A 68,738-nucleotide genomic window follows, 5' to 3' on the forward strand; every position below is an offset into this window, starting at 1 on the left:
ACCATGGTATATATTTAACCAAAAAAATGAAATCAAACCATCAAATATAACAAGTGAATGCGTGTGTGTGTGTGTCCGTCCATGCGTCCGTGCGTCTGTCCGTGTGTGCTCAAATGTTAGAAAATGCTACTTCTCCGTCATTTCATGGCCGATTTTGATTTTGATTGTTTTATCTAATAGGGCTTGGTGAGGGCTTCCAAACTTCTACACGAAATAGTGAAATTCATTAATTATGCAAATTCATGCAAATTCAGCATGATTCATTCAGCAAATTCATTCAGCTTGGAGAGATAACTTATGTCACGATGATGACATGTAACTTTTAAGATGTCGACTTGGCAAGATACGTTATGTAGGCATGACGACATGTAACTTTTTCAGATGTCGACTTGGCAAGATACATTATGTCACCATGACGACATGTAATTTTTTTCGATGTTGACTTGGGAAGATACCTTATCTCACCATGACGACATGTAACTTTTTAGATGTCGACTTGGCAAGATACATTATGTCACCATGATGACATGTAACTTTTTAGATGTCGACTTGGCAAGATACATTATCACACCATGACGACATGCAACTTTTTAGATGTCGACTTGGCAAGATACCTTATCTCACCATGACGACATGTAACTTTTTAGATGTGACTTGGCAAGATATGTTATGTTGCCATGACGACATTTAAATTTTTAGAAATCGACTTGACATGATAATTTTTGTCTCCATGTCAACTTATAAAGTTGATAAGTCGACATGATAGAGCTATTATGTTGACTTGACAAGATAAATTATCTCGCCAAGTCTCCAAGTCGAATGGCACTTTAAAGCTTCCGTACATATCAGTTTCATTTGTCAGAAGTAACTGGAAAAGTGATAAAATCGGCCTCGAAGAGGGCAGAGTTTCACACACTTTCTAAACATACAGCTCAGATTGACACTTCTGCACATACTTTATCTGTACGGGGTTGAATTGTATATAAAATGTTTTATCATCAGGTAAAATTTCATTTCGTTTGATAAAACAGCAAAATATGTAAATGAATATAACTTTAAGTTCAAAATGAATCTTCACATCGCTCAGAAAGATGGCGGCATCAAATTCCGATCAAAAGTACAAATAATTAATGCATCTGCTAAAATCTTTCGTCCATCTCTACAAAACTGACAGCTGTTTGAATAATTTATTAGTCAGAGTTGTAACTCCAGCTCTTGAACGTCCTTGCTTTTATCTACTGCCGCCATCCCTGCGTTGTGTGGCAGGAGGTTCCATATCTATTGCATGCAATCATCCAAAACGCTCACCAAAATGTTATCTATGTCCTTTGTCTTGTGAACATTAGTTTCCTTTTCCTTTCAACGCAAGTTACCCCCAGGCAAGCATAGGTTAGCAGCATGCAAGCAGCTTTATCTTGAAAGTCAATTGGCATTGGCCTATAGGAAATCCAAAAAGACGACACGCCCCTTCCCATCTCTGGCGTGTAAGATAGTATACAAATATCGACTGCTGCAGAGGGAGATGGTAAAACTATTTGCACCGAGGTGATGTCTCAACAGTGCTATGTCCCGAGACGAAGTCGAGGGACATGGAACTGTTGAGACATCACCGAGGTCAAATAGTTTTACCATGGCCCGAAAGAAAGCAGTCGATATTTGTTTTATATCCCTCTCGAGCATTTTACTAGAGTAATGACGGTTCCCTTTTGGAAAAGTGTGCAGGTTTCGTGAACGATAAATCTAACGTTCGGCCGTAGCAGTGCAGCAGCAGTGCGTGCAGCGCGTATGAGTACCGAACGACACCGCTGCGCTGTTGTTGATTCCTACACACGAGCTACACTACAGCGTGCATAACTCCGAAAGATCGAGGAGGTCCAGGACTACGTTAGATTTCAGAAGTAGGCCTAAAGCGGCTTCGTTACCCAGATCATCTTCAAAATCGGTATAATTCGTACCTGATATGGTGTCCTCCTGCGATCATTCTTTCGTTACTTGAAGCAGTCACTTTGTCAATTGGGCTGAATGCATTGATCACACGTCCACAAACGTTACACACACCCACGCCTGCCATCGCACCACAGAAGATTTCTGTAATGCTGTCGCACACCGCGCGCTCCGCGCTCTCTAGCTAGCTCTTAGCGCTAGCTAGCTAGCTACAGGACTGTCGCTCAAAAGTATCGCTACTACGCGCACTGCGTACATTCTTAAGTGAGAAATGTAGATATCGATCACACGATCACGATTGGGTGCAAATCGTGGATTCCCAAAAGTACTATATCACGCTGGCTAGTAACCAATTGCACCGCATCCAGCTGCTCGTAGCTAGCTAGTAAAACTACACCATGTTCGTGCTCTGTACAATCCTATGGCAAGAAGCTTTACATGAGGGATATAATAAGCTGTACCCTTCAATGTGTGACTTAACTCATCTGCGTGTCAGAGTTCATGGTATAATTATACTTTTGTATAGGGCCTTCAAACATCATGTGCACGTGTACTTCCCATTGAGTGAGTTCAAATGTTCTGCATGCCGTCGCTCGCGTGATCTGAGGTCAATAGAAAAAAACAACACACACAAAAACAACACCAAAAACAAAAACACGCATGGATCGATCACATACGAATGACGACATTCATGATAGATAAGTGCACTATACCATGAATGTCGTCACGGTTTATAACACATTTCTATCCATTGCCGTTTTGTTTTCAACATCCCCAATATCCAATTAACAATGTTACGTTATTTGGACACATTAAAAATCATTAATAGGCATGAAAGGATATCATTATAATGAGGGATACATTAAATAGACCTACATACATGTATATACATAATATACATAAATTCATACATACATACATGTATATAAGATACTACAACATGACATTGTATATATCCCTTTCCAAAGGAATGCCATCCACAATCGCCAGGCGGAGGTGGGAGACCCCCCCCCCCCCCGCCTCCCTGGCGTAAATCATAGTGAACACCTCCCCAACCCTCCAATTTCAGGGTCATGGACCGGTCTCCGCCACAGTTAACGCTCAATAAAATCAATGATCCAGCCCCGGGATCCAGCACAAGTGAGAGAGTAAAGTCCACCACCTCCGGACCACAAGTAGAAAAGACTTCATTGTTGATCAAGCCACGAATACGTTGTAGACCTGCGTCGATTGAGGTAGTATCGTCGCACGATCGGTCTCAGATTAATTCCAGGGTATATCTACTTTGATCTGCCGAGGAGCCGAAGAAATGGCGGAGAAATTTGACTTTGTCTACCGTGATAATTTCAAGCAGTATATGAATTTAGAGCTGGAGAAACGACAAGCTTTCTACGATGACTGGGTCCAGAAAGGCGACTACGACAAGGTACCATCATTCAAATTCATATTCTCGGGGCAAGTCACCTATCGTAAGTCCGAATTTCGGACTAGGTGACTTGCCAAAAACACACCTTATTAAATTCACTCTCGCTGAACACAGCAAACATACTCCTGAATCATGAACACGATACGGGTGGCATGCGGTCAGACTAAACGGGCGGCGTGTTTGCAAGCTCACAACTCTTTGATTTTATTTCACGCATTGTCATTTAGCCATTTTGAATTCTTATTGTTTTAAGATAAGGAGAAATGGCTATGAAGTCTGTTGGTATGCTATTATATATTCTACGTGGACTCTCTCTGCAACATTGACGCCCCTAGATACGTTTAGACGCCTGGGCACAGATACTCCATGTTTGTCCTTTATTCAGGGGAAGAAGAGATTCGCAAATTTTCTCGTTAACGCTCTAAGGGTACGCAACGATGACAATTTCCACGTGTGAATAAATAATGATAATAATAATAATAATAATAATAATAATAACGATAATAATAACAATAACAATAATAATGATAGTAATAGTAATAATAATAATAATGATAATAATAAAATGGTTAATAAATAGGAGAGCATTACATATTTAGAATGGTGAGAGTCGTAGGCCTATTGTTCTATTTATTCGTTTCTACACAATATACTAGTACTTTCGCCAGCAGGATTTACTGCGTATTGGCAGTGCAAAAAAAGAAAAAAAAAGTATATAGTCAGTGAAAGGGAAACAGTGAGGCAGGCAAAAGATGGAATGATTGCGGTGATGCTATGATGGTTGGTATCTGTGCTTCTTGTTTGGGATAGGACGTCTTGGAGCAGGAATATTTCGGACCGAGACTCGTGGCGAAGAAGATGAACGAGGTACTGAACAACAAAGATGCCAAAATACTAGACGTTGGTGCGGGTACTGGACTTGTCGGAGAAGAGGTAATGATCTCCATGTACATCGTCTCAAATAATGACAAGAATGCGTTTAAGATTTGTCATTGTCATTGTATGCACGACGGTTTGTTTCTCTTACATCATCGCTCACATATTTGAGCTATCATCTAAGAGTCATTCCTAATTTCCAGCTTCTAACAGGATTTATCTATTGGTTTGGTTCATATAACTTAATAGAAATTTTCTTTTATTATGGGTGAATAACAACGGAATGTAGCTTGAGATAATGTACGAAGAGTAAAGAGGTTCAGATGCGAGAAAGAGAACGAAGAGAAATAGTCTAGCGGATATAGACCACATATAGGGTGAATCATGCACATTATGGTAAAAGCACCATACTTGGTACACATGTACATGATGCCAATACAAGTCATTTCTGATATGGAAGCCACTCTGATTCTGCCTGTGGCGGCCGTGGCGGCCATTTTTCAAAATGGCCGCCATGTGATATAGCAATGCTGTGTATTTTGGAAACTATAAGTCCGATTGTCGTGATTCTTGTACCAAAGTATAGGTTTTGAGGGTCAAGGATTCCAATAGAATAATTTTTGAAAGGATAAAACCATGGCAACCTACTTATTGGCGGCCATTTTGAAAAAATATGGCCACCATGCTAGATATAACATATCCTTAAAACGTATGGACAAAGGGTCATGACTCTGGTACCAACTTATATGTTTTGGGGGTCAAGGATTCTGATAAATTCAACTGTAAGTGAATATGAATCGTTTCATCCTACGTTTTGGCGGCCATTTTAATAAATATGGCTGCCATACAACAGATAATGAATATTGTATATCTTCGAACTCAAAAGATATATAATCCCGATTCAAGTGTAAAAGTATAGTTTTTGGGTGAAGGTTTTCAATATAATGATGTTTTAGCAAAGTGAATAGGTTCATCACATCCTTTGTTTTGGCGGCCATTTAATAAATATGGCCTCCCTCCAGTTAAACGTGGCTGCCGCTCTACATTCTATTCATATATCTTTAAAACCAATGGATGCATCTTCATGATTCTGGAACAAAAATATGTTTTTGAGATTCATTTATTTAAATGGATACATCTTTTCGTGTATACAACCATCGCATCCTATGTTTTGGCTGCCATTTTAAAACATGGCCACCGCAATATATACTTTACTGTACGTCTTTGAAACTAATTGGGGTCAATGATTTTAAACAAGCATTTGTTGATGAATAGAACTAACACATTTCGTTTTCATGTCCATTTTGATAAATATGACTGCTGCACTACATAGAGTATGCACACACATACACACACACACACACACATTATATACAGTGTGGCCTAGAATTAACGGAAACGCGAGTTTTCGCAAATATCTGCACATTTGCATTACTTTGATGCCAAAATGAATGACATAGAGTTGTAGAGAATTTATCTAGAAGAAGAATGACACCAAAATCCCTCGATTTGGTTGAGTAGTTTTCATTCTACAGATGTTTTTGTAAAGACGGGTCGAGCGTAAATTTCTTAGCTCAATTCAACAAATTTCAGCATCGAACAAAAGCCACTGCCTTGGGAGACTAACAAAGAATCGAGGCCGCACATCACAATGTGGAATGTTTGAATAGGATTATTGTCGAAAATAGACCTTCAATTGTTGAGTAGTCTCCGTTGCTGAGCTTTGATAAAATAAAGTAAGAAATTAATGATTAACAAAAACATGTCTAGAAAGAAAAGTACTCAACCAAATTGGACAATTTCGTTTTGGTTTTGAAAAAATATTCGTTTCCATTTTCTGAGGGGCCAACCTGTAGTGTATATATTATATATACACCCTCACTTGCCATATGTATTGTCCCATTGACAAGGATCGTTCACCTATTATTGGTAAATGAACCTCCTATGTTGTTGCGGCGTTTAGTTCTTTATTGTTCATTGATTGTTGTTGATTGACCATACCTCTATCACATTCACTATTCAAGTAGGTATTGAACATCACATAAGTACAATTGTTGCATACCTAGAATACTAAAGATAATTATGTTGAATATCAAAGGTAGAATAAAATGGTGAGAATGGAAAAGAAGACTTTCCCCCCAATTTTGGATGCATAGACAGGAGAGTACAATTAGTGTACTGTCATAGTTTCCAGCCACAAAGACATGATAATTGCAGTCTTATAAGACCTACTGATTTCTAAAGGTTTTTTTTCAGTTCTTGATCATTATTTCATAGGATGACCCTTGTCAAAACAGTTACACAACATTATAAGAAATCATATGAAGGAATCGAATTAGCTCTGACAATCCAAAACAATTATTGTTCCTGATCATCCATTGATGAGCGGTGATGAACGTGAATGCATATATAGATGCAGGTGCGCTTTAGAGAACTTCTTCAGTATTTCTACTGGTGCCGGTAAGTAAGATCGATTTACTGAATATTTTATTCTGCAGTTTTATCTTCCAATAATTATGAACCTAAAAATTTGTATTTCTTTGAGGTTTTCCTTAAATTCATAAATTAGCATAATTTTTCTTGTAAAGTGTAGTTTATATTTTGCTAGTAGACTCATGTGGAGCTGCAAATGACAATTAGATGTAAACCTATAAAGATGTATTGTATAATACCTATTATATTTGCCGGAGAGATGATGAACTACAACACCTAACCGCCTTAGGAGTTCCGCTCCGGATTTGGATAAGGTTTACTCCCTAGCCTTTGATTAACCAAAAAACTGCCCGCAAGGCAGCGGGAGACTCGTGGAGGGCGGGGACGTCTCTCTACCCGTACAGGACCAGAAGGACCTGCCCACTGCCACTATTTACTTTATCGTTTGATGTATGAGATTCACTGTAGTTATAAGTATCAGAACAGCCTGGTCAATCATGGATTTTATAGACATACATGTAGTGTGTTTACATTTGATGTAAGTGACCCAAGAAGTTTTAGAAGTTTTCTCACACTTAGTGTCATGTTTCCAAAGAAAACAGATATACCATATTGGTTGGAAACTATGATTTTCATTCCATAGTCCAGGGACCAGAGAAAGCGAGAGTCTATATTTCTAGAAAATGTATAATCTTGATTAAAATGTACTTCAGACATGAAATTGTGAAGATCATGTTTTTCACATACACTGTACACACAGAAATCCTATAAAGGAAGTTGAGCATATTTTCCAAAATGCTTACAAAGTTAAATATGCCCAGATGTTCCACATTAGAATACTTAAAATGAGTGAACAAGTAATTGTTGACCCCTAAAACAAACGTTTACACCAGAATCAATCCACAATGGGCATCCCGCTTTCATAACACTCGTACGCTATTTATTAAATGGCCGTCAAAACAAAGGATGTGATGAACCTATTCACTTTGCTAAAACATCATTATATTGAAAACCTTCACCCCAAAACTATACTTTTACACTTGAATCATGATTATATATCTTTTGAGTTCGAAGATATGCAATATTCATTATCTGTTGTATGACAGCCATATTTATTAAAATGGCCGCCAAAACGTAGGATGAAACGATTCATATTCACTTACAGTTGAATTTATCAGAATCCTTGACCCCCAAAACATATAAGTTGGTACCAGAGTCATGACCCTTTGTCCATACGTTTTAAGGATATGTTATATCCAGCATGGTGGCCATATTTTTTCAAAATGGCCGCCAATAAGTAGGTTGCCATGGTTTTATCCTCTCAAAAATTATTTTATTGGAATCCTTGACCCTCAAAACTTATAGTTTGGTACAAGAATCACGACAATCGGACTTATAGTTTCCAAAATACACAGCATTGCTATATCACATGGCGGCCATATTGAAAAATGGCCGCCACGGCCGCCAAAGGGAGAATCAGAGTGGCTTCCATATCAGAAATGACTTGTATTGGCATCATGTACATGTGTACCAAGTATGGTGCTTTTACCATAAAGTGCATGATTTTTTCTATATCCGCTGGACTAAAAGAGAGAAAACAGAACGTTTTATGTCCATGTAGCCGATCTGCTTACTGCCACATAGAACGTTAACGACTTTTCACGACATGAATGTAATTCTGTGACCTTACTGGATCCGTTTTGGTTTTTATCTATTCATTTATTTATTCATCTTTTTTGTTGTTTTATTTTTTACTTGTGTATGATTTGGTGTGTTTTTTATAAGACGTAACGTTTACACCTGAGATGGAATTATGGTAAAAAAAAACCACAAAAGTTTTTTTTTAACGCAATAACATGGAGTGATATACGCAGGGTCGTTTCCGCAGTGTCGGCACGGTTTCAATTGCGTCTTTTGATATTGGTCACTCTGTTAAAGGATATAGCGATACGATGTACCCATTTTTGTTCTTTTTTCTTTTTATTTCATTACTAGCTAAGCCAATTGGGGACCAGTCGTGAGTTATTACACATCTCGTCCACTTAATAATGTTAGAGCTGGGCAAGATTCAAGATTATCGCTGACGACCTGTTTGCACACACTGCTATATAGTAGAGGCTACTATGTAATCCCGTGAGATTTTCGTGCCAAAATTTATTTATTTTTTCGCTAACTTTGTCAAATTGGGGGTGCTGAATCCAAAAAACTTGGATTCCATTTTTTCTGACCACGTCTTCAGCCGCCATTTTGAATTTCAAAATGGCCGCCCTAGCAGACTGTATTTTGACCCATATTTCACAAAGTGAGCATTGTAGAAGCTTAAAATTTGGTGCAAAATGCATCGGTGTGATGTCAGACACTCTGATAATTCTTTGTCTGATATTGTGGATTGTTTTAATACAATTTGTAGGCTGCCATTTTGAAATTCAAAGTGGCTGCCATAGCAAGCTGTATTTTTACCCACATTTCATAAAGTAAGCATTGTAGAAACCTCAGACTTGGTGCAAAATACATCGTTATAATGTCAGACACTTTGATATATCATTTTCTGATATTGTGGCTTGCCTTGTAGAGTTTGTAGGGCGCCATCTTGAAATTCAAAATGGCCGCCATATCGTTTTTCCCCTATCTCAGTTTGCAATTATTGTAGAAGCATCAAAGTTTCACGAATGCACATGCTTGTGGTGTCCAACGGTCCAGTACAGCTGTTTCCTAATTGTGGATCACTTCATTTCATTTATTTCCACATTAAAAACAACAATCATTACATTTCAAGTCATAGTATAAACATATTCATTGTGGGGGACCAATTAAAGCCTTTCAGGCTTGTTGGGAATAGGCCCCAAAGTAAATACAAGACTTTCTCAACTTACAATAGGTACAAAATATATAGAACACAAATGGCGCACAATCAAAGCAGGATGAAGAAGGAAAAAAGAAAAGACTAAAGTACTGGCAGAATATACAAAACCATGTTGTTATTACATACGGAAAGTGCGTCTAAAATTGTTTCTGAACTGCTGTAATGATTTGCAGTTTTTCAGTTCCTTTGGTAAAGTATTCCACAAAATGGGACCTTGATAAAAAATTGTTGACTTGGCTAATTCGGTTCGGTAGAGGGGAGGATGAAAATTTTGTTGGTTTCTTGTATCATAAGAATGAATACTGCTGTTGAGATGAAAACATAGTTGTAAGGGGGCTGGTAATGCACCGAATAAATACTGTTGCATAAAAATTCCTGTTTGGAAGCAGATTATATCTTGAATTGGTAATATATTCATTTTTTGGAATAATGCAGAAGTTTGTGACAAATAATGTGAGTGAGTTATAATACGAATAGCTTTCTTTTGCAACAAATGAATACGTTTCACATTCTTTTTAGTTGAATGGCCCCAGACGAGAGTACAATAACTCAAATGAGAGGAAATGAAAGAATGATGTAACAATTTCAACACATGCTTAGGTAAAAATTTCAGTTTTCGCAATATACCAATATTTCTCGACAATGTGTTGCAGAGCATATTAACATGACTATTCAAAGACAATTTATCATCCAACATAACACCCAAAAACTTTATATTTGTTACACGTTTAATCATATCACTATTATAATATAAAACGAAATTATCAGTACACACACGAGTCCCAAATATCATAAAATTAGTTTTTCCAACTTTCAAAATTAACTTATTTGCCTGCATCCATGCATCTAATTTCTTCGATTCTATATTCATGTTGTCAAATAATAATGATAGATCATTGTTACGCATAAAAATATTTGTATCATCAGCAAACAATATATAATTTAACAATTGGGAACAGTTTGGTAAATCATTAATGTAAATCAAAAAGAGACGAGGGCCAAGAATGGAACCTTGCGGGACTCAACATTTTACAGCCTTATAATCCGATTAAAACCATCTACTACAGTATATTGCTGTCGATTATATAAATAACTTTCAAACCACTTTAAAGCCACACCCCGTATACCATAATGACTAAGCTTATGCAATAGAATATCATGATCAATAGAGTCAAAGGCTTTTGACAGGTCAATGAAGACAGATAAAGTAAATTCTTTGTTTTCAATCCCTTGGATGATATTTTGCATAAATTCTAATACTGCGGAAGAAGTGGAGTGCCCGTTTCTGAAACCATGCTGATTCGAAATGAGTGTATTGGAATCTTGAAGAAATGCGGTAACTCTATTGTAAATACATCTTTCAAATATCTTAGCAAATGTATTAAGAATAGATATGGGATGATAATTACTCATAATACTTCTATCACCTTTTTTTATATATTGGGATTACACGTGCAATTTTCATATTACTGTATTTGGGACTATACCAGTTGATAAACTTATATTGAAAATGTCACACAATGTTCTCACAATAAATGGTATAACTTGTTTCACAACCCGGATACTTATGAAATCAGATCCTGCACTAGTGTTATTTTTCATCTCAGAAACAATAGACAAAATTTCACCACATGTGATAGGCTTAAAGAATATTGATGAATACACAGGGGTGCTTAAGAAGGGTATAAACTCACCATCATCTTTAAAACCTTGATTCATTGACAAATTATGACCAATGGTTGAAAAATAATCATTGAACACATTTGAGATTTCAGCTTTATCTGTGACCAACTCATTGTCTATTTTTATTCCGTGTGAATTTAAATTTCTATTCTCATTATTTTTCTATGAGCCCATTTACACATTGCCATATTTTCCGAATATCATTCTTCTCAATATCAAATTTATCAGAATAATATCTACATTTTGCTTTTTTCAACTCTTTCGTAACATAATTTCTGAATTGCTTATAAACATTTCTACGGTATTGAGTTGGGTTTCTCAAATACTTCTTTATACAAAGCAGATCTTTTCCGACATAACTTCTGCAAGTGAAAAGTCATCCAAACTTTCTTATTCTTCCTTTTACATTTACGTTCCTTTAATGGAAAACACTTATTATATATATCTGTTATCTCTTGCACATAATTATCATAAGATTCATTCACATCATTTGTGATCTCTACTGATATACACTGACTTTCAACACAAAATTTATGAAGAGTTTCATTGTTTATGCATCTTGTGCTAAAACAAATTTCAGAGTCATCCTTTGGAGGTAACAATTCAGCCATAATGACAAAGACCGGCAGGTGGTCACTGACGTCACAAACAAGTATTCCAGGTGTATAATAAGTATCTGTATTGAGGAATATATTGTCTAAAGTAGTTCTACTTTCGTTTGTAATACGAGTTGGGGAGCTTATGACTGGATAAAATGAAAAACATGACATACAATCAAAAAAGGCATCAACACTTGGGTTTTGAGTAATTTGAGATAAGTCAATATTGAAATCTCCCATAATACAGCAATCAAACTTATGAATATCAATTTCATCAAACACTTGCATTATTTCTTCAACAAAGCCATGAATGGAAGCATGTGGTGGACGATAAATTATTCCAATTAACCTGTTCTTGCCTTTACGTGGTATTTCTATGAATAAACATTCAAAATTATTGTACTCTCTAGTCAAATCTAGTCTCACAACATTGTCACAAATGTACACACTAGTAGTTATGTACATGTATGATGTACTGTATGCATGGTTGTTTTAATGTGTATGCACACAGGTTGACCAGATTAATGGAGAACATTCTATGTGGTATAGATATAGTACATACAGGCTGACCAGATCAGTGGAGAATTTTCTATAGGTGGTATACAATGTAGCTATACAGTACATGCATGTAACAGGAAAAACATTATAGCTCACTCAATCTAGAATGATTTCACCCATTCCAGAATGTTCTGGGAAGTGCTTACATGTTTGGTTGAGTGAGGCACTGTCCCTGTAGCCAAATGTGATTGGTAGTTAATTTTGGCAATGATGTTATGCAGTGAGTCATCCAGGATTCCTGGAACTTAGATTTGCCAGTATGTTCAGGTGTGTGGCCCCAGGTTGGAGAGAGTTACAGAATGTGCTAGAAAGGGGTGAATGGATAGTATATAAGCCAGATAAATTCTGCAGTAGGTAGAGTACCCAACACCTCTGCTCTGAGAGTTACGTCACTTCTGGCTCTGAAGCGACTTGTTATAGTCAGTCCTGTGTTACCTGCTGACCTGTTATGTTTATGGAGATAAGGCCTGGGAGACATTTTGCTTGCAGATAATTAATTTGCCTGCATTGGAGATAGACTCCATTTTTGTGTCAATGGACATTGCTACGGAAAAGCTGTGACGGGCTGGATTCCTAGCTGAACATTATTGAGCGAATCATCATTCAACGCATCGACTGGACGTGGTCGTTGGATTCTGCACATTTCGCTGTGAACATTATACCGTGGATCTATTGTGGACATATACCCTGGATTTATAACGCGGACTATTGTAACCTGTGCCTCTGGATTTACGTCGAAGGAATCATTCATCGGTGCATCGCGGATCATTCATTTGTGCATCAAGCATCGTATTTGGATACTACCAGGGAATTATAAGGACCTCATGATTTAACAGTTAGCTGCAATACGTGTAAGTGATTCCACTACTGACTTATTGTCCCCGCCGAACGAGTTCGAGCAGGGGACTATGAAACGGGCTCCGTACGTGTGTGTGTCCGTGTGTCTGTCCGTCCGTCTGTCTGTCTGTCTGTGCGTCCGTGTGTGATCAAAATGTTCAATTTGCTACTTCTCTGTCATTTATGAGCCAATTTTGATTCTGTTTGCTTTATATGATAGCACTACATGGGAGCTTTGAAACTTCTACACAGAATTTCAGTTGTGACCTTTGACCTTGACCTTTGACCTATATTGTACATTTTGCTTCAAAATGCTACTCCTTCGCCATTTCTAACCCGATTTCGATTCCGTTTGCTTTATGTGATGGCACTAGGTGAGGGCTTCAAAACTGCTACACAGAATTTTGACCTTTGACTTCTTTGACCTTTGACCTTGATTTTTGACCTTTATTGTACATTGGCTACAAAATGCTACTCCTTCGCCATTTCTAACCCGATTTCGATTCCGTTTGCTTCATGTGAAGGCACTAGGTGAGGGCTTCAAAACTTCTACACAGAATTTTGACCTTTGACTTCTTTGACCTTTGACCTTGATTTTTGACCTGCATTGTACATTTTGCTACAAAATGCTAAGTAAACACTCCTTTGCCATTTCTAACCCAATTTCATTTCCATTTGCTTTATGTGATGGCACTACAGTCTAGGTGAGGGCTTCAAAACTTCTACACAGAATTTTGACCCTTGACTTCTTTGACCTTTGACCTTGATTTTTGACCTATATTGTACATTGGCTACAAAATGCTCCTCCTTTGCCATTTTCTAACCCGATTTCGATTCCGTTCTCTTTATGTGATGGCACTAGGTGAGGGCTTCAAAACTTCTACACAGAATTTTGACCTTTGACTTCTTTGACCTTTGACCTTGATTTTTGACCTATATTGTACATTGGCTACAAAATGCTACTCCTTCGCCATTTCTAACCCGATTTCGATTCCGTTTGCTTTTTGTGATGGCACTAGGTGAGGGCTTCAAAACTTCTACACAGAATTTTGACCGTTGACTTCTTTGACCTTTGACCTTGATTTTTGACCTATATTGTACATTGGCTACAAAATGCTACTCCTTTGCCATTTCTATCCCGATTTCGATTCCGTTTGCTTTTTGTGATGGCACTAGGTGAGGGCTTCAAAACTTCTACACAGAATTTTGACTTTGACTTCTTTGACCTTTGACCTTGATTTTTTACCGATATTGTACATTTTGCTACTAAATGCTACTTCCGGCGGGGACATATTTTACGCACCGCGTAATTTCTACTTTTCCTTGTATTTGTTTTTAATGATCATTATTGTACTGATGTGAAAACCGATTACGAGTCTGTGCCCAAAATATCACCGTTAATAAACCGCCTGAACATTAGTTGATTGTTTCTTTTATGCGATCATTCTCAGAGCGATTTTGGTCGTAACAAAATATCGAACAGATTTAAGGATATACACTCCTGTTCCACCTCCTCGTCCATGAATTCTATCATTATTTTCAAAAGCATAGTCTTGCAGTTGATACATTTGTAGAGGAGATGACTTTGTTAACCATGTTTCTGTCAATCCTATTATTTCAAATTTATATTTCAAAGTACTGATATATGACTCAAAACTCTCAATTTTTTTTTGCAATACTACGGCAATTAAAATGAACAAAAGAGTGGTGCTGATATAACTGATCAAATTTATGATTACATTCATTCATAGTATAATACTGTTTATATACATTTTCATCCAAATCTTTATTTTTCAATAATTCTAAAAGATCAGAATTGTGAGTGTTATACTGTTTGTAATCGCTTGTGACATACTCAAAGAATGAAGCACATATATCATAACACTCTTCATTTTCTGCGGTATGATTAAATGGAAAAATATTACCAACACAACTAATGCAAATTAATCTTTCTTTACTTTTATCACTCGAAAATTCAGATAAGCTCAGATTCAACAATCCTTCATCAAAAAATGAATCCCAGTTATAACATAAAAAGGTTGTCATGGTGGAGGTTCCATATCCTTAACATGGAGTATTCTGATCCCACGCAAATACATTGTGTACCGTGGCGCACAAAGAAATGGTAGAATGTACTATATGTGCCAGAGTATAGAGAAGAAGTAGGGATAGGACAATGAGATATATCAACGGAGACATCAAGATTCATACCAGAAATTAAAATACCACAAAACAGTAAACATCTGTACAATACAGGTGAGGAGATAGCATTTAAAAGCAACATTGCAATCAAAATAGCAATTGGTTTTGCTCGTTGAAGAACATACATTTCAAGGGTAACATAATTATTGCATAAAATGAATGTATAAGCACAAAGCCTACAACATTCAAACATTATATTTATACCAACACAGTTTCTTCTCTAATTATCTAAGGTATCATAATTGTGATAATATCTGACAAACATACATAGATTACAATTTACGCAAGTCTTCTTCACTGTTGATCTCTCTTGTGATGGACTTCCCCCAGTTGCCGGCAGTAATGCGATGACACGTCCATTTGAGGTCCATGCTTGAGAGACTTTTGGGTGCCCACGCGTCTGCTTGAAGAGTCTTTGGTTTTTCAGGGTAAGGTCCTCCACGATGATGATTCCCGATCCCTTGAGCACTTTTCGTTTTCGGAGGATTTCACTGCGCTTCCCGTATGATGCGAGCTTGACAATTATGGGGCGAGGTGCGGTTGGTCGAGGCTGGTTAGGGGGGGGGGGGGTCGTTGTATGTTGAGAAGTTGTAGATTGTCTTCCTGTCCTGTGAGACCTGTCGATATCGTTGACATCGAAGGTGATACCCAGTTTGGCTGACATTACATTGCAAATCACAGCGTCTGTGTCTTCATCTCTTTAGATAGGCCACCATGTTGAAATTCAAGATGGCCGCCATAGACGATATAATTATAATACTGTGGTAAGCGCCTTAGGTGAATATGCCAAAATTGTCCTAGTTAGACTGAATTCATTTCCAGTTCACGCAGAATGACAGCCATCTCTCAATTCAAAATAGCCGCCAGAAATTCAAGATGTAAGGATGAGGTTCTAATTACGTCAGCAAGAGATGCTGAGGGGCAAAAACTGCGTAAGGGGGAGGGGGCATACCACTGTCCGATAGTGTGGGCAAGCGTGTAAGCGTTACATCCCGTATAGCAAAAAACAAAAACAAAAACAAAAAACAAAAAACCGCTAAAACGGTTCGTTTTTGCCTCTCGGGCAACACGCTATTTTGCGTTGTGGAACCTCGTTAATGATTATGTTTAATCCCAATCAATGAATATTTGTACAAAAGCAAGCATTGATGCAATTACGAAGGTGATCTTCAAAAACTTGATGCTGCCTCAAGAGAATGAAGACAAACAAGGAAAAGTCTCGCAATGGCAAGAAATGCGATAGCATTTCTTGCCATTGCGAGACTTTTCCTTGTCATGTCTCGCAATGGCAAGAAATGCGATAGCATTTCTTGCCATTGCGAGACTTTTCCTTGTCATGAATTGATAATTGAAGATGACCCACTAAAGGGCAATCAGGGAACAGCCTACTTATTCCTTCTTCATTTTGTGTTATTCCAGAAATATATCAAGCAAATCTTAAGTTTAGTGGGTCATCTTCAATTATCAATTCATGACTCTGAATGGGTCATATCTGACCATATTCCTTGTCATTTCTGACCCTGAACAGTGTATGACCCAAACGGACCCAGTTCCGGGTCAGTTCTGACTCGGATGTTTTTAGAGTGTATGGTCACCCTACCAGGCACCCCATTCACAAGCTTGTTTGTTGGCCATAAACTGAAACACTTAAGGTTTGCTTGATATATTTCTGGAATAACACAGAATGAAGAAGGAATAAGTAGGCTTTTCCCTGATTGCCCTTTAGTGGGTCATCTTCAATTATCAATTCATGACTCTGAATGGGTCATATCTGACCCTATTCCTTGTCATTTCTGACCCGGAACAGTGTATGACCCCAACGGACCCAGTTCCGGGTCAGTTCTGACCCGGATGTTTTTAGAGTGTATGGTCACCCTACCAGGCACCCCATTCACAAGCTTGTTTGTTGGCCATAAATTGAAACACTTAAGGTTTGCTTGATATATTTCTGGAATAACACAGAATGAAGAAGGAATAAGTAGGCTTTTCCCTGATTGCCCTTTAGTGGGTCATCTTCAATTATCAAGACTTCCAAGATGCTTACTGCTGTACAGCCAATGATTCTAAAATTACAAAGGAGTAATGATAGCTCTGTTCTGTGGCGCTTGCATCCATCAGAATTCTTCCACAACTTAGAAGATCGTCACACGAGGGTAATGTAAGAAATTGTCACTGCCTTGAAGCTGATGAATATGGTGTTTGGCAGTCAGGTATCAGAAACATTCAAGGGAGATACTCTAGAAAGAGATGAAAAGGGCAGTTTTAATGTTCTGTTCTAAGAATTTGTATCTGAGAGAATTAGAATATATCAATCTCTGGATTATTGTGAGAAAGGCCAGACATATTCAGCTCGTGCAAAAAAAAAAAAAAAAAAAAAAAAAAAAACACCATGAAAGATTGGATCCAAAGCCATTAAGCTTAAGGGACGACCAATTCTTCATAACATTTCTAGTGGTTCTAGTACAGCCTGATAGACTTGTCATTATCCAGTCATTTCTGAACGATACAATTATTGAAAGGTATAGTTCTAAGCAATTCCACAATCACTCTTCATCTCATTGTTTCATGGCCTTCTCGTCATTCCTACCCATGCCTTAGAAACTCACAAAACTGAGCCAAATAATCAGCCTGAAAGTTGAAATACTGAGCAGTCAATTCCATCTGACACAGAGACCACATCATGGAAAGAAAATAAAAGAGTTCATCAAAGATGCCAAAGGAATTACTGTCACCCGTCACTCACAACAGATAGCCTCATACCATGATATGTATTAGAGCAACAGGAAAATCAGAGATATTGATGATTATTACGTAGACTCTAACATTTCAATCATCCTGATGGATCTTGGTGGTTTGCTTCACTTACTGCATTGCACGTTGTCTGCTCCATCACTGGAAAATAAATGATAAAGGTACAATTGACAATTTTGAGAGATTATGCTCAGCAGTTTGTTGCGAAAAAACAGGAACAACTAAAGGTCTGCTTTTTCATGCCTTTCATGTGCTGGCTGAAGTTAGAAAATTTGAGGATGTCTCCAAGAGCAGATGGACCAAGAAGTATCTAGACCTTGAATCATGCAGAATGTGCTATGACACAGTCTGTGCCGCCAGAAGTTTGGCGTGGATGACTTCAATCAGGACAATTTCCTGCATTACCCTCGTAGAGACTTAATACAATATATCCAGAGAACGAACCTCGTAAACTCTCACAACCTAATTTGTGCCTCTAATACTTATGAATATGATATATTAGATTGTAGATATTTCCAAAGGGTATGCATAAATGGTTCAATTATTATAAAATGCTTCGAGCTTCCTACACCAACGGTAGACACAAAATTCATTACCATGCTAAAGAGCAAGAAATGCAAAAGTCATTATTTCTGGAAGAATTTAGAACTAATTCTCCCCTGTGTACAGCTTTAGAGTGTTGTTTCTTTAAAAACATGTGCAGGGAATGAGTCTAGAAAACATTCAATTATCTAAGTTACTATCCCATGAATTATTAGAGTATATAGGGCTAATATCGTAAGTTCTTACAACCAAATTGTCTAAATGGGGCATTATTTAGTCCATCAGACACAGGTTTTTTGAAAGTCATTCGTTTTTAACATCAAAATCACATGACTTCCCATTCACAAATTTTACCCAAACGCTATGCTTTTAAAGGAATGTTTCACATGGCAGCCTTTTTGCATTTCAACACTACAGTGTACCTACAGGACAGGAAACACTTCCGCTCACGCAATATTCAATGAAGTGATTGACTTAAACATGATCGTTTCACCATGCTTGGGTCATTACAGATCTTACAGCACCAAATATGGTCAAAACACTTCGTGAATTTCAAGAATGGCGACCAATACAAATAATCTAATATTACAGAATGTATAGGCCCTATGTGTGTGGATGTGTTTTAAAGAATGTACACTGTACACCACCATAAACATTGATATGTCTAAAAGTTGCTTGTAACCAGAGATATTAGCTGAAAAGCAGCCATTTTGAATTTTAAGAAGGCAGCCTTGAAAGTGATCTGCAATTTTAGGGATGAAAAAAGTGCATCTGAATGTTCAACATCATGAGCCCGGTTTATGCCCGAAATGTGAACTGTCTGTATTGCGTACAACATGAGATATGGGTCAAAATATACATTCAGTTATGGCGACCATTTTGAATTTCAAGATGGCCACCTTTGATATCAAAATGAACCATCGTTTCAGAAAAAGTATTTCAGAATGTCTGACAACATATGCATGCTCTCTGCCCCAAATTAGAACCTTACACAATGCATAGGATGTGAGATATCGGTCCAATTACATTTGTTGTGGTAGCCATTTTGAAATGCAAGATGGCCGCTAAGGAAAATGATCCATCAGCGAATAAAAGAATGTACATACTAGCATGACTGACATCATATGCATGCTTTTTGCCCCAAATTTATAGTCTACATAATGCTTACAACCTGAGATATGGGCATAGGCGCCGGAAGTCGGGGGGGGGGGGGGGCGCCCCCCCCCCCCCCCAATCCAAAAAGTGGGGACAAAACGCATTTTTGCCCCCCCCCCCAAAAAAAAAAATAAATAAATAAATAAATAAAAAAAATAAATAAATAAGAAATAGATAAATAAGAATAAATAAAATAAAATAAATAAATAAATAAATATATATATAAATATATATATATATATATATATATATATAAGTGAAATACAAATAGAGAAATTTATTAGCTAAGACTAGTAATTCTAACTCATAAATGTTTAGACATTCATTTTTCGTTGCGTATGAGCAGATTATCTCAACCGCATTCAACGGTAACCGTTGCAGTTTTTAGAGGCCTTTGGCTATGGAAAATCGTGTAAATATCAAAATGTTAGCTTTAAGCACTGGCGGATTTAGAGGCGGGCACAACTGGCCCATGCCAACCCTCCTTTTGAAGCAACCGCCCCCCCCCCCCCTTCTTAATTTCCAAAGCGAAAAAATATAGCTACAAACGGAAGTTTTTGGACTGCAAAATGTCAAAATTTTCAAACTCGCTCGCTCCGCTCGCTCGCATTCAATCGCTATGCCATTCTCCTGATGTTGCTGCCAGTCATTGCCAGCAGTTGCCAGCAGTTGCCGGTAATTGCCAGCAATTGCCAGCAATTGCCAGCAGTAGGCCTATAGCTACAAACGGCAGTTTTTATACTCTAAAATGTCAAAATTTTCAAGCTCGCTCGCATTTAATCGTTATGCCATTGTAAAAGAGAATGTTACTGCCAGTAATTGCCAGCAGTTGCGCCTGGGCCGCCGCCCCCCCCCCCCCTTAATTTCCAAAGCGAAAAAAAAAAATATATAGCTACAAACGGCAGTTTGGGGACTGTAAAATATCCAAATTTTCAGGCTCGCTCGCTTTGCTCGCTCGCATTTAATCGTTATGCCATTCTCCTAACGTTGCTGCCAGTAATTGCCAGCAGTTGAGCCCAGTGCGCCTCCCCCTTGATTTCCAAAGCGAAAAACATAGCTACAAACGGCAGTTTTTGGGCTGTAGAATGTCAAAATTTTCAAGCTCGCTCGCTTCGCTCGCTCGCATTCAATCGTTATGCCATTCTCCTAATGTTGCTGCCAGTAATTGCCAGCAGTTGCGCCCGGTGCGCCCCCCTTAATTTCCAAAGCGAAAGATATAACTACAAACGGCAGTTTTGGGACTGTAAAATGTCAAAATTTTCAAGCTCGCTCGCTCCGCTCGCTCGCATTTTATTGTTATGCAATTCTCCTGATGTTGTTGACAGTGCTTGTCGTTTCACACCGTCATTCCATAATCCGTGTAAGGAAAACTTACAATGTTGCTCAATGACTGCGTTGTTGAATGTATCACATTCCGTGATGTATTGTAGTCCCATTAAGTTTGCAGACTGACAGCGCACGCACACACGCACAAGCATACACACCCTCAAAATTACTTTTCCACAAGGTGCACCCCCAATGTCTCGACCCACGGTACGCCATTGTACATACATATAATTATACATATATATATATGTGTGTGTGTGCGTGTGTGTGTGTATGTGTATATTGTGTAACATATGTATGGTCTAGATATCGTGCATGAGCCCCCTCCAATATTTGCCCCCCCCCCCCCCCCCCCCCAATCCAAAACTGCTTCCGGCGCGCCTGGATATGGGTAAAAATATATTTAGCTATGGCGGCCATTTTGAATTTCAAGATGGCTGCGTAGAAATTGTAGCAAAGCTATCTACAATATTAGAAAATGGTGTATCAGAATGTCTGACATCACAAACATGTTTTTTTCATCAAATCTGAACCTTCTATGATGCTCACATTATGAGAATTGTTTCAAAATACAGTTTGCTATGGCGGCCATTTTGAAATTCAAAATGGCGACTGAAGACATGGTCAAAAAAAGTGGAACCAAAGTTTTTTGGATTCAGCACCCCCAAATTGACCAAGTTAGCTAAAAAAAGAATCAATTTTGGCACGAAAATCTCACGGGACCCAATATTTCGACATAGTAGACTGTACTAATACGTCAAGAACATTTCGAGGAGTGGAGTTTTATTTCTATAAGATTGCGCTGTATGTTATAGTCATGCATGTAAGCAGATAAGTATTATGTAATATTATTGTGAATTAAGTTGTAAATCATGTGAGTTCTATGATATAAAGCAGCCGTATCAACCTTCTTCGGATTGTTATTTGATATTTGAACAGTTAAACATCTAAAGGCGCGGGGGGGGGGGGGGGTGGTTAGAGTGTGAGATTGTGAATGCGCTCATAACGTTGCGCTTCTACACGTGACACTTAGCTCCTTATATCTTCACTTCACACTGTCTTGTCTGGAAGATAGTAACAAAGTCACTGCAAGATTAACTTCCATGTAAAATCTTCTGCTCGCCTGAATTCAACTTTTTCCGGGAGTCAAGGTGCCCTATCTCGAACGTGGATCTGACTAAATACACATGAAACAGTTTATGTTCGCTTTGAACATAAAAGGGGGCAATATTTCTTTAGAAAAGATCACCCACCCGGCACATGCACCAAAAAATCGCTGAATAAGGCTGCAGACAAGGTTATAACATGTGCGTGAGCTGTATAATTAGCAATCATAAGACAATTCGGGAAAAGAAATAAGGACCATACAGAACGTCAGACACCCACTCCTGCAAGACAATAATAATGATAAAAAATGAACTCTTCATGAACATTTACGTTGTTTACAAGGGAAACAACAATACAGCTGTAAGTTACGCAAGAACCAGAAGAAGAGTATCTTATAGGAAACACATGCATGGCACAAAGGTTAATGAGGCTCTGCAATTGTGTTTGCCCGATATACCATTGTGTATTAAATCATTCAAAAAGTTATGCCAGACAGAACGAGCGCAATTAAAAGCTGTCTCCAGTCGACAACACAAGGAACAACGTGGGATGATTTCAATTCTGCTGTAATACACCGCAGCTAGTATTCAATTTGCTAACCGCTATATGCATGATCATTTTTTCCCTTTCTTGTCTTTCGTCACTTTTTTCATTGGTTCTTTGCCACTCAAGAAGGGAAAACGTACACCCAAAGCCCCGTCGGCAGAACGTTTCACGAGGGCTGGAAGGTCGAGATTGTATTGAGATTGTGAGTTGTGCTGTATATAGAAGTCTGCTGTTATATATTTTAAGGGTTTAGGAATGTTAATGCATTTATTCATTTATTAAAAAAAAAAAACTATCGTGTTATACCGGTCCCTCCCAAACTGATTTCATTTTATTTCATGCACTATTCGATGAAGATATTCATGTAAAAATAATCGAATATCGCCTTATGTATGGAGATAGACAATATTAAGATAAATAGATATGGATCATACTTGTGATCGACAGATAGACAGATAGAAAGATAGAAAAAGCACAAAGGTCAGAATGCAATACGACTCTTTTTAGAGAAGAAAAATGTTTCATACATTGTAAGTATTGTGTTCTCAAAAAATTGCTAATATTGGTGACAACAACATATTTCTTTTTAAATCAGACAATGTAATGGTGTCTCCCTTTTCACCTGTGTTTAAAACTAAACGCGACTTCCTTTTGCTGAAACAGGAATAAAACTCTCTTTGTATCTCTCTATGTATCATTCCAATGCCATGTGATTTTTACAAGGTGGTGGGCGGGTAAAGGGATTGTATCGTTACTGAATTCTCGACCCAAAATATTATTTCACAATGGATATGATCATTGATGATTGTGAAGAAACCTATATACAGTAGTGTTGTGACGTGATGGCATCCACAATGTTTGGTATTTCGCATTTGTGTTTCCGAGCATTATTCTTGTTTTGTGAATTTGACATTTCGTAACTATCTTATGATGTGTCCGTTGTAAATGAATCCTTAAGGGATGGTATAGTTTTGGGTGAGACCTGGCTTTAGGTTCTAGCTTTTTTGGTGAGAATGACAAACCTTACGAAATATGATAGAGTATGTAATTCCAAGAGGAATTCAACGTTTTTTAATGATTTTTTTTGTTGTTGAAATAGCTGAGATTTCCAAAACAAGAAATACTAATAAAAAGTGGACCTACTTTATAGGATCTCTTTATTTTACTTGTTTTTGGATATCTCAGCCGTTTCAAAACAACTTTCCATCAAATAAACTTTGAGGTCCTCCTAGAATGGTATGCTCTGTAACATTTCATAAGTGGTTTTTCAGTATCTTGCAAACAGTTATCAAATGCTCAATTTTCATCCCCACTAATACTATACCATCCCTTTTACTATTCTCCTTAAAGATTCCCTGCAATCCAGATGTTTAAATGCTTCTTGGTCTATGCACAACCAAATCACTATATATGTCATAAAAATATGCTTCACATATCTTTAAACATTTTTCTTACTTTTTAAAGCACCGTGCTAAGTTCTGCCTCATAAAAAAAATCCTTCAGATCATCTTTATTCATATTGGAGCTGTGATATCCTCCGGTGACACTCGAGCGGAACAACACACACAGTTACATACATATGCCCCATAAGGAATGCCATTCATTGCTAATAGTATTACCTTATAATCGTTGGTAATAACAATGTATGTTAAAGGGACTGTACAGAGCGTATATAAAAAAAAAGGTAATCCAACTTTGGAGGGCTGCCATTTCTTAAATGTCAGTTATGAAGAGCACAATGTTAGTTGTCGGGAAAGAAGAACTCTTCCTCTTTCCATTAATACCTAATTATGTTGACTATTGTCATGCATGACTGAGCACATGGACTTTAAAGACAACAATGACAAATTGCACTTTTTCCAAGTTGGCGTGTTAATGTGAAGGAACAATGCATGTCTGACTGCATGGATGAGATCTGTCAATGAAAGTGGTCAAATCATCAGGCCAGTCTGCACGACTGCAGATTCGTGTTTTAGGGTTTCTTCTAACATTTTATGGTTCATAATCATCAACATGGTCACATTGTCGATATTTTTTCCTTCCCATTATGGCGAAACCATTACCCATTTTACTCTCTTCATATTCAAGACATGGTTTGCCACTGGGTTGAATTTGAACAGAGAAAAATGGATTGTGTGGGTTGGCCTCTGTGGGAGCGACCAAGTTATCGGACAAAAGGTTTAAGCCCTCAAAATCATGAGAATTGTGCAAAATTTGACTAAAGTATGAAACTTTTACCAGTGTTAGTACATACCATAAGATTCATTTTAAGACCGGGAGGTAAGTCTGATTTGACCTCTGATGACCTCCAGAGGTCAAGGAATTTTGAATATCAGAATATTGATGTTTGGAGGCATTTGTGAATGATAGGCTTAGATCTTGGTTACGCTGCACTAAATATGCAATTGTACTACAAATCTTCTGATTCCACAGGACATTGACAGGTTTCTACCTTTGTCCTCTGATGACCTTTAGAGGTCAATGACCTCAAAATACCATAATATTGATCTGTGATGTTGTTAGTTAATGATAAACATGGTTAAGATGTGCAAAACAAGCATATCTGTTTTGCAATGAAACTGTCTTCATATTCCAAAGAGCTAGCAAAGACAGGTTTCTAACTCTGACCTCTGGTGACCTTTTAGAGGTCAATGACCTCAAAATATCATAATATTGATCTGTAGTGTCATTAGTTAATGATAAACATTGTTAAGATGTACAAAACAAGCATACCTGTTTTACAAAAAATTGTCTTCATATTCCAAAGAGCACCGATAGGGATATACCTTTGACCTCTGGTGACCTTTAGAGGATGTAAAAAACAAACACAATTGTAGCCCAGATGGCTCCTAGCACATGTTTATGATAAAGAATAAAATAGAATAGAATAGAATAGAATAGGATAGAGAGTAAAAGAAAACAGGACACGGCAATCGTTTTCCCAGACACCCTGTGAGGTCAATTATGCTCAGTCTTTTCCCCTTCTTGGAGTTTATGAAACCGTTTATCTTCCTTCCAGCCATTTCCTTTCTCTTTTTGTGTGTGTGTTCAAAACCACCTATTCCAGGAAAAGTCTATGGTCGTAGGAATTTATGAGTTTGATGTTGGCTACTTTCCCCGCTAGTGGTCAGCACTCTCCATCCCCAAAGCCCCGCGCCAAATTACGGGGAATGACGTGATGACGTGTTTTTGCCTTCTGATCCCCAAACATAAATGACCCTCTGAGCTGGAAGGTGCCCTCCTGCCAGAATTTATCCCTCTATTTTAGCATTTATTGTTTAGTGGAGTGGGTCAAATAGGAACTCCAAAGACAAATTCAGGGATAATGACCCAAAACAAAGATGACGTTGGTTGCCATATAGACACTAATATCCATTTGGTTTATCATTTTGATATCCAAGAAACAAAGTCTTTACCAGTGGTTACAGAGAACATGTTAGTGAATGAAGAGACTAAAAGACAGTGGGCGAGTTAATCAGAAATTGAGATGAATCATTGAAAATTGAGTTTTCACAGAAACGAATAGGAGGAGCAAATTGAACATTTGACCAGTAAGGACTTAATTTCTAGCGAACACCAACCCCAATATAAGATTGAGCCAATGAAATGCTTTAGGGAAAGGCAGTTTGTAAGTAAATTAGTTATAAAAAAAAAATGTCTCAGCCGAAAAATCAGTTAGAGTGGCAAGCACAGTGGGAGCGGCTTCACACTATGTAGTGAAGCAAAGGCTGCAGAGTATTTTGGAATTTTGAGGAACTTTGAGAATAGTTGGAGACCACGGAGATAAAGTCAGGAATTCCCCTTCTTGGTACATCATGCAGCAGGACATTAGGAAAAACTATGAGTCACGATAAGACAAAACTTTGGTTTACGCCAATTTGGAGTGCAATTACAAACTGGTGTCATCGGAGATGTTGAAGCGCACTGTCAGACTGATACAAAGTGGAGAGTGATGGTGACGAAGAGAATACTGACAGCGTGACGGCAGACCGCTCAACGGACGGCCCAGTCACACTGACGAGATCAACCATGACATGCAGACGAGGACCTCATTAGTCGACCGAGAGTAATCATTTAAGAGGAATGACTTTAATTTACGTTTAAAGATATTTCAAGAGATGTAGTAGTCTGATATGTTAAGGGGAAAATCATTCTACACTGTACTGCTTGCAGTCTTGTGAACATACTTGTATCTTTAGCGAAAACTGTTCGAGTACGTGGACAGTGATAAGTAGGCCCCTATAAATCACTCTGTCGAGTAAATTATATATGAACCAAATTGCTTCTTTTGAACATTTATTGTATTGAAAAGTTCTTGGTAATTCTTTTCCAGGCAAAATTTGTACATGAAAATTCCGATGTTAAAAGCATGTGATGGGAAATGTAAACAGTATGTGCGAATGCTTCTACTCTCTAAAAAAAAAAATCGAGTGAAAATATTCACTCTTAAATGAGTGAATACAAAAAAGAGTGAAATTAGAGTGAAATTGGAGTGAATTTTGAGTGAAAATGTTCATTTTCACTCATTTTAGAGTGACGTCAGGGATCACTCCAAAATCTTCGAGTGATCCCTGAGGTCACTCCAAAATGAGTGAAAATGAACATTTTCACTCAAAATTCACTCCAATTTCACTCTAATTTCACTTTTTTTTGTTTTCACTCCTTTAAGAGTGAATATTTTCACTCGATTTTTTTAGAGAGTATGTTTCCTGCTAAACTTGTTTGTTAGTGGGGAAAAGAAAAGAAAAGAGAAGAGAAGTCTCGCTCTACCACGTCTATACATACCACAATGCCTACGGATAACTTTGTTTCACATTGTTAGTTGGGGGAAAGAAAAGAAAAGAAAAGAGAAATCTCGCTTCATGAGAGATGTTCAGATCCCGCTCGACACCACAACGCCTTCTGATGTCTGGGCTGAAGGTGGGTTTGAATGTCCGAAAGGGCCGATAGAGCACCAACAGTAAGTGCAGATTAATTGGCACGCTATCTTTTGAAGAGAAACAATACTTTGTTTCACACAATATGATAGCAGAAAGACAACTGATAATCATCCGCTCATGTGAAATCAAGCAGAAGTTTTTCAAAACAGTTCAAGAGGCATCTTGGTGAGTTGTACAGTCTGTTAAACATGCCAATATACTGTGAAAAACAAATTGAAGGCCACCTGCAATAGGCCACCTGCAATACAGCCTCGCATTTTTCGACATCACAAAAACTTTGATCAACATGTTCCATACTCTTGATGGGGAGGGAAAATAAGAAACAACAACATTGCAAGATTGATGCATTTCTGCCAAGACAACAGACAGGAACTGATTCCACGTAAAATACAGAAACATGTATTTTGATTTTTCCATGCATTTTTCCCATATCATTACACACAATCATTACACACGTACAATGTATACTTGATATGGTGTTCAGCTCACTGTGTGCAGACTGAGTACGACCCGATAATTCAGAACCTCTGCCTGAGAAAGGATTGTAGCCTATCCCGTGAGTCAAAAAGAAGCTTTCTTATCATCTCGTGCATCCTGTACTCTATGTGCAATGCTCTCATCATAGATACAAGCTTGCCTTCACCCTAACTGTTTAGATATTGCCAGTGGAAGACTCTGATGATCGCATACAGTGGCTGTGCACCTATAAGAACGCTGCTGGTCTGACCTCAGGATGTCTATCCAGTTTAGTCGTGGAGGAGATCTGTCTGCCGATCCGTGCAATGTACGTAGGCTCAATCGCGTGCTTCACTAAAGACGCAGATGCTGCCCTGTCTTGACAGAGATCGAGGGTATAGATCTAGACCAATTTCAGCAGGTTACACTGAATCATCACTTGCTGGCAGAGAGTCTTAACCGGATCATGCAGGTGATATTACCCGCTGCCAGCGTACCCTGATTCACACATTGGATGCAAACCGGATGGCAGCCATATTGGAAACAACCAATAATTTGGGCATGGGGGCACAAGTCTTGGCCAGGCCCAAGTGTTAAGAAGTATCGAGCATAAAGAAGGCAATTAGAGTAAATAGTAGTTCCACTCCTATTTGGAATTGAGGTACCTAAACAAGTCATTGAAAAAATGCCCCAAATTGCCTGACGTAATCACCCAAACTTAATTGGATGACAATAACAAGTTGCAAGACACAGGGTTGCTTCATGTGGAATGCATGTTATGCCTCACAGTATGTCGCTTTCCAGATGGTCCATGACGTCACTGCATGCTCCAGGACCATGAGTTATTCATCGGAACCATACAGCCCACGAGCTTGACACTGACCAACACAGGCCCGCCAGCTCGAAATTAGGTAGCATTTTCCATGAGCCTGACACTTAGGCAAACCAGGCCCATAAGAGCCCGACACATGGGGGTAGGGGGAGGTCCACAAGACCTACACTGAATAGATTAAGCTTTCTGATGTAATACACATATTAATCTCGTGGGCCTTGTTTTCCTCGAGTGTCGAGCTCGAGGACCGCACAGCTTGTGGGCCTATTATATTTGATGTCGAGCTCATTGACCTTGTTCATCCAGTGTTTAGGTCACAGGATGTATGACTCGTGGGCCGCGTAACTCATGGGCTGTACGACCAGTGGCGTATCTGGGGGGGGGGGGGGGGGGGGCAAGGGGGCACGTGCCCCGAGCGCCACTCCTTGGGGGCGCAAGAAAAACGAAAAAAACAAACGAATAAAAGACGAAGAAAAAGATTAAAAAAACGAAGAAGAAGGAAAAAAAAAAAACCTCGCCCGGAAAGGAGGGTGGGGCAGAAAAACAAATCAAACAAGAGAAAAACAAAACATGATGATGACACGGACAAAATGACAATGTTTATTGTGTTCACACAAGAATTCCATGTTCTGTCAGCTGAAATACAAAAATTTTCGGCTCGCTCGATGCGTTCGCTCGCCAAAATTTATATAAATAAAGAAGGTAAGAACAAAACGTGATGATGACGCGGACAAAATGACAATGTCTATTGTGTTCACACATGTCATTTCATATTTAGCAGGCGAAATGTTTCACGGAGCAGCGGCTGCAATTTCTTTCGTTCTGAAGTGATCGCCAATTGGATCAAAAGAAGGAGCCAACGGTTTCGAACATATGGGGAGGGGGGCGCAAAAAAAAATCAAGTAAGATAAGAACAAAACGTAATGATGACGCGGAAATATACAAATTTCGGCTCACTAGCTAGTACAATTTAGAGTATTTTTTTCAAGTCTACAGTTTGTTGGTATAAATCGTTATCTATAAGGCCATCACTATATCTTGATTAGGATTGTAAGATTAAATAAGCAAAAAATGACAAGAATTCAATGTTTTGTAAGCTGAAATACAAAAATTTTCTGCTCGCTCGCCAAAATTTATCCAAAAAAAGAGAAGAAGATAAGAACAAAACGTGACGATGACACGCACAAAATGACAATGACTATTGTGTTCACATGTCATTTTATATTAAGCAGGAAAAATGTTACACGGAGCAGCGGTTGCAATTTCATTCGTTCTGAAGCGATCGCCGATTAGATCAAGCGAGGACGCCAACTGTTTCGAATAATGGGGGGAGCAAAAAAAAAAACAAATCAAAAAAGATAACAAAATGTGATGATGACGCACACAAAATGACAATGTCTATTGTGTTCACACATGTCATTTCATATTAAGCTGGAGAAATGTTACGCGGAGCAGCGGCTGCAATTTCATTCGTTCTGAAGCGATCGCCGATTGGATCAAGAGAGGACGCCAAAAGTTTGAAACATATGGGGGGGGGGCAAAAAAACAAATCAAAAAAGATAAGAACAAAACGTAATGATGACGCGGAAATATACAAATTTCGGCTCACTCGCTCGTACTGATTTGGAGTACTAGTATTATAAGTCCTGAGTTTGTTGGTATAAATCGTTATCTATAAGGTCGTCACTATATCTTGATTAGAATTGTAAGATTTAATAAGCAAAAAATGACAATAATTCTATGTTTTGTAAGCTGAAATACAAAAATTTTCGGCTCGCTCGCTGCGCTCGCTCACCAAAATTTATCCAAAAAAGAAAAGAAAAAAGAGATAAGAACAAAAAGGCCGTCACTATATCATGATTGGAATTGTAAGATTTGATTAGCAAAAAATGACAAGAATTCCATGTTTTGTAAGCTGAAATAGGCCTACCAAAATTTTCGGCTCGCTCGCTGCATGTGGACTTTGTTTAAAGTCCCTACCAGGATGGGGTTGGGGTTGAACACTTTTTCAGAAATTAGGGGCGCAATTTTCGCGCTTGCCCCGGGCGCCGTTTTCCCTAGATACGCCACTGTGTACGACTCTGGTTGTTTGACTCGTGACGTACATCTGATGAGGTGGGCCTGTTGTTTCCTGGTTAGCATCTGTCACCGTTTCATCAAGTTCAAGGGACTTTGTCATATGCCTGTTCACAAACTATTAAGCATCAACCCAAAATATGGTACTCCTCACCCCACCTTCCATGTTTAAGCGTACAAATTTTGTCCAGTGCAAATTGGATAATGTTGTACATAATTCATGCAAGCTAGTCTGCATAACTAACCCAAATATAAATATCATATTTGAGGTCACTGCCATCACTGAAGACACGTACGCTTCATTTCTGAAGTAATTGACCGCTAACATTCCTGAGACCTGTTACTATGAACCAATGCTATGTGGATTGTGCATGCATACTTTGATTATAACGTCAAGGCGTGATTTGTACATGATTAAACATTTAGGAGTAAACCAATGAAGCAAAACATCAATATTTGCAATCCTACACAAATTTTGATATTCTAAAAGTCTGACCTCACATTGTCCTTGGAGGTCAAAGTTGGATATCCATAGGGTACCGTAATGACCAATGTTCTGTGGGATGAGAAGACACTTCTTGTAGCATAAATGCTAATAGCATAATGCATAATTGCACACCAGGTATACAGTTAACCATTCAATATACATCAAATATCAATATTTTGATATTTTGAGGTCATTGACCTGTCACAGTCCTCAGCGGTCAAAGGCAGAGACGTGTAAATAATTTCCCTTGATCTGAGGAATAGGAAAACTATTCAGTTGTAACACAAATGGATGTTTAGGACATCGTTATCGTGTTTATCATCAACCAATTGCACCAAATATCAAAATTCTGATAATTTGAGGTCATTGACCTCTGGAGGTCATTAGAGGTCAAAGCTAAAAACCTGTCAAGGATCTGCGGAACATTGAGACAATTCCACTGTTTAAAAAAAAATGGTTTTAGTACATCATTGCCGTGTTTATCATTAATCAATGACAAAATATCAATGTTCTGATATTTTGAGGTCATTGACCTCTGCAGGTCATCAGAGGTCAAAGGTAAACCTGTCAGGGTTCTATGGAACATGAAGACAATTCCACTGTAAGAAAAATGAGTCTTTAGTACATCATTACCATATCTAACATTAATCAATGACGCAAAATATCAATTTTTATCAAATTTTGAGGTCATTGACCTTTGGAGGTCATCAGAGGTCAATTCAGACTTACCTCCCGATCTTAAAATGAATCTTATAACATGTACTAACGCTGGTGAAGTTTCATGTTTTAGTCAAATTTTGCACAATTTTTTGGCTTATCTGCTCTACTACTATCTTACCTATCGACTGAACCCTGACTTATCACTACACTTCTTTCTATTAAAAAGAAATAATTGGGACTTGATGTAATCATTATATATGAAGAGTACTCGAAATGATAAAGTACATTATTATTTTTCGATTGTTCATTGTCCGATAACCTTTTCTTTCCATTTTCTAGAGAGCTACCATGGCGCTCTGTCAAATATTGACTGGGCGCATAGATTGTGACTGTGATGACGGTCAAGGACGTCATGATATATCATATGGTACTATCATCGTGTCAATAGCATGTACTAGTGATCATCTCAACACACCATATTCCCTTTTTGCCATCAAAAAGTCATCCTTTACTTACATGAATTACCTCTCGCCCTAATTCTTTTTCGTAAATTCTCAAATGTTATGTAGGTTTTCGTTTTTGGGAAATTGAATTCTACTACAAAGTATAAACTACAAAGTAACACATCATATTTCCTTTTTGCCATCAAACAGTTATCATTACTTACATAAATTAACCTCACGCCCTAATCTTTTTTCCTATAAAGTCTCAAAGGCTATGGTAAGATTTGTTTTTGGGAAATCGAATTCAACTACAAAGTATAAACTACAGGGTATAAGGGTATTAGATTCGTGATCGCGGGACGGGACAAAGAGTGTATCTGTCGAGGAATGAATTGCAAACCCATCTTATATCACTCCTATGAGCAAGAGGAGCTTGAATTGTCATTGTTATATAAGCTGGATAGTTAATCATTTATCATTGATATTGAAAAATATTAGTGGATGTCTGTGATGTCATAATCACCACATTTGACCTGCCTGATAATGAGTTAGGGGGATGGGGTGGGGTGATAAGGTGTTAGAGATATCCCTCGAATGATATGAGAGGGTGATTACCCTGGCAGATCATTTTGAACCTTTATGACTACTATAACAGAAGACATAATTTTCGCCCTTACAGTCAGTAAACGTTGTCTCAATGGTCTGATTGCTGGCATTTACTGTGTCATATTGGACAGCTCATTGAATATGGATGGGAACAAGAAATCATTGCAAGCCCTCCCCAAACTACAATATGTAAAAATAAACATAAAGAAGATTCTTGAGTATAAACTATTTTACAAATTACCCCGGCCCCTTTCGCAGGCGTTAAAGACTATCGTATTTTTTTTTTATTTTTGTTCCTTTTTTGTATAATACCACTATTATCATAATACACCAGGATTTCTTTTTTCTTAATCAAAGTTAAGGTTTGTTTGCTATTTAAAAAAATAAACGAGTAAGGATTATTCATAAGTTATGAGTAATGAAATTATATTTACTTCAAATTTGGATTTATTTATTGTATCGATTTCTCTCTACATTATAAATCAATTAAAATTCATTATGCAACTACTGGGTACATTAAGAGAGCAAAGATAGAATGAAAATTTAACTCCAATACAACTTAACTTGACCAATTCAATTATAATTTTTGACTCGACAGCTTGTCAATAAATATGGCTTCAAGAACCTTACGGGCGTAGACCCGTCAAGGCCTAGCCTTGATATTGCTCGGTCCAAGGGCGTCTACAAGGAACTCATCGAGTCTTTCGTTGGTCCGCAGCCCCTTCCTCCTGAGGACAGTGAGTATCGAAACATTTCTTGGTTTCATTATTTTTATACACATCAAAAATATATCGATATTTTATAGTAAGTACAGCTTGATAGTGTATAACCCTTGTGTCACTGTGTCTGTGCAATATAGCATATAATTAATATGCTTTATTCACATACACAGTTACACAAGGATTGAAGTTTACACCGATGGACATCGCTGTACATCAATGCCTATGCATTTTTAATAAGCTTTCACGCCTCCTTCTTCAGGTTGGCTATTACAGCATGGGGCAGCACCGCAGGGCTTGCGTGCATGCATATTGAAAATAGTAAATAAATAAATATAAATAAATAAATATATATACATGTATATATAAAGTATCCAAATGAAGACCCCATCTTCCAATGAATCCAATAAGACCTCTTTTTTTTTTTACATTGTCACACCCACTAGACTTTTTTCTTTGTTTTGTTTGTGTTTATATACTCTTCCCTTTTCTAAATCGTTAAGGCTTTAGTTTTTATGTATACATGTAACAGATGTGTAGTTAAGTTGATTTCTTTTGTTTGTTTATGTCACTGATCGGTAATTGTGTGAATCATGTTACTACAAATGTATTTGTTGTTTTATTTTGTGTATATACAGGGCGCCATTGTAAAGCAGTTAGCAAACTGAATGTGCCTACCCTGTATTGTTTTTAAAAGAAAACATGAATAAATAATAAAATATATATATATGTGTGTGTGTATGTGTGTGTGTGTTTGTGTGTGTGTTATATAAAAGTAAGGTGTGTATTCATAACGAAATTTGTGATTGGTTGAATTAGTATCATGTAACATTCACAGGTTTAGTTATATGTCACTTTCCATTCTTGATGTCAGAGTTGCTCTGTGATATCACAATGATTGTTAAAAAATGTTACATAACACAGAGTGACGGGTACAAAGGTGCGCCCAATTTCAGAATTGCTTTGTGACATCATTTTGCAAATAGTACTTTATGGAGTGTCAACTTTCTGGTATAGCTGAAAATAACTATTATCACGTGAAGCTCTTTTAATCTATCAAGTTTCTAGAGGATAGGATACATTTTTGATCCAAAATATAATAAGTTATATGAAACAGAGTTGTAAATATACTATGTTTGTAACTCTACTATATTTACTATTAGAAAATGGTACGTGCTCTGTTAGGCACTATAATTCTAGCTAGTATCACTCCAAATGCACGGGACAACATCGTGCTATTCCATTTCAACTCGACCTTCGGCCTCTGTGTCACGTGTAAAGATTTCGAGATAAAAGACCGAACCCTTATGCAATCCAGTTCAATCAGTAAAATGTTCTTCGGTCTCGGGCAACTCGGTTCGCTTAACAATAATGTCCCTTTGCATTTGAATCAGATTATGTTTGCTTATGATATGTATATTATGTTTGTATGTATGTATACGTATGCATTATGTCCTATAATTATAATAAAGTGGCGTATTGAACGATTATTATGTGTAAAGGCTTCATACGCTCTCACTGATCGTGGTAATTTACAATTGCCCTAACTCCTGTATGATGTTAGTCAAAAAGTAATGTAATGGCATCCACGTATGTACACAAACATATCCACACACAACACATAGATATTAATATCATCTTGTGTGTATGTCAGTGTGTGACTGCATAATCAATCAATCAATAATATATCAATTATATATTACTTTTCGATCAGATCTGATGTATGATCCTTGTCATTTCTTGTCATGTTTATTTTCAATCGCATAATGATATAGTCCAAAGGTCATTTCGTCATCATGACGATAATAGTTCAATCGATGGCTCTATAACGATTTTATATCTTCCAGATTCTTTTGATGCTGCCATCTCTTCCGGTGCTTTCCTTCCGGCTCACTGCGATGGGAGTAGCCTGAAAGACGTAGTAAGACTGGTGAAGCCAGGTACAACGTGATTCAAAATTACAGATTTAATTTCATTTAATCAATTTCCCTGTGCAATTGCAATATTTAATTTGAATACACATAATTACACTTAGATTTACGTTTACACCCACATAATAATTTTCCTGGGTAGGATAAACCTGGGTTTACGGTCAACAAAGTTTTTTTTTTTCTCTCTCTCTCTCTCTCTCTCTCTCCCTTGGTAAGCCTCGCATTAAAAATAAGTGTCATGGTAATCACAATTCAGTGGTGTCGGTTTGAAATAACCATATTTTAGCTAAAACTCGGTAAGCTGCCCCTAGTTTACCTTTATCTAATTTATCTACTTATGCTAGAATTCATTGATTTCAGCTTATGAAAGTGAAAATCATCATATCTTTATGAATATGATGAGAAAAGTCCACTTGAATAGACTTTGTACACAAAATCATATTTTTAGCCATTTTCGGTCTGACAGGCATGTATAACAGGTCGTGCAGCATCGTAACGGTATGAGCAATTTTCGCGAAAATGATGGCAAAAGATGTGCGAGACTTGAAAGTAAAAAGTCAGCGAACAGCGTGGTCAAAAAAATTCTCGCGGCAGACTAGTCATGGAAAATGTCGAGGGGATGGGGGCTGATCCCCCCCCCCCCCGACTGTTTGATGTGCTGAGTATAAGCAGTCATGAAAAATATACTCATAGCACTTACAGGGGAAAAGGAAAGGAAAGGACAAATAATAAAAAACAGTTTGCTGTCATGAATTCATTTGATTTGATTTCATTTGATATCAAATCAAATCGATTTCATAGTAATAATACAGAACTATACAATCCAACTACATTTATCTATATTAACTGTTGTTAATTCGATACAATTTCTTCATCCTTTACATACATTGATCTGAGAATATCACAATGATTCTCATCTTCCAATTTTCAAAAAAAAGAAAAAGAAAATGAAACACCTGATTCAATGATTTTGAATCATTTTGACAATAGATTCATTACATTGAAATGCCAGGGCCCTTTTCTAAATCTCCTTATGATTCATTGTATTGTGGTGATAATGTATTTTGTATATTTTGAATGCAATGATAGTCTGATTGATTCTTCAATTAAATTCTACTTTGCAGGTGGTCTGATCCTGATTGCAGTGAGACGATTTTTCATGGACGAAGTTGTGGAAGGGTTCTATTTCAAGGAAGCTGTCGAAAGTCTTGTAACGAGCAAAACATGCTCACTGGAAGTGGACTATGTTTCCGAGTATGCACAGGGACAAGATGGGGCCATTTTGATATTAACGGTATTGTAGATGAGATTATATAGCCATTTGAAGTTGACGCACAAGGTCTTTAATTACAGCGTTATGTTTTAAATCTCTATAACTTCTGAACGGATCGTTATGGCGGACTCTCTGTTGTTCTTTCAGTTGAAAAACTTTGGCAGTACATTATCATATAACAGATAATGACTGTTTTTGTATGGAATATTTATATAACCTCACAAGACTTTGAAGTTCAACGTCAAAGTCCATCGACTTTTGTCAATAACCCCCCCCCCCCTAAGTATAAGCTTTACATTCCATTCGGATTGGTCGTTCTGTATGTTCCTCGCATGTTCTTTACAATGTACTCAGAGCTCTCAGAATTCAAGTTAAGACTCCCAACTCCCAATCGGAGGACCCGAGTTCTATTTCCGCCCAGTGCTTACGTCCTTGGACAAGATGGTTTACCCACTATGTCCCTCTCGAATCAGGGTGTATAAATCCTGTAAATGGGTACCTAGCAACGCTAGGGAAATAATAATGGCAGGACCCTCTGGTAAAGCAGTGGCAACACTGAAGAGGCTACCCCGGATAGATAAGACCTGATTATTATTCATTTCATGTTATGAAATACGGATATAAGGATTTTTTTCCGATACAGAGAGAATGAAGACATATGTCCGAACAAACTCCAAGATAAAGACACGATTTCATCTGAAAAAGATATTCATCTTGAAATTGTACACAAAATAACTGAAAGTAAGAAAATTGCTAGATATGCATACTCTTCACTGTTTGATGAATGTGTGCCTGACAAATACATCTCTTTTTAGAAGGATTCTTTTCCACCTCCCGTTAAAGGGATAGTACAGTATTGGTGGAGATGAGAATTGGGCTTTTAACTTTTTGCGAGATACCAAGAAAACACATATGATATAGTACAGAGCATACTATTTTAAGAGGAATTCAAAGGTTATTTGATGAAAATTGGGTTTGGAATGTCTGAAACATCCAAAAACAAAGTAAAACAAAGTGATCGTAATAAAGTGTGGGTCCCACACTTTATTAGAATCGCTCTTTTTTGGATAACTCAGCCATTTGAAAACCAATTTTCATCAAATAAACGTTCAATTCCTCATAGAATTACATGCTCTTTCATATTTTATAAGAGGTTTCTCATTATCTCACAAAAAAATGTTAGAAACCTGAAATTAGGTCTCAACCAAAACTATATGATCCCTTTAATTTCACTCTCGATTGGCAAAAAATACACACGCTGAATTTTAAATGCACTATCGATAGTCGTTTGAGATCATTTTATCTTAAAAATTTTCATAAGACAATTGCTTTTAATGCGTTCTTATTTAAAATAAAAAGGAAAGACTCTCCCCTCTGTTCATTTTGTAATAAGGAACCTGAAACGATTGTTCATGTGTTTTGTGAATGCCCAGTGGTAAATCTTGTATGGTATGATCTATTGTTGACAATAAATAGAAAACAGTCCTCCAATAGAATCATCTCCTCTTTTGAAAAAATGTTGGCATTCAGGCTGACACATTTTTGACCTTTTTTATTTCTTGTATTTAAGTATTATATCCATTGCTGTATATTTAGTAGTAAATCGCCTAATATTGTGGAATTCAGAGCTCGATTAAAAAGAATGACGGATACAGAGTATTTTTTAGCAAAAAAGAAAGGTAAACTCCCATTGCGTTTTAAGAAATGAAGATTTGATGTTTAGAGTAATTTTTTGCTAGTCTTTCATGTGTCTGCTAATCTATTATATGGGTAATACCGTGGAAACGTACTACTTATTACAATACCCTTGGTGCCGTGAGGTTTCGTTTCTCATAATTATTAGTTCTTCTGTTTCATAAGTATACGGGTATTTGTACCAATACATAATATGGAAATGGAGATCATTTCGTAGGGATCAAGGAGATAGACTTACTTGGTCAGATTTTTGTTTTTGTACATGTATCTCTGATTCTTGTGTTCATAGTTTCTACTATACAGTCTGGAAACATTTCTTGTAATCATGTGAAAACTGCTCTATCTAATCCTGTGAATATTTTGATTCTGTATGATTGATTTGTTGATTTGATCAATAAAGACTTAAAGAAAAAAAAAACTCCAAGATAAGAAGTGTATTTTTCACTGTCTCTTCTGTATACTTATCATATACCTCTGCTATGTCGCAAGTGATTGCGCATTTTTTCGAGTACTTGTTTACTACTCTATACGTTTAACCCATGATATTGACGAATATGAAGAATTTAACTATATTATAAACCATGACAAAGTAAAACTTTCGTGTGCTGTCACCAGTCCTCAACTCGAGTTATGTGTGTCATGATAGCAGAATGCAGAAATACTGTAAATGTTATTTGTACTTTGTCAGAACCCACGAACTCGATATTTTTTCTTCTTGAACTCTGAATGTATTTTTGTGACCAAAACTTTAATCGATATACATATACGCGCACACAAAAAAGGACAGACCTGCACATTCTGTCAAATTAAATTGAGTTGTTTGCTCTATCACTTGTATTGGATTATAATCATTCATTCTTATGTGATGAACTTACTGAAACTATATGATCTTGACGCAATGATATATAAAAATTGTTCCAATTTATTCCCAATTATTTCAGTCCTCTTAACAACGCAAAGTGGTTACAATTCCACACTCCCATTGCGATGTACTTTTTTGAGACCGACAATGCATGAACAAATTTATATTCTCATGTCATTATTAACACCACTTTTGTGGTCAGGTTTGCTGTTATATCAATCAAACGAAAGTGAATGTTATCATACTATTACTCACTTCTCGGCCTTTGGCAAAACCGAAGTGCTACTAATATATATGCATGTATATATATATATATATATATATATATGTACATATATATATATATGTATATATTATATATATAATTCTAACAATATTGATGAACAGACTTGTTATACAAGAGGTTTACTATTGGACGAGAAAAATAAAACGAGTAAATGCATTAGTAAACTAGACCAAGTTGGTACGAGTTTTATTGCTGTCTTTTCGATCTTTTCGAATTTCGATTCATCAATGATTATAATTGAGATGGATTGTATATTTTATAGCAAATGTAAGTAGAATGTCGAGTGCCGGGAGAAATTGAAGTGATTGATACAGTGATTTACTGAAAAGAAATAAGATTGTTGAGACTTTGAGAGATCATATGATATTAAACTAGGTTAACAAAACGGACGATATTATGCATGGTAAAAGTCCATTATATACAGTCATCAAGTACGCGTCCGCATTTTCACCTTCATTCTAAACACTGAAATAGACGTGCAGGTAAATGAGGTCAAACTAAATCTGCACCTTCCGTGACATTTCAGGCTTTGATATGCCTGTAAGAATGCGAAATTGTATCATTTAGGAGTTTATGAACGATATATATATATATATTTTTTTTTTTTGGGGGGGGGGGGTCATAATTTCGTTTTGGTGCTCGTAATGTAGGGAATCTGCTCCTCCAAAATGTTAAACAGAACGCCACTCGTGTGGCAATAGACTAGGACCGTTGGGCGTCCAACATTAAACACACACACACACACACACACACACACGCATATATATACATATATATGTTATATACATATCCAACATATTTAAATCCTCCTCTACAAAGTGTTACCAGAGGCATTAATGTTTTCGGGTTGTCTGTCCGTCTTTCAGTTCTAAATCCATTTTGAGGACAGGGTGAGCTAAGGCTGTAAGGGATGGTACAGTTTCGGTTAAAATGGAGCTTGAGGTTTCCAACTTTTTTGAAGGTGATTTTTTTTTAGATGATGAGAAACTTCTAATGAAATATAAAAGAACATAATTCTAAGAGGAATTTAAAGTTTATTTGATGAACCGAAGATTGGTTTTGAAATGGCTGACATATCGAAAATAAAGCGATCCTAATAGAATTTGGAACCCATGCACCTGTTATTAGGATCGCTTTTATATACGTTGTTATTAGATATCTCAGTCATTTTTAAACTGATTTTCTTGAAATAGACTTTGATTTCGTATTCTACACACACATACTCATGAATATGCTTTGATTTCGTGTACAGAAATAGAAAAGAAAGAATGGGTGGTGGCGTGGGTTTATACATCCCCAACAAATTTGAATATTCTATCCACGAAGAATTGAATGTCATGACTGATGTAGTTGAATCTCTTTTTGTTGAAATGGTAAACCCGAATGGGAAAAACATACTGATTGGAGTTGTTTACAGACCCCCCTGGATCGAATCCGAATGATTTTTTGTTGTATGTACAAAATTTAATGCAGAACTCTATTTTTACAAATAAACATGTATATTTAATGGGTGATTTCAATATTGATCTTATGAAATGTAACTCCCAACATATTTCGCAAGAATTTGTAGAAACCTTAATGTCTGTTTCTTTATTACCGTTAATTTCTAAGCCGACCCGTGTTACTGACCGATCTGCCACTTTGATTGATAATATTTTTTGTAATATTCTCCCAATTCCCGAGTCTGGTATTGTTTTATCTGACATCTCTGATCATTATCCAATCTTTACACAAGTGCCAATTAAGTTATCTCCTAGGCAAAATAATTATCAGAGACGTCGTAAGATTACGGCCAATAATCTTATTAATTTGCAAAATAGTTTAAAAGATATTGATTGGTTTTTTGTATACAACAATACCGATCTTGATTTGTGTTATGATTATTTTATGAAAACTATCACTTCTAAAATTGATGAACATATTCCGTTTTGCACAAGGAAAAGTTCTTATAAAAGAACTCCAAGACTCCCGTGGATAACCCAATCACTTTTAAGATCGATTAATAGAAAAAATAATTTGTTTTATAAATACAGGAGTAACCCTACGGATAAAAACAGACAAAAATATGTGACTTACAAAAACACGCTTACTAATTTATTGCGTTTACAAAAGAGAAAATTTTATGTCAACCAGATAATGAAATATAAAAATGATAAAGAATACTTGGAAAACAATAAAAGATGTTATGAATACATCTAATGATGCATCTAGTATTTCAGAAGTACGATGGGGTAATACCTCAAGCAATGTACCTGCTGGTATGGCCGAAATTTTTAATGATTTTTTTGCATCGATTGGGAAAAATTTATCACAAAGTATCCCTTCATCTAATAAAGTGTTTTTTGATTTTTTAGATATACCTAATCCTAAAACTATATTCTTGGACCCTACGTATAACGAAGAAGTTATTGATATTATTAATAATTTGAAAGAAGGGAAAAGCCCAGGTTGTGATGGAATCGATAATTATTTGTTGAAAAATATAATTCTTCAAATAATAGATCCTTTAGTATATATTATTAATCTATCACTTAGTACTGGGCTTGTACCAAGTCAAATGAAGACTGCCAAAGTTATACCTATATATAAGAAAGGGGAGAAAAATGATGTCAATAATTACAGACCAATATCGTTATTAACTTCAATTTCTAAAATTTTGGAAAGAATAGTATATATCCGAACTGTAAAATTTTTCAATATGAGTAATATATTTACGAATTTTCAATTTGGATTCAGAGAAAATCACAACACCACCCACGCTTTACTTACCTTTGTGGAAAAGATTACACATGCACTTGATACATTCTCGCATACAATAGGCATCTTCCTGGACTTCTCAAAGGCTTTTGATACGATTAATCACGGTATACTTCTTTCTAAGTTATCCCATTATGGTATTCGCGGAAAAGCCTTGCAATGGTTTACGAGTTATTTATCTGACAGATTTCAATATGTACATGTGAACAGTTTTGATTCTTCTATGAAGAAAATAGAATGTGGTGTTCCGCAAGGAAGTTTGTTAGGCCCACTGTTATTTATAGCTTACATTAATGATTTTTATAGATCTTCAGATAAACTCTCTTTCATATTATTCGCGGATGATTCCAATCTTTTTTATTCCCACCCTGACCCTAATACTTTGATTAGTACAGTGAATGATGAATTGAAGAATGTCTCACAATGGATATATGCAAATAAATTGTCACTGAATATTGAGAAGACAAAGTATATGTTTTTCAGTAATTCTTTAGATAGATTACCAGGTAATGTTATATTTGACACTAATCCCCTAGAAGAGGTTTCGTCTATTAAATTCTTAGGTGTTTGTGTTGATAATAAGTTATCATGGAAGTGTCACATAAACAATATTTGTAAAGTAATTGCACGTAACATAGGCATAGTGAATAGATTGAAATATTATCTTCCTTCTTCGGCTTTGATTACGCTTTATTCAAGTTTGGTATTGCCGTACTTGAATTACGGAATTCTTGCTTGGGGGAATACATATTCGACATTGTTAGATAAACTTTTTCTTCTGCAAAAGATGGCGCTCAGAATCGTTTTTAACCTTCATATCCGAGCACATACTGATAAGCTTTTCCTTGAGCACAAAATTCTGAAAATAAAAGAGTTGTATTTGTTTCAACTTGGTCAATTTATGTTTAATTACAACTGCAATCATCTACCCAAAATATTTTATTCTTTATTTCACCGTAACAGCCACGTACATAACTATCCCACTAGACAATCTAAAGAATTTCATCTTCCCTTAGTTAGAACTGTACACACTCAAAATACATTTGTTTATACCGGACCCAGATTTTGGAATAGCTTAGATAATGATCTAAAAGAATCTGTGAAGTTAATTACATTTAGGTATAAACTCAAAAAATATTTGTTTTCTAAATATACCAGTTAATTCTGTTCAATGAAAAAACCCGTCATGTTTCACTTTTCCTTGAGATTTTGTAGTGTGTCCACAGACCTTTTCCATCCCTCTCCTTTTCCTTCTCTATTCTTCCCTGCTCCTTTTTCCTCGTTCTTCGTTGTCCAGTATCTGTCTGAGTGCATTTCCTCAAATTCTGTTGTTTCTGTGTATTGTGTTATTGTTGTTGTTGTTGTCGTCGTTATGTTTTTTTGTGGCCGATTGCATATCTTCCTTTCAGTTCAATTTTCCTGGCACACCTGGCCCCATAGTGTCTGTGCCACAAATGTGATGTGTTATATAGTTTATACGTTTGCATCCTAAAATCCTAGTAAGTATTGTTCATAGTATCAACATCATTATATCAATGAGTAAAATGTACAATAGTATATAGAAGAATTTAAAATGAATATGTCTTATTGGTATAACAAATTGGTGCTGTTGTTGTTTTGTTCCAGTGTTCCACGTTTTACAAGCGTGGCTTTTTTAGTGGAACACTGTTTTCCATCATTGTGATTATTTACTATTTTTGTTGCCATGACAAAGTGCATTGTTTCTTTTTTACGACATCATTCGTGTATAATTTATATTGTATTGAAAAAAAAAATCCTTTATCGGACGAGTGTAAGAGAAATGAAAAAAAAATTGTATCACTTTGGATTATGTCAACTTTTTCTTTTCTTTTCTTTGTGATGATGGAAATAAATAAACTATTGAAACTATTGAATTGAATAAATACATGCGTTTGTAACAATGCACCAGCATAAGTACAGCCGTCAAGTATAGGCCGTGTCACACCTTTCCGGGCAAGATAAGCGGGCTTGTTGCGAGTAGGGATTTTCCAGCACACAGAAGAATTTTTTCGCGGGCGGACAAGAATGTTTACGAGTTTCGCACTTGTGTCTTACCTGCTACTTACCTTCTACTTGCGTGTATTTCGTGTGACCAGCGTGGGAGCTTTGAAACCAATCCGTTTTCTGTTACGAGCGACTTACGGGTACTAAGAAGTACCTGCGAGCGAACCCCCACGACTCACTCGGAACAAGTTTTGAGCATGCTCAAGGCCTTGTCGTATCGTATCGGGGGAAGTTTAGCGGGTTGACTTGCTGGGGAAACAAATTTGCAACCCGGAGCTCTCCGCAGTTGGTCCGCACCTGACAGTACCCAGCGCGTATCTCACCCGTAGTTACCCGAAGGTGTGTTCATGCAAAGTCCGATTTACCCGCAGCCAAGTTTTGAGCATGACCAAAACTTTTTACGGATGAGTCGCGTGGATTGCCCGCAGAGGTCCACGTAGAACGCCAGTAGGAGGCCCTTAGCGGCAGCACCTCCCAGGCAACTCCCACGCAGGTATACCTCGCAGTCCCCGTATGCGGTCAAGATAATGACATTCTGTGGGACTTCTGCCATTCCTTCAGAGGAATTCCTTCACTGAGTTGTCAGCCCCCACACGCCTGGCACACAGGTCACACAGTATACCCGCAAATAGAACTTAAGTAGAGCGCGTCCAGCAAGTAAGATGCACGCACTGACTCGCCCAAATCCTTGTCCGCCCTCAGAAATTGTCCTGTATGCCGGAAAATCCCCACACCGCGTAGCTTGCCCGGAAAGGTGTGACAGGGCCTATTGCATGGTTGCGGGTAAAAAGATTTGCGTGCGCACCTCCGGGCGACTATTGTTACGGGAATCATAAAGTAATTTTGACGATCTGTATGCTTGTGCGTGTGTGCGTGAGCAATAATGGGACTACAATACATTACGGAATGTGATACATTCAACAACGCAGTCATTGAGGAACATTGTAAGTTTTCCTTATATGGATTATGGAATGACGGTGTGAAACGATCTACAAATTATATACTGTCAGCAACATAAGGTGAATGGCATAACAATAAAATGCGAGCGAGCGGAGCGAGCGAGCTTACAAATTTTGATATTCTACAGTTCCCAAACTGGGGTTTGTAGCTATATCTTTCACTTTGGAAATTAATGTGGCGGCGCATCGAGCGCAACTGCTGGCAATTACTGGCAGCAACATTAGGAGAATGGCATAACGATTCAATGCGAGCGGGCAAAGCGAGCGAGCTTGAGAATTTTGACATTTTACAGTCCCAAAACTCCCGTTTGTAGCTATATCTTTCGCTTTGGAAATTAAGGGGGGGCATCGGGCGCAACTGCTGGCAATTACTGGCAGCAACGTTAAGAGAGTGGTATAACGATTCAATGCGAGCGAGCGAAGCGAGCGAGCTTGAAAATTTTGACATCTTTCAGTCCCAAAACTCCCGTTTTTGTAGCTATATCTTTCGCTTTGGAAATTAAGGGGGGGGGCATTGGGCGCAACTGCTGGCAATTACTGGCAGCAACGTTAGGAGAGTGGCATAACGATTCAATGCGAGCGAGCGAAGCGAGCGAGCTTGAAAATTTTGACTATTGTTACAGTCCAAAAACTCCCGTTTGTAACTATACCTTTCGCTATGGAAATTAAGGGGGGGGGGGCATCGGGCGCAACTGCTGGCAATTACTGGCAGCAACATTAGGAGAGTGGCATATAACGATTCAATGCGAGCGAGCGAAGCAAGCGAGCTTGAAAATTTTGACATTTTACAGTCCCAAAACTCTCGTTTGTAGCTATATTTATCTTTCGCTTTGGAAATTAAGGGGTGGGGGCATCGGGCGCAACTACTGGCAATTACTGTCAGCAACATTAGGAGAGTGGCATAACGATTCAATGCGAGCGAGCGAAGCGAGCGAGCTTGAAAATTTTGACATTCTAGAGTCCAACAACTGCCGTCGTAGCTATGTTTTTCGCTTTAGAAATTAAGGGGGAGGCGCACCGGGCTCAACTGCTGGATGCGAGCGAGCGAAGCGAGCAAACTTGAAAATTTTGACATTTTACAGTCCAAAAGCTGCCGTTTGTAGCCATATTTTTTCCCTTTTAGTCATATATATACATGTTTATTTTGTTTTCTTTGTTTATTCATTTATTTTTATTATCATTATCTATTTATTTATTTATTTTTATTTTATTTCATTTTTTTTTTGGGGGGGGGGGCTTTTTTTTTGGGGGGGGGGGGCTTTTTGGGGGGGCAAAAATGCGTTTTGCCCCCCCCCCCCCCACTTTTTGGATTGGGGGGGGGGGGGGGGCCGGCCGCCCCCCCCCCCCCCCCCCCCCCCCCACTTCCGGCGCCTATGACTGAAATTCATTAGGAAAGTACTTCAAACATAAGGGAGAAGCTGAAAATTAAAAGTAAATTCAATATTTAACTCTACGCCGAATTTGCTTGCGTATAATTCCTGACAAGACAGCTTACCACATGGCTTCAAGAACCTTACGGGAGTAGACCCGTCGAGGCCAAGCCTTGATATTGCTCGGTCCAAGGGCTTCTACAAGGAGCTCCTCGAGGCTTTTGTTGGTCCGCAGCCCCTTCCTCTGGAGGACAGTGAGTATACCGGGACATCTATTTTTAGTTTTGTACACATGATATTTAGTGTAAGTACCTACGTATTATCGCACGTATCATAGTGACCAGTGGTTGGACGTCGCTATAACGTAGAAACCGGCGTTCAACATGTTTGATAAGGTTTTGTGCCTCGACCCCTTCCCCCACATCAGACTGGCTTTGATGGAGCAGCTGGGATTGCGTGCATGTTGTATATCGTACAATAGCTGCATTTGTACTTTATCCCAGCAGAAGTGGATCCAGGAATTCCATAAAGGGGGGGGGGGGGGCGGAAGCCTTTACAAAAGTCCCTCCCCCATTTTTTCTATCTTTCATTTCATTTCATTCATTTATTTATGCACGGTACATACTTCAGCCCGAAGGCTGTTCTTCCGCAGGTCCGTGCGGATAAAAATACAACATAGATATACATTTTATACAGAAATGAACAAAGAAACCAAACAAACAAAAACAAAACTCATACTTAAAACAAAAAAAAAATATGGAAAAAAACCCACAATAACATGTTGATGAAACTGCGGCACACATTTCGACAGAAACAAACATGATCAATCAAAGATAACCATGTACAATTATACAAGGAACTACATCGCCGTAGTTTAAAATGAAAGAGACGAAAAAAAAAAGAGAGTTCAGGAGAGAGAGAGAATGAGGGAGACAGACAGAAAGAGAAACAGAGAGAGAGAGAGGGAGAGAGAGAGAGGAGAGATAGGGAGAGAGAAGCACATACAAAGGGGGGAAACTGAAAAAGTTGTCAATTAACAGTTTCGGTCAAGTGCGTTTTTAAAGCTTACAAACGTTGGTTTTTGTTTCAATTCCAATGGTAACTTATTCCAATGCATTGATCCAGAATATGTCAAACTTTTATGTTTGAAACAAGTCTTAATTTTTCTCTTGTTTAAAAAAAATAAGAATAAAATGTGTAAAAAAATAAAGGGGGCCGGGGGCGCGCGCCCAGTGCGCTCCCTCTGGATCCGCCACTGTTTTAGAATATTGCAGGCCTCTGATTGGTCAAATGTGCAGTCATCGAAACTGCTGGATGTTATCTGAGTGCTGGGAAGCAAAAATAGCGATAGCTATACTATTGACCAATCAGAGGCCTAGAAACTAGTAGAATCCAAATCTATAAGAGGAAGGTACATAATATCGACTGCTTCTTTTCGGGTCACATTTAAAACTATTTACCCTCTATCCAGTACTTTGCCTCGAGATGTCGACTCGGGGCAAAGCACTGTTGCGAAATTACATCCTGGCAAATAGTTAAAGACTTTGAAATGAAAATGGAACTAGATAAGCAATTTGATATACCATCATTGAAAAAAGTGGAAAAAATTGCATAGAACTTTTATATAGAACTTTTATATATAAATTTTGCGAAAGAAATTCAATATCTATCCAGCTGGCGTGAAATTGAATGCCAACTTTGAGTGGTTTATACTGAATGAATTTTACTCCAAATTGAATGGAATAGAATCTAAAGAAATGATACAAGACGAAAATGAATCCTGAGAGTAGAGCGTTGGCGAAAATTGCCTGAATTTGGAAGTCTTTTCATTAATTCAAATGCACATCTGATAAAATCGGGTGGGGAAAACCTACATTACCGAGGTATAAGTATCAAAGTATGCTTATGGGTACTCTAACAACGGAGCCGTGTAGTCCAATCCTGTTCAGTGCTTCTTCGGTCTCTGGTAACTCGATGGGCTAATCAGTTATTCATTTATTTTGGTATTCATGGATCCTGACACTGTAATGTCATGTTTGCAAGTATGTGTGTGTGCATGTATGCATGTATGTCCATACCATACACACAGTTGTGTGCGAAATTTGAATGCATAGACTTTATACACTATGATTATGGTAGCTGCACCTGATATTACTCAAAGTCAGAAGGCATAATAGGTGGCACCTGCACGCATTAGTATTTTAAAGCGAGTACGAACACACAAATTGCATATACGTGTGTTTGTGTGTGTGTGTGCTTGTATAAAGAATGTGTATTAGTGTATGTATGTGGATGCATATACTAATTTGGTTGTTCAGTTGTCTTCAATTAGGTGTACTTCTTTTTTTCGTTTGTTATATATTTTTTCAATCTCTTAACAACACAGTGCAAGAATTTCTTACCGTATGATTAGAAACTGTATCATCATGACGAATTGAAAAGTACACGTCAATAGTGAATTATAGTTCAAATATGATAACCTTGCAGATTCTTTTGATGCCGCCATCTCTTCCGGTGCTTTCCTTCCGGGTCACTGCAATGGGAGTGGCCTGAAAGACGTAGTAAGGCTAGTGAAGTCAGGCATGTATAACGACCCCCTCGTGATTCAGAATAAAGATTTGCATTCTTACTCATTCATGTTTTTCTTGGGTAGAAACGTGTGTTTAGGATACTATTCGTCACCAGCAGTCTTTCTGTAAACAAACGCTAAATGTATTTTCTGGTGTAGTTAGAAGGGGTCTAGGGCAATTACCCCCTGCTCAGTTGTGAAAATCGATGGCTCAAGAAAAGAAACTGAAAATACTTTGAAATACTTGCCCCCTCACTGCGCTAATTTGAACATGCTGAATGCACAGGGATTGGTTTTAATTTAGAAAGTCATCCCCAAACACGAAATTGAAATATGCATACATCCGAATTCGAACTTTGTCATCATTAATTTACACGCCTGCATTGAAACGACTTTGTAAGCTCTTAAGTATTTTTTTTTAACCAAAGTCACTCTGCCCCCTGAAACACACGAATTTCAGACAAGTTTACGATATGTATTAAAACATATGATAAGACAGAGACCATAAGGATAAGTACTTTATGTGCGTATAACAGTATATTGTTTAATTTCCAGTTATTCTCATCCTCAGTTTTCTGGAAGAAAAGTTGTCACTTTTAAGGCAATTTTATCTTTAAGTCGTAATGATGAATCATTTTAACGTAGATGTATTAGTACTTAGTTATGTGGTGATATATATTTTGCATACCGTTGTGCAATGTGTGCGGTTACATAACACATGTATTGGTGATCTGATTGGTTCTTTATTGATTTTTTTTTCTTTGCAGGTGGTTTGATCGTGATTGCTTTGGAACGGGATCTCATTGACGGAGGGGTGGACGGGTTTGATTTCAAAGAAGTTGTTGAGAGTCTTGTGTCAAGCCAGACATGCTCACTGGAACGGGGGTATGTTTCAGGATATTCAAGGGGAAAGGATGGGGTCATATTGACGTTAACAGTTTTGTAATATATAGTCATGAAAATGATGTAGACAGTTTTAGCTAAGACTTTAAATCTTCGTAACTTCTAAACGGATCGTCCTATAATCATTTCCTTCAAACTTCATCGATGTGTTCTAGTAAATTTTTGCACTCACTGAAACCATCAATATTCATCTAGATTTAAACCCCGCTTTAACCCTTTCTGTGCCAATAAATCAAGTGTGCACAAGTTTTACGCACAGACCTATGGACGCAGAGAATTAATGAGTGTGTATAGCAGAAAACACATATAGCTTCATTCGTTGGGTAACACTTCTAATATTTTGATTCACCGCTGACGATAGGTTGGCAAAGGTGCGACATGTCAATGACCATTAAAAATAAAAAGTATAGTCAGTATTCATTTTTAGCGCAGATATTCCTTTGTGTTTTGTTTTCCCCGAACTCCCTTTATCGAGCATGCAGTGTGAGTTGATACGTTTCATATCATTGTTTGTAAGATGTGATTTTTTTTTTCGAGAGTAACAGATGGTGCAACGCCATGATTACTGGCCATTTCTTTTTTCTTTTCTTGTTTTTTTAAGGAGAAAGATTGAGCACATGATCTATTGTGACTGAATGTATTCTGCTATGCATTTGAATCAATCTGATACGCGTTAATGATAATTATTATATAATCAATTTCATCTACATGAACTTTGAAGACACATCGTGGAAACATGTGAAGACAGCTAGAAATGACTAATCGTTTGCACAATAAACACTATTTGTCATTGGCGAGTTCTCATGTAGTAGCGCTACAGCGAAAACAGTGCACAGGTTTGTCAACCTATGGCAGACTCTCAAACGTGCAATTTTTCTCATAGGGGTTCGAAATGCAACCTCGGAGTCCCTCGACTTTATCAATAACCTCTTTTACTATACCTTTTCACTCCATTGGGATGGATCATTCATTATCTTTCTTATACGGAGAACCTACTCTCACAAGCATCTGCTTCTATGTAGGTTCCCACCACACACAATCTATCCGACATGAATGTAATGTACTTGAGAATGATTTCAATTGATTTTGTGCCATGTAAATGCTATTTGTATACATACTGCACTTATAACTTATGATTTATGAGTTACTTTAATACATTGTCATGGATGGATGTTGTGAACACAACACCGTATGATTTGTTTGGAAACTTAATAAATGAAATGAAATTGTGTCCTATCTCGCATACTTATGTACAGCACTAAGAATTATTTATGAAAATCAAATGTTATAAATGATTTGCAAAGCAAAAGGACAGAAGAAGTGAAATCCGTCAGGTGATGCAAAACATTATGATTTCTGTCGATACACAGAGAATGAAGACACTTATTTTGTCGAAACGAATTCCAAGCTTAATGATTAAAAACGTATATTCCTCCTCTATCTCTTTCTCCATAATAATGCGTATCTTGATAATACCTCCTCTGAGACGCAAGTGATGGCGTAATATATCCAATCGTGTATTTCTCTACCATGTAACCCGTGTCATCAACAACTCGGAAATGCACACTCTTAAAAAATCTAGTCGCAGTGATTCTATAAAAGATATTACAATGTTTTTCCTCTCAACAACGCATTGTAGATTTATAACACTCCAATTATGATGTGCTTTCCTGTGACTAACTTATTAATACTTGGAAAATTTTATATCAGATTGTTTTCATCATCTTGTGGTTAGTTTTGCTGTTATATCAATAAAAAAGGGATGTTATACTTCTATATACTCGCTTGATTCTCACCCTTTTGACAAATATTTATTATGTAGTTTGATATGTTTACGCATGATATAGAATTCTAACCACCATGTTTATCATTAAACAGATAACTAAAATGAGTGAGTGCATTAGTAAACCAGATGACCTCAAGATGACTGATCGATCAAGAATTTCGAATCATTATTTCATACATCGACAGAACCGATTGGTTGCTGATTAGTGGAAGTGGAATGGTGCGTGGCATGTCTTTAGGAGAAAGTGAAGTGGTTACTGAAAACAATGAAATCATAACCTTATAGGGACAAAATTCTTGACATGCAGATTATGAATTTATACCAAGAGAAAATGGACGATAACACGGTAAAGCTCCACTGATCATCAAATCGACATTCACGTTTTTACATTAATTCTCCACATGTCACTTAAAACAGGCAAAAAGTAAGCTTGCTAAAGATTTGAGCTTGGAGTCCAAGCCTTGGACAATAAAAATAAAGAACAATGTCTTGTGAGTTCAAGGGACAAAACAGTCGTACTACATAAGTTGTTTTTTTTTTAACGATAAAGTTCTGAAGGTATACTTTTTGGAGTCGTAAATATATGGAGAGTTTGAGACAATCAATCATGCCCCCGCATATTGCACTTTACAACGCGGCAAATTAATGTGATAAGACATCAGAGGGTATATTATTATCACAAAATATGTACATGGACTTACATAACCATCATACAAACTTTCAAGAACATTAATTTTAGCATGAAGTAGAGTAGAGAAAAAAAATCATTTAAATTAGGAAAATGAAACTGTGTATATCCTTCAACACATAGTTTCAAGTGTTCTTATGAGCACTGATATTCGTCTCAGTTACTTTATGAACATTATAGGCTACATGTCAATTATTATCATAGGTGCATGGAGGTGTGTCGCCGTGTATAACAGGCCCTCCGAGTGTTTAACGGTATGACGATCTAAATACAGTTTCCCACTGTTTCGCAGGCAGTATACATGTACATTATAGCCTTTACACCAGTCACAAAGACGTATATGCAAACTAATACATAGATTTGGTGATGCCAATATCCCAACATTAGGCCTACAATATTAGTCCTTCACTAATACTTTACAACAAAATAACAATATTGTAAGGTTTTCTCTTTCAGTGAAAACAAAGAAAATGTACTTCCTATCAAGAATTACAAGGGCTTGGCAACAGCTATTCAAACCATGTCAACATGAGTTTGGCCTAGTTGATATAATAAACCTCGTCTGAATTAATCATGTGATTAGGGCCTATAAATGACAACACTGTTTATCAAACATATAACCCGCTCTATAATACTTTCAGTTTTCTTCTTCATTGATTTCACTATTTTACATTTTATCGAGGTCTGATTTGGACAGGTAGCCTATATACGTGCTCCGCCCCCTAAAAGTAAAGCTAGGTATACCACATCAACGACATGCACATTCTTATATAATTGGTATAAAGGCGGCATGCAGAGATTGTGATCGTTGGGGTGAGAATGGATGATATAGGGTCATGGTGTTTTTTACGAGCCTGCAGCAGATCAAGACTCATCTTATCATTTTAAGAAACATCATTTGAAGGTCGGTACAAATAAGTTTCATATTTTGGTTGGCCTGGGAAACACGTGGTTATTATACTGCATGGCATGCATGTGACTCCATGTGGTCACGAGGCTACTTTGAAGAAAAACAATAATACAAAACAAAAACATATACATTTTGACGGAAATTGTGTGCTTCAAGATACTTAAAGGCGTACTATATGAACACTTTAAAAAAAGTCATCGAAATTCATGAATACGGTAATTATCCAATCTTGATTATCAAAGCTTATGCCCTTGGGAAATATCTTAATGAATAATTATGCATACATTGGAGGGATTTAAAACAAAATGTCCATGCATGCTCCGTTTTGAGTCACGATAGTAAAATTGGTGATGGAAATTTCACCATTATCTTTGAATCTGCGCCCCTCAAAAAAATAGTTTGTTTATTGCTATATCTCGGAAATCATAATATTAATTCATCTACAGCCTCTCAGTGATCAGTGCGTATTATATTTGTTTAAGATGAAAAGACTTATATATCTATCCTATGCCAAAAACCATGTTCTGTTAAGCCTCGCTGATTTTAGATAGCACACCAAGGTATATTGCTTTTCGTTCACCATCCGTAAGCGAGGAACTTCGCGTTACTTTTTCAACCCGTAGAGGGCTTAAATACAAATTTAGGAGTAAAAACAGACATCTGAGAGGTAATGGTTAATAACAGTGAATGGGAATCAGCAAGGAAAGAAGGTGCCTGGTATTGTTTAGTTTGTCCAAGGATGTTCTAATCCCTTGGACCCATTGTTTATCCAGAGTTTACTCTATAAATAAGAGGTTGTGTCTCTTCGTAGGAGCTTTTTATTCACGTTTACAGTTCAAAAGAGCACAATGGATGATGATCCAAATATTTCTACACCATTCTGAACACAGAACAACTTTGACGGGCAATCATGCACACACAAAATGCATGCATACAATATACAGATTTGCGTCCTTGTGACAGTGCAATTGCATTAATCCTGTCACACGCATTTTATACAACATGTCTGTTATGCTATTACTTGTATAATGACACAATATCCGTTGAAGTTCTTCTCTTTTTTTCTTACAATCTCTTTATATCTCTTACTATAATTCTCCTCTCTATACCTTGGTGAGCCCAGCACCTCATGGCTTGCGTGCCTTGATTTTAACCCTTCATCTTCTGATAAATTCCTTTGCCTCTGTACCTGTCCACTCCACTATCTTCCTGTTTTTCTGTCCGCTGCCTCGTGAGTGTGTGAGAATTTCTATTTGTCCTTTTTCTTTCTTTCTCAGGCAATTTGCCTTGTTTTGCTAGTTTAGAAATTAGTTATTTTAACGAGAAGACCGCAAATTACAATTAAGTCCAAGCCCTGTGCTTTTAGGCAGTCCCCTCCACTTTTAACAACTTTGATTCAGTATTTGTATTTTATGTTAGCTTACATTGTATATTGAATTGCCGAATAAATAATAATGATAATAATAATAATAATAATAATAATAATAATAATCATCATCATCATCATCATAAAAGTAAGAACATTTTATTGTATTTCAGTTCACAGTATATTCCTTCATTGCATATATTTTGTGTCATTATGTGTATTCAAAATGTTTTGTTGCAATTTGATTTTGTTGGAAATGAAGTGAGTGAAATCAAAGAAATGTGTCATTGAGATGATATCAAATTGATGGAGTGTAATACTGCAGCCGCAATTTCAATGTGTATGTTATATGTTTTGTTAAAACATGAAAACCCTTATACAATGAAAATTTTAAGTCTTTGGAAATTTGCGAAATTTAGAGTTGGGCTTTTTTTACCCTCTGCAAACGGATGTGAGGAAATATAAAAGAAATGTATTGCTGAGTCGTCGGTCTATGGAAACTTGTGGAAAGTGTGGAGAAGGATCCTAACCCCATAGAAAAGGGAGGAGTACCGGTACATAACATTTACACATAGATATTTTTTTCATCATAACCAGCTCGCGGTGATGGTGGACAGTCGATGAGACAAAATAGGTTGTCTATGGTAGACTATGTAGCAAATATTGCCTTGTCTATTTTCTTATCGTTGTTGTAATACACCGGTTGGGTAACGCTTGACAGTAACTGTCCGCTATTCCCCCTTTTTCCCTCCCGCTGGCGCCTCCCTCTCGTCGAGTCCACAGCGTGTGTTTGCTGCCCTCATCGTTTGTTTGTACATGTATTATATAGTTGTCAACGGGATTAGAAATGGCGGACAGTTCAAACGACGAAATGAGACGTTTTGAAAATTACCAGGAGTAGATCTACTTGAAGCCAAAACTTCCAGTTGACGTCGCAAAGAATATATCCCGCCATGGCGAAGGAAGCGGATAAATGTGTAAGTAATACTCTATGGCATTTTTTATCGTCAAGCCAAAGCGCAAAATCATGTCTGATGTACTAGTAACACGACGCCCAGTTTGCGAGGCCAGCTTTTGGTTTGCAGCTACTCAGCTCCAGCTACCCATCCAGTGCGGCCGACCCCAACGCGTCCCCGTACAACTTCGCACAATGAACCGTGGCCGTGGGCGCGTAGGCTCATCGCTCTGCCTGCTGGAAGTGCTGGCTTGCGTTTTTCGAGTCGCCCATTCATGATTTGATGTTAAATGTTTAGTAGAAGTTTTGTAGGCCTAGACATCTATGTAACGTTAGATCTAACAAGTTACTTGGTACTTTGTAGCAATCCTCCATTCCAAAAGCAAAGACCCCAAAGCCAAACCCGGGCCAAACCAAGCGGAGTTTGTTAAACTGGAGGTGGCGGCATGCAGCTGCGGCAGAGCCAGCAGAGAGGGTGAACTCAGCTCAATTTGGTAAATTTACTGTAGGCCTAAATAAATTTTGGGTAAATTTACCGTATTTTGAAACTGCAGTCTTAAAAACTTTAATTTAGTGGCTGAGTTAAATTGAGAGATTAGACATCATGGCATTGTCATTGAGGAAGGCTATTCGGTCCATGTCCCTGCGTGGTTTGAGGAAAGAAAGAGTTCCTGTAGTAAGTTTAGTTAGTCAGTAACCCCGGGACGCTCCGTGTTGTTGCGTGTTGGGGCTGGTCGCAGTTAGAACAAGAATCCATATGATAGGCCACATATGTACCATGGTGAGAAGGATTGATTAATGTTTATTCAATGAGACAGTCTTCTTAGTTAGTCAGTAGATGTCTAGATCTACAGACAGTACATATCTGTTTGACTGTGTTGCTAGATAAATTGGTGGAAAGGCCTAGCCGTCTACCTCAAACTGATTTGATGAATAAATGTCCCCGCCTACTTCTATCCGGTTGTAAGGGGAATAGTAGATCGATTATGTAGAACGATCACGATAGTAGATCGACTAGAATGATCACGATCACGATTGGTGGAGATCGATGTAAGAGAAAGAAGAAGGAGAAACGACGATGTAACGACGAAGAGGTAAAGCTTGTGTGCCGTGTCGACAAAAGTAAAAGAGAACAGATTGTATATTCCTGGTGTCGATATCTTGATGGAATGTCTACCGTGGTGATGTTCCTTACCCTTGTATCTCTTTTCCATTAAGTGGTGTATTTAGTAAATTCGTTTAGGTTTCATCTCTTTTCCGTTTTCACCATCCAACACCACAAACGCTAAATCAGCAATGAATTCATGTGGACAGAAAAATGAACTGATCCTCAAGTAAGTCTGCCAAGGGACAGCATTCACACAAACTCTCTGTGTACCATGTGAAAAAGCTCCACATCGAAACCATCCACCGACGAGTGCTTCTAATCTATATTCACCCGTCGATACGCAGCGGTGGGAATCACTACGTTCACTGCTCACGGAAAAGTGTATAGCTGGGGCTACACAGTAACTACACAATGGGACACCAATAGCATGTCGCCACATCAAATCGAGAGTGTCAAACCCGGTTAATATCCTACATTCATAGTCATAATTAACCCTGCTCGCAGCGCCAAATGTAAGGGTTCGTTAGACAACACACAGAATGACTGATATTGACACCAGGAATATACAATCTGTTCTCTTTTACTTTTGCCGACACGGCACACAAGCTTTACCTCTTCGTCGTTACATCGTCGTTTCTCCTTCTTCTTTCTCTTACATCGATCTCCACCAATCGTGATCGTGATCGTTCTACATAATCGATCTACTATCGTGATCGTTCTACATAATCGATCTACTATTCCCCTTACACGGTTTAGGGCAAATATGGTCTGTGTGATCGTGATGTAGCATCTAGAATAGATCTAACTATGTCGATTTCCTTGCGGAGCATCTTGTGAGAAGTGGATGGCCGGTGTAATCTATTTCCCGTCTGTGTTGGAGTGAGTTCCATTTGAGCGAATTAAGGTCAAGGAGCTGGGTGACACTTTCTTCCCTCTTGGCTCTATCAATGTATCATGGTGTCCGTAACAAAATGAACAGCCTGTCTTTGAACTTGTTTGATGGAGGAAATATTCTTGTTAGTGTAGATGGATCCCAAGCAGCGGTAGCACAATCAAGATGAGGGAGAACAAGGGTTGAATAGAATACTTTTCCTTCACAGACGTTGAACAGTGGGAGAAATTACATCTGAGGAAGTTTAAAACAACCAATGCTTTCATGATGAATTCAAAGTTGTATGCCAGTCCACGCCCACAGTGAAACCAATCCTGGAATTTAGGGGCAGAAGGGAGTTATACGAACAATCAAAGCAAAGTACAGTAAACCTCGCATGAGTCGAAGCTCTCGGGACTGACAAAAATGCGTCGACTTAAGTGAACTTCGACTCTCGCGAGAGTCGATTTTTTTTCGACTCACAGTTATGTACATGTATTACAGTACATTTGCATTCATGTGTGTGTGTGTGTGTGTGTGTGCGTGCATGTTTGTGTTTGCATTCAAAATTGTCTGTTCTTGAAGATAATGTTCTCATTTTGTTCTAAATTGAACATGGAATTTGTATCAATACTAGTAGTTAAACGTAGTTCTGAGAATATCTGCGCTAATGTGGCAATGTGCATGTGCTATGTCTATGGTGCAGCATAGGTAGCCATCTGTGTCAACCTACCCTGAGAAAAACACTCTCCCAGGCCCATCCCACCTCCATTGAACAAACGCACAAACAAGCTCCGCCCACTTGGCCTGTCACTAAAATATCAAAGCAGCGATTGGTTGACCAAGGAGTTCTGGCTTGACATGGATAAAGTATGGATGTGCTGTGTGTATGAATAAAGTACAGTGTATGGATCGATGTGCTGTGTGTATACATGTATACCGGTACATGTGTATGTATTCGACATGCGTGCGGAGCGGTACGGTGAGTGTGCATGCTTTACCTGCAGCAGGTCAGGGACGGGGTTCTGCGACATGCCGATTTTTTTTTTCTCCTCTAAATGTAATGAGAATTGCAAGACAAATCTTCTTCGGCTCAAGTGATGTAAACTACGTGTATTTTGTACAAAAGGGACTGAATGTTTTACTTCGACACAGCCGAAATTCGACTCTCGTACTTCGGCTTATCCAAATATTTCTTAGAGAAAATACATAGGGAAAAATCGGGACTTTTGATTTTGCTTCGAGTTAAGTGATTTTCGACTCACTCGACGTCGACTTATCCGAGGTTTACTGTACAAAGTAGACCTCTAGGGTAGAGGTCAAATTCTATCATATTGGGCATTATTAGCTAGGTCAAAATTTTAACAAATGACAGTTAGAATTGTGCCACAGCACAGGCACAGCACAGCTGGCAGCCTCACCATGGCCCATGTTCACCAAGGCCAGGGTAGAAACTAAAGAAAATAACTAAGAATGGTGTCTGATAGCTACATGTTCACCTGAGCAAGGACTGGAACAAGCAAGACTAATGTTAGAACACGGAAGGGGAAAAACAGGAGAATATCTCATCTATCCACGGTGCATTACGTTTTTGGCAAACAGGGCTGCCATGGCCGCCGGGAACATGGTGTAAACGTAGCATTTTGAGAACTCATTATGACCCTCTGTTGAGTTCAGAGACTTCTTCAATATTACTAGTAAACATAATTTTCTGTTCCCAGCCCATCAATCATTGAATAGGTTAGGTTTTCCTTATACCTGATGTTATGGGCTATCACTCCCTTGAGAGAGGAAATGAAGTGCTTTATTGTATCTTCATTTCCTGCTCAGGAAATTAAGATAACTTAAATGAACAATTTGATATATTTTAGACATGAATTATCATCTACTTCCTCCTTACAATTCATAATATGTCTGTGTTGCATTAAAAAAAGAGAGTTCAGTCATTTGCTAACATAATCTGTTCTTGTTTTTATTTCATAGGTGTTTGTGAATCCATTCTACCAAGAAGGCATTGGCAGGTAAAACTCATAGCTTCTACATCTTTTCATTATGTGCTTGAAAGTTTCCTTTTATACATGCATTTTTGTTTGATTTTTCATTAATTGTCTGGGTAGTTTTCTGACAAACCAAGTCACTTGGGTTACGACAACTTATTAGAGTCATACTCCAAGCTCAAATGCTACATGCGTCAACTTGGATAGGTGCTAAATTCACTGCTACTCAGATAATATAGCGCTATGGGTATGGGCAGTTGCCCTTAGTTGTGCTGCTTTGCTGTTCATTGCTAGCATGAATGACTTCACAGTTTAGTGTTTACCAGATGGTAGAGATTTCAGTTCCAGTAAATGTTGTCTTGGATTTAAATTTCATTGTGTAGTTTACTCATCCATGTAACTCTTGATTGCTTTCTTGAATATTCCATGATTTATTTCTTATTTTTTTCTTGTTTCAACATTCAGGCGAACAGGAATTCAGTTGAAGAAAAATGTTAGGAAGGACAGTGATGGATTTGACAACTTTGATGACTACTGGTCAGAGAGTGGTAAGTGTGCTGTTGTGTAGTAACTTAGCTCATGATACACTGATACTGTATGTGTAGTTACTGGTGACTGTTGACATAAGAAATTGTCTAGACCTTGGTGTTGCAAATACCTACAATGTTAGTAATTGCCTCTCAAAAAATTGTTGTTGCCTTTTATAGAGCTGATACATCGATTCAAGTTATATCTTTTAACATATTCTGTTCATGGAGGGGTATCCCACCTCCCAGGTCTTTTCAAATTATAAGTTGTCTTTAGCTCATTTCAAATCATGATACATCTTGTAGTGTAGTTGAGGGTGTGAAGTACAGCTTTCCACACTTCATGTTTTCCTTCGTCTGCACAATAGATCTGTGCTTCTGTGCAAAGTCCACTATTGGTACAGTACTTCTTCCTCACTTTTAACAATCTTCAAGACAGCCATCAATCAACAAACACTTCTCTTTATAGCTCATCCTACTGAGGTAGATTGACACCGACAGTTAGACTTGCAGTGGCTGAAACATCTTGACAAAAATGGGATCAAATTGCAGGAATTCCATTGCAGCTTACCAGAAAGTTTGTAGACCTTCTTGAGAGTTTCTGTATCTGCATTTGTATGACACATGTGTCATTTCTTATCCATGATATTCTGCTATATTCTGTACAGAGAATGATGCCACTCTAAATGCCACTCTGGCGGACAACAAGGAAAACCTGTCAAGGGTAGCTAACCAGGGTAATGCCAGGCCCACCCCCAGGAGAAAGGTCAGTCCTAGCTGTGAGGCCATTGATGTACAAAAGGAATCTATTGTCTAGTAGCAAAGGATTTTTTTTCTGTAAATTTTGATAACAATTTGAAGTGGATGCTGAAAAGCTGATAATACTGAACAGAACAACAATGGCTTATTAAGTTAATCTTTAGTTTTAAGATTGACTTATTTGATTCTTTTTGAAACACCCCCAGGCTGCCAAACTGTTTCTTTCCCACGTCCACAAAGGCTTGTATAATCAACAAGTGCAATGTTGACAGTTGATACTGCCCTCCATGAAATGCTTTCACTTCTGGATCTATGATTCATGATTTGTTCTGTTATCATGGAACATACAATTACCTGTTTTAAATTTGCTGTCTTTCTTATGACCAATTCATCATGTGGTTGTCATTCTTGTCGTGAATAATTTCACATGTCTTCACACAAATTTCAGAATGTTCAATAATGCGGACCAGCATTTTTATATATGCAAAATTCAGTTGTTTAATGTGTGCATTGTGATTCCTCTTAGACCATCTTTGTGTTGCTAGCAACCCACAACATGTTGATGATGAGGTGTAAAGAAGTTTGCCCTCTAGCTGGAGGCTGTCTATAACAGTCACTCAATGAATCAAACTTTCGTGTAAGTGATGGGGCAGTACCTAGTATGTAATATTATGTGAGTTATGAGATTTCCTGCCAGAGCATAGCATCTCCTAGATCCATCAACCATGGCCTCCTTTGATTTCAATCTGTGGTGATTGTGCTTATCTGGGCTGCGTGCTGTTTCTGTCCCGCTGCAGAGCTCACTGAAGTCCATGCCCTCCTTCTCGCCTCAAGTGACGAGCAGCGAACGAGAGCAGAGCCATCTCGCGGGGGACAAGACCGGCGCCGATGCGGTGGAGACAGCTGAGGATGAATCGGTCGACGATGCGGACATCACAGGCAGTGTGATCAAGGGTCCAGCAAATAGTTTGGAGCCCTCATCAGCCATCTGTAAATTCAAGACCAAGAAAAGGTCAGTTTGACCCTAACAACTGTCTGAGAGAATAGCCATTCAGAGAAAAGCATGATAAAGTTTGTATTGTTTCATGCAAGAGATTGAGTGCAGTAACCAGTCATTGCTTGCAGAAGTAACTTCGCTGATCCTCTAATATCATCAACAATTTTTCAAATATTTGACTGCATTGACTGTACATTGTCTTTTTTAATGGCTCTCGTGAGAATTTGTTATCACTATTGAATTGCATAATACAATATCCATGCTACTGTGCCTTCGTCAAGACGAGCATTTTCCAAAGGATTGAATGGTGTAGGGCTATCTATGCAAGTTTGTTTCAATGAAACATTCTTTCAAACAAGTGCCACCTCACAAAATCACGTTTGTAAAATACAGATTGAGTTTCTCAGGCCGGGAAGGAAGCAGCCAATCAGATGAGGCCGTTAGCACAGAAGATGAGAGGACAGATGTTGAAGCAAGCCAGGAGAGCAGTGCGTCAAGCGAGGGCACCATCAGAGCCCCTGACAGCCAATCAGATTCCAGCGAAGATGAGGAAAGGGAAGTAAATGCAAAGGGCGATGAAGATGCACCTGAGGAGTTCAAAGGGTGAGTGTGAAAGATCAGTTCCTCAAGGGTCATAAGATCTGATGGTCACAACCCCCATATCAAACCCAAGAAAATGAGAGGGAATCTGCAACTGCTGTGGCTACAATAACTAGTTTACTCAGCTTAGCGCCTGTGAATGTAAAAATGGAGTCCTTTGTGGTATTTCTTATTTCTATATCTAATGCTTGAGGAATATCTGAGAGGTGGTGTGTATACTCATCAGATTTCTGATGTCTTTGCCAAAAATGAGTTTGTAAGTGTCAGTTCAAAGGGCTCCTGGACGACCTTTACAGCGTTTCAATGCCGGAAGTGTTCTCTGATTGCATGTAGTCTTCAAGCAACAATTTTTAAGATGATCTGACTATGAAAAGAGTCATGTTACAAGATGGCCAGATTAAGACACGTGGGCCATTTGAACTGAAGTCTATTTCCAAGTGTTACTGACTTGTTTTGTGTAGTCGAGAGTAAGATCGTCAGGGTTCAAACTCGACCTACTTGCTGGCAATATGACTTAGGCAGGCAATAAGATAGAATCAAACATTTAGCTGGTTTATTTTGCTATTAATGAAGTGATGCAAACAAACACAAAACAAACGTTGTCTCTCCCACTACTTAGTGATATAATGCTCACGATGTTGTAAAGCGTGACTGTATAAGCCTCTGTGATGTTCATATTGTAATGAGATGCCTGTAGTTAATTGCTGGTCATGTATTTATGCCATAGCTGTGAATATACAAACATTAATTGCAAGAATCCTTGAGCTGTTAAGTAAAAGGTGAATCCTCTTTTGTATGCATCCAGGGCTGTGAAGAGACTGATGTGGCCAAGGTTTTATAGTGTTACTTTATCATGATGTACAAATCTTAAATCTGTCTGATCCGTTTTGCCTCTTTCATTCTGTTTTAGATCACGTATAAATTTACAAATTTACTTAGAGAGAATCTCATCTTGAAAGTTATGAGTGAAAAATGTTGAAGAGTAACCGACTCAAGATTAAATCTTTTGAGATGGTCAGCAGTCTTGATATGCACATTCTTGTAAACTCTTGACGTCATTATAATGAAATATAGTCAAAAACAAAAATATCAGCAAATGTCCCTTTTCTTTTTTTTTCCATTTGTAGTAGCTCTTCCCAAAGTGGAGTTCACAGCCAGCATAACAACAGTACTCTGCCTCCTTTACAAGAGGAACCTACTGAGCCTAGGGTATCACCAGACGATAAAAAAGATGGAGAAGTCAAAGCAGCCACATTGTCTGAAGGTGATGCTGAGATGTCTGCTGATGAGCAGGTGCCAAAGCGAAGGCTTACCAGACAAGCTCTGATGAATCATTCCCTCGGTGCACAGCCTGGGGACAGGTCATCTGATGGGAAAAATGAAGAAGACAAAGATGCTCCAACTCGTGGCCAACCCAAGCAGTCCAACGATGCCGAAAGACGGAGGAGCAAGAGGCAGTCAACTCGAGGAAAGGCTGCTGTGAGGCAGGATACAGAGGCTTCGTCCAAGTCCTCTGCAAGTAAAAATGATGAAGACAAGCCACAGGTGTCTACCAGCAGAGAGATGCACAACACAGGAGGAGGAGGAGGAGAAGGAGGAGGAGAAGGAAGGAGGAAAAGCAAGAGGTACTCCACAAGGAATGCCAACGCAGGACTGTCTAGTAAGGAGGATGAGGTTGAGCCACGCAATCGTCGAGCTTCGAAAGCAAGCAGGAGCGCTGCCCTGTCAACAGAAATGAAAGAAAAAGAAGGAGGACGTGAGGCAGAGAACAATGAAGTTAAAGACAGTGAACACTCAGTCAGTGAGAGAAAGAAGAGAGAAGAAGTACAAGAGGAGGAAGGTGGTGAATTAGAGCCTACGTCATCCCAAGAAGATGAGACCCGCAGGGCAGATGCTGATGATGCAGACAAAAGTTCAGAGGAGGAACTCAACGCCGAGACAACACAGGAAGTCACAGATGCCAAGGAGGAAGGAAGCCATCATCCTGAGGATGGCAAGGAAGGAGATGATAAGATGATTAAAGAAGCCAAGGAAATTGACGAGGACGTACAAGCCTCAAGAAAATCATCCAGAAGTATGAAGGGAAAGGGACTCTCGGTCACAAAAAAGCAAGGCAAGCAGGATAATGGTCTCTTAGATTCGATTGATGTTGCTGAGGATTGTGGTGGTGTTTTCCTGTCACTGCAGGTGGGGAAGACAACAGAAGTGGTCCTTGGTGATGATGATGACGATGACTTTGAGATTGGGGATGTTGAGGTCCAAGAGTGGGGCGTGGTGAGTGGCAGTGATGATAAACATATCGCTGCTCCGGAAGACAAGTCAAAGAAAAAGGGAAAAATTGACCAGGGAAGCAGACGTGATGAGAAGCAGAAAGGCGCTCGGAACGGAAAGTCAAGGAAAGGAAAATCTCAGAAACAGGATGCTCCAAAGATAGACGAGCAGGAGAGATCTGTAGCTACTGCAGAAGAAGAGGAAATGGAGGTTGCGGAGAGGAAGACGCAGAAGCCACGCCGAAAAGACCACAAAGGTTCCCAAAGTAGCGACGGGGATGATGTGCAGGGAAGGGGTTCGAAGAGATCCTCCGATGAGGCACCTAAAGACGGCTCCAATGGCAAGCAGAGGAAGAGACAGAGACGCAGACAAAAGTCAGAGGCCTCAGGAAGTAGCAACGAGGCTTCCACCAACTCTTCAGAGCAGGATGACTCCAAATCTGAAGAAACAAAGGAAATGGAAAGTCACCAAAACACCACGAAAAATACATCTAAAAGGAGAAAGAGCAAGCTGCAGGAAGTGGAAGTAGAAGAAAACATTGTCAGCAGAGAAGAAGTCAGCATCAGTGGAGGCAAGGCAGAATCCACAAAAACGACATCAAGATCCAGGCGACGGAGCAGTGTGCACTTCACAACCAAGGACATGATTTCTGTAGAGGGAGACGTCAGCATCCATCAGATAGAGAGCAGTGAGGATGATGGAAGAGCAGGGATGGAGATTCCCCGGACACCAGGAGTGGCGCCAAACCGTAGGCGGAGCACCCCTCACCACAAGAAGCAGCGCCAAGCCTCTTCAACCTCTGCAAGGCAAGAGCAGCAGGAGGACACGGACACCGACGGGACGAAAGCCAGGCGATCAAGAAAGGGATCCAAGCGTGGCAGGAGGGCAGACACTTCAATGACCGAGATGACAGGATCTGAGAGTGAAAGCAACTCTGCAGATCAGGAGCAGGAAAAAGGAAGTTCTACCACGGATGAGTCTGAACATGAAACAAGTTTGGCAGGGAATAAGGGACAGCGTAGGAAGAGAAAATCGCCAAGTGAGAGGACAAACCCAAGCTCAGGTGTGTACCTTGATTGGTTCCTTGGCATTTGCTCCTGCGACAATTGCTCCCATGAAATATCTGCACACTTAGCCAGACATAAATTCTACCCACAAACATAATCCTAACCCTAATCCTCACATCAAACTTAATCTAAAACCCTACTGCAATCCCAACCCTAACCCTAAGTCCTTGGAGAAAAATAAGACCAGAGCAATCGCCGCAGGAACAAATGTCATGTCACCACCTGGATTATGTCTTTGTCAAAATGTGATGTGTTTCTCTTTTCAAATGAGTGTGTGTATATGGGGGGGGGGGGGTGAAATTGTAGTCTTTTGTTTAAAAAAACCCCCAAAAAACATAAATTAAAAAATGATGAAAATTGTGAAAATTTGATGAAGCTTTGATACATGTGTGTAAGAACTGGCTGTCTTCCAAACTGACCATCGGTGTCTTTGAGGATACATGAAAAATTTGCCGCACAGGGCCAATCACACTGCTATTGTACAATCTTGGCATTTGGGTGAAAGTTGTTAGGCAACTGTATAGAATGCTGCCCAAAACATCAGCAAAAAATCAGAAACCTGAGTGTGATTTTTTTCTAACATTGTGTGTGTGACATTTGTACAACATTTTACCTTGAGAACGCTCATTGCAGAAATGTCATAGATATGATTTCCACTCCTTCAATCTGTGAGCAATGTGCTGCTAGCCAGCCAGGCTTTAGGGTTGTCATGATGATCGTTCTGTGCAACAGACTCTCCAGCAATATTATGCATGTGTGCAAAAACTTGCAATATCCTAACATCCTGATTTTACATCCTAGGGTAAATAGAAAATTTTTTAAAAATTGATTTAATGTTGCAATATTTACAATTAGAAGGGCCATATGTCCAGCGGTTAGGTAATTTCTTCTTCTTCTTTTTTTTTGTCCAAGAGCAAAACATTTCAACTCTCAGTTCCTGTAATCATTCTCAATATTGTCTATAAATTCAAATTTTTACAACTAGCATCAGTTTAATTGCAAGAGAAGTGAGCTTGAGCATTGATGTGTAGGTCATTACATTGGAGTATGACATATATAGAATATAGATAAAAAGAGACAATTAATGTGCAGCTTCATCATCTCCAGAATGAATCGAACAATGCAAACAAAGCTCGTCTTTTTTATGGGGGGGGGGGGTGGGGGACACTTTGCACATTCATCCCATGAGTGCAGATGCACTGGATGAGGATGTTAGCAGTCATTGCCACCATATTAACCCTGAAGGGGCCGAGGGGGGGGGGGGGGGGGGGGCAAAATCCGCCCCCCCCCCACCCCCGATGTTTCGCGCTATAATTCTGTAACGCGAGAAGACCTCGTCGCGAGGCTTCTTTACTTTCTTTGTTCAAGTCTCGCGCAACTTTTGAGACCAAATTTGCAACGTCCACGCATATTTTTGTGAAGCCACGCCCTTTTTTTTAACGGCATGTTGCCCCAAAACAGGCGCAATTTTGTGATTTTGTGTACATTTTCTATAACAGTGCTCTGTCATGAAAGTCATAAAAACCTGATTATTTTTACAATTGATCACTTTCATTGATTAAATTTATGCTAATTATGGTAGAAAAGCGGTCAGTGACAATTTCCAATAAAAAAACAGAAAAAAACAAAAGTTGAAAAACAAGGAAATACATAAGAAATTCTGAAAACAATAAAATACATAAGAATTGAAATGACTTTTGGAAGTTTTTGTGATGTACAATTGTTGAATATGCCAAAACAGATTTACAGACCAAAAAGTAGGCTCTCAATGTTTTTAATTAGGCTAAAATATGATCTTGAGCTTAATTTGCATTATTAATTAATGGTGGTTAAGATTAATCTTGATTCATTTCATATGGTCATTGCGTGCTTTAAAGTGAAAAGTTGAACCAACCCTTTGTTCACCTACAGGCAAGGCTCGGAAGAAAGCACAGAAACGTAGCAAGTCAGGCTCAACGACAGCAAGCCAAGAGAAGCAAGGTGACTCTTCGGATGAGAAAAGTAGTGGTAAGTTTGTATACAAAGATATTTTTCTAGATGGGTCTAGGGCAATTACCCCCTGGACAATTACCCCAGACCCTTCCCCTGACCCTAACCCTAATCCTGTTCCTGAACCTAATCCTAACCCTAACCCCAAA

The 68,738-nt window shown here is 38.2% G+C and overlaps 1 protein-coding gene across 1 annotated transcript; it reads left to right on the forward strand.

The window, feature by feature from the left end:
* Nucleotides 1-3,161: 3,161 nt before the first annotated feature.
* On the forward strand, nt 3,162-51,333 carry LOC139722371 (methyltransferase-like protein 27). The gene is made up of 8 exons (XM_071633677.1): nt 3,162-3,370; nt 4,181-4,303; nt 33,948-34,086; nt 35,916-36,008; nt 37,124-37,293; nt 47,366-47,480; nt 50,563-50,680; nt 51,300-51,333. Exons 1-8 carry the CDS (start codon nt 3,254-3,256, stop codon nt 51,331-51,333), a joined length of 909 nt encoding a protein of 302 aa, XP_071489778.1. The 5' UTR covers nt 3,162-3,253.
* The last annotated feature ends 17,405 nt before the right edge of the window (nt 51,334-68,738 follow it).

Source organism: Diadema antillarum, unplaced genomic scaffold (assembly GCF_040938485.1).
Source record: "Diadema antillarum isolate AM-2024a unplaced genomic scaffold, OU_Dant_1.0 scf00000164, whole genome shotgun sequence".
NCBI lineage: Eukaryota > Metazoa > Echinodermata > Echinoidea > Diadematoida > Diadematidae > Diadema > Diadema antillarum.

Coding starts and splice junctions, on each gene's coding strand:
- LOC139722371 (XM_071633677.1), top strand. CDS start 3,254: ATGGCGGAGAAATTTGACTTTGTCTACCGTGATAATTTCAAGCAGTAT. Junction 36,009..37,123: donor AGTAAGACTGGTGAAGCCAG/GTACAACGTGAT, acceptor TCTACTTTGCAG/GTGGTCTGATCCTGATTGCA. Junction 50,681..51,299: donor ACATGCTCACTGGAACGGGG/GTATGTTTCAGG, acceptor TGTTTTTTTAAG/GAGAAAGATTGAGCACATGA.